We start from the raw sequence: 72,089 nt of genomic DNA, 5'->3' as shown, positions 1-72,089 counted from the left end.
TGGCCCAGTGGTTAGGGTGTCTGTCTACCACAGCAGAGGTCCACGGTTCAAACCCCGGGCCTCCCTGACCTGTGTGCAGCTGGCCCACGCACAGTGCTAATGCGCGCATGGAGTGTCCTGCCATGCAGGGGTGTCCCCACGTAGGGGAGCCCCATGCACAAGGAGTGTGCACCATAAGGAGAGCCGCCCAGCGCAAAAGAAAGTGCAGCCTGCCCAAGAATGGCACCGCACACACAGAGAGCTGACACAACAAGATGACGCAAGAAAAAGAAACACAGATTCCCATGCTGCTGACAACAACAGAAACGGACAAAGAAGAACACACAGCAAATAGACACAGGAAACAGAAAACGGGGAGCGGGGCTTGGAAGAGAACTAAATAAATAAATAAAATCTTTTAAAAAAAATCCTTTTGAACCATATGATAGTATAAAAGATTTCCCTAGTTTAAAAAATTATTTACTTCTTCTCCTAGAAATGATTCTTTTACTCATAGTTTTACTTATGTGTGGCACATAGCACAAATGAGTCAATTAAAGTGAAAATACAAAGATAGTTAAATGATGCTGAGTTAGGAACTTGAGACTTGAATATCTGTCAAAGAAAAAAGAATCAGTAAACTGAAATTGTTATGCTGCTGTACAAGATAAAATAGATCTCAATAAAAATTGAAATCTTTATGGCATACTTAACAACTCTATTAACTACAGCGGTACAGGATAGGTCCACTGAAACCTGCTCTTCAGGAAAGGATTCAGTATAGACCTCAATTCCATACAAGGTACTTAATGACCTGGCCTCAAATATTTTCTGCTTGATTTCCTGCCACTCCCCCAAATGCACCCTCACATCAATTAGATAGCAAAATAGACTCATAATTAAGTGACATTCTTCAATATAAGGATGATACTTTTTGTGGGAAACAAAGGCATATTGTTTCCATGGAAGCAAGTTATTTCCTTGACTACTGAGTCAAGCTGTCCCTTATGATTATCAGTGCGGAGCACAATCTTGGCTGGGTCAGCACACCTGCAGGCAGAACAATACCTAGAACAGAACAACCTGGGTAACAGGATTTATGAGTATAGTTACTGATTCTTATAATAATAGTTCCAGTAAAGTTTGTTGGGTTTTCATCAATCACTAGTTAATATAGTATGAAGTAAGGGTAATAGGTAACTTGATTTTGTGCTGAATGTCACGTAGGTTAGAGGTATATATACTAGCCCCCCAACTCAATAAACTTGTCTGATGAGCTTGAGAGATCAATGCTCTCAGATCCCCTGAACCCAATCTTTCTTTGTCTTTCATTCCCGATACCTCGGGTCACCGAACAAGACTCCGACAACTTTTAAGCTTTTAAAGAATGTTTAATTATTTTAGAAGGGAAAAGGAATTTTTTTCAGTACACAATGACATGATATACAGTGTTTGTGGGAGGATCTTAACCAATTGGTCATAGAGAACCAGCACATCCAAAGCCCTTGTGATAGCACTGGGTGATAGAAGTAGGTCTAAAATTATAATGTATATTTAAGAAGATTGCAATGTATTTTCAAATACATGATAAGTGTCAAATAAGTGGTGCAAAAAAACAAATTATTGTAGAAATTCCCCTATTAGATGAAAACACAGATCTGATCATATCTTTTAGGCCTATAAACCTCTGATAGAAGAACCTGAGCTCAGACTCCTTAAAATGATGAACAAGGGGCTTCATTATCTGACCACAAATATTCTTTGCATCATTGTTAGTCACTCCCTCATATTTGCCCTACTCGCATGCTGTGCCCTCTGCTTCTTATGCCCACTCCAACTCTACTATTTGGCAAATGACCACAGCCCTTTCAAGGATTATTTCAAATGTCACCTTCTGTAGCAGCTTGATATTATGGATGAATTCCAAAAAGAAATATTGGATTATGTTTGCAAACTGATCTTCGCCTCTGGGCATATTAGATTATATTGGATTCAGAGGTTTGCCAGGTAAACTTCATAAGTTTACCTGGTAAACCTCTTGTGCCAGTAGGGCGTTCAGTCCCCACCCCATCGTGGGTGGTGACACACAGAGATAAAGCATGGCAAAGGACAGAGTAGAGGGTTTTTGATGTTGGAGTTTTGAAGGTGGAGTTGGATGCTGAAGACTTAAGCTGGAGCCCCAGGAAGAGAGGAAGCCTAAGCCTGGAAAGAAGCAAGCCCTGGGAAGAATGGAACTCAGGAAGCCTGAACCCTCACAGATGTCAGCAGCCATCTTACTCCAACACATGAAAAAAGACTTTGGTGAGAAAAGTAACTTATGCTTTATGGCCTGGTATCTGTGAGCTCCTACCCCAAATAAATACCCTTTATAAAAACCAACCAAATTCTGGTATTTTGCATCAGCACACCTTTGACTGAATAATACACCTCCCTTCTGGCATTTTTCATGAAATCAGACTCAATAGCTCTGCTAGAGCACTTGGTGATTTGTGTATGAGTCTATATCTCTCACTGGATTCTTATAAAGTCAGAGCTGATATAATGGTCTGTTTGTATGTTTTCACTACTGAATTTTCCTAATTTATTTGTTTTTTCTTTATTTTTAAAGAAGCTTTATATTACATAAATGTTACATAGAAAATATAGGGGATTCCCATATACTCTACTCCCTCCACCTCCTGCACTTTACTCCATTAACATCTTTCATTAATGTGGTACATTTGTTATGATTGATGGGCACATATTGAAGCATTGCTACTAATCATGGTCTCTATTTTACATTATGGTTTATACTTTTCACTGTGCAGTTTTATAGGTTTGACAAAATGTATAATGACCTATATCCATCATTGCAATATCATGCAGAACAATTCCAATGTCCCAGAAAAGCTCCACGTTATACCTATTCCTTCCTCTCCATCCCCTCAGAACCTCTGGTGACCACTGTCTTTGTATCAATGCTACAAGTTATTCCATTACTGGAATAATAATAATTCTACTTTAATCCATAGTTGCAATCTCCCTTTATGTTTGTTCATTCCTCAATCTTGAGGATTTGGAAATGGTGATGCCCACTCTGCTTCTGATTGCAAGGGGGCTTAGATCCCATGGGGCAGATGGATGGAACTGTCTTGCTTGCAGGTGTAGATACTCTCTGTTTTGGGGGATAGGCACTGTCCATCTTTATACTTTTGTTAGCTGTCCTGGGTGAGTCCATTGAACTGGAGAATAAGTGTTGGCTGCAATTCTGCTGAGATTCAGGGTTCAACCGACATGTGAACAGTTGGAAGATTTAAGTCTCTGGGATACATTTAATAGGTATAGTGGTAATTATAGGTTCAAATAAAGAGGGCAAAAGAACCATGTGCAGGCAAATTATAAATGAGTCTAACTCTGATACATTGGTGAGATGTATCATATATTCCAAGGTAAAGCCCACTGACATCACTCCTGAGTCTTATCATGTTGCTTAGTACATAATGAATGCTCCTAACAATTTGCCTGATTGAATGGATTAAGAAGTGAGGGAAAGCTCTGTGTAAAGGAGAAGTTAGAGAGGAATTTTTAGAACTGTTAACTCCAGAGGAATGGGAAGGATGGGAAGAACTGAATCGTTGGAATTATGGAGTGAGGGCAGAAATGGGAGCACATGCAAACAAGCAGTTGTCATGGTGAATGAGTAGTTTAAAATAATACAAAAATGTTTAAAGTATGTTTTAAAGTTTCATGATGAAGCATTAAGTCTGCTTTATCTTGAGATGAAATATAACGTCCAATCCTGCACAAAGAATATTCTTGGTGAGGATAAATGTAGAGTTAATCAGAAATAGTTGCCCAGATAGAGTGTCCACAATATCTTACACAAACGATACATACACTGTACTACAAAAGACATATATGGGCATCAAAGTCATAAAGCAAGAACAATTCTAATATTTACCCATTCCAGTTGGGAATGTTACTTAATCAAGCTGATTATGGGAAGGTTACTTAATCAAGCTGATTTTTTCATTTTCTTTTCTGTAAAGATTAAATGAGATGAAGGCATATACATAATAATCTCTAAAAAAGTAAAAATACTATTTCCTTCCATTTTCTCCCTAAATATGCTCCAATTTAACTAGTTACTTGTTCACAACAAAATCATTAATGTGTAACTGTAAAAAGCCTATGGACTTACTTAATTGCCTCATAATATTAAGTAAGACTTTAGGGAAGCAGACTTGGCCCAGTGGTTAGGGCGTCCGTCTGCCACATGGGAAGTGGGTGGTTCAAACCCCGGGCCTCCTTGACCCGTGTGGAGCTGGCCCATGCGCAGTGCTGATGCGCGCAAGGAGTGCCCTGACATGCAGGGGTGTCTCCTGCGTAGGGGGGCCCCACGTGCAAATAGTACGCCCGTATGGAGAGCCGCCCAGCGTGAAAGAAAGTGCAGCCTGCCCAGGAATGGTGCCACACACACGGAGAGCTGACACAACAAGATGACGCAAGAAAAAGAAACACAGATTCCCGTGCCGCTGACAACAACAGAAGTGGACAAAGATGATGCAGCAAATAGACACAAAGAACAGACAACTGGGGCGGGGTGGGGAGGGGAGAGAAATAAATAAATACATCTTTAAAAAACAAAGTATGACTTTAACTATGGACCAAATCAATTTCAACTGTAAATTCTCTTTGTGTTGATAATCAATTGAAGTAGGTCTGAACCAGACCACCAAAGTATTAGGTAATTTGGAGGTGAGTTATGTAGTTCAGTTAAGGATCTTAACATTGTTTGCAAATGCAATTATAAAGTAAGAAGACTGTTTTATGATTAGGTTTACTATATTTCAAATAACCAGTTTGCTAAGATTTGTACTTGTTATAATATAAACACTCAGAATAATATGGTAGTATGTTATAACACTAGATTGCAGAATATCTGATTCAATTTAAATACTCTGATTTTCTTATTATTACTGTATTTATAAATTTTATATAAAGATTTTTAAACATTTGATGGGAGAAGAGGAATAGACACCTGTGTTTGTATCATGCTAAATGTTGAAAATGTTTTGAGATGTATAGTACCTAAATATTTTCCTATATTTCACCTCAAGATTGCTAATTTTTACCTTCAAATACTATAATTATTTGATAGCCATGGATCATTAATCTTTAGAGAGAAACAAAGAAAATTAAGACAATGTCTTATTCCTAATGCAAAAACATTAATCATAACAGGGAGAAATTAGGAGGAAAAAAAATCTTTCTTGAAAATAAATGCTTTAAATATACAATTTCTCTGAGTTTCACATTAATATTCCTTTTATAATACATTTTTAATCAAAACTCTCCCAATCCATATGTCTTTCCTTTAGAGAGGGTTTTCTCCAAGACTGTGTACCATCAATGCTAAAACAGATCTTTGTAAACACTACAAACAATTGTTATTGATTGGGACGTGAGGAATGATTATTTAGGTGGTAGGGGTAAGGAGGCTTTGAGAAAGGGAAGGGTGAAAACCACCCAAGACCATATAAGAATTGCGTAAATTTCCTTCCCCTACCCATATACTCAAACGTTCCATGACCAGTTTCAGAAAGGTAATTGCCAGTTCAAGGAGAGACTGAGTTCAATGTCCCCTCCTTAAAATACTCGCGTTGTCTTCTGGACAAAAAATATATATAGGTATAGGTAACACTGGGATGTTTTAGGAACTAGGGGTCAAAGATACATTATTATTGCAAACCTAAATCACTTCCAGCTGGGGACATTTCCTGATGAATATGTTGATTGCTTGGGGCTTTGCTGAATGGGTAGGATCTTTTTCAGTGGCTATAGAAAGGCCAACAGAAAATAATGTGAATTTTGTATCAGTAGTCTGTGGTGGTGCCTAAGATTCTGCAGTTCAGAGAAGCTTTTAGGAAGCTGATGCTGCTGTTTGGGACCATACTTAGAAAATCAAGGTAAAAAGGTAGTAGCCTCCAGTTTCTAGTTCTCTGCTTATGTAACAACTTCTTTAGAGAGGCTTTCTCTAGCAACCCCGTCCAAATACTACCTATGCTCCCCTCTACCCCTTTATCCTATTTTATTTTCATAAAACTGGGGTCTACTGGGTCCCCAGCCCTGGCTGCCCCTCCCTAAGGGAAACTCAGCCGTAGTATGCAGCCACCTGCATGCCCCAGGTCACAAGTTAAAACATAACAAACTTCCTCACAGAAGATCAATGTGCAAATGTTATCTTAGACTGTAATTTTCTCCAGGATGTACAAGTCCTTCTTAAAGTAACATCACTAGACCCCATATATGCAACTGTTATGAAATGTTTTTGTTCTGACCCTACACACACACACACACACACACACACACACACACACACACACATATATATTTTTAGAGAGAGAGAGAGAGCCTTTCCTTTTCCGGCCTCTTGGTGGAGCGCTAACTTCATTCTTTTAACTGCCGCCTTAGGTGTCCTCATTGCTACCTTGCTGAGTGCTTCCTTTTGTCTTACACCCGCCCTGACCCACCATGTCAGAATCTGTGTTGCAACAAAACTTATCACTACCTGAACATTATTTTCTTTATTTTTATATTCTTCTGTCTCGTATCTCACTAGAATTTTAGCTCTCTGAGAGCACAAAATTTATGTTTTGTTCACTCCTGCTGCGTCAGAGCCTGAAACGTACTTAAAAAAATAAATGTTTAAAGAATGAAGAAAAGATGAGTTTTACTTAAAAAGCAAACAAACCACAAGAGAAAAGCAAGTGTTCTGCTTCTGGTGCTGGTGGAAAGATTGTATTATATTAATTACCCTTCTCCCCAGATAAAAGTTATTAAAAAAAAATAAAGACACTGGAAAATGATCAAATGTAGGATTAGATCCTTAACATAAGGTAACTGTTTATCCTGCTTTTCCACTGAAGGCATGCTCTAGTTTGTGCAGTACAGGACAGCAAGAACTCAAGCTGAGAGCTTCAGTGTTTTTGGCTTGAGCTGTCAAAGTTCAGAGTTTGGAATTGCCTAACTGGCTAAAAATTTTCTCCCAGAAAGGCAAGAGTTACAAAGAAGGGGCCCTCAAATATACATATAACCTTTCCTCAAATCCTTGGTTATGTCAATTTAAGGGGAAAATCTAAGGAGTAAGTGAAAACAATAGCTTTGAAGTTGAAAATGCTCTGTAACAGCCTGAAGTTTTTTTATGAATCCCAGAAAAGCTCATGTTCTTAAATTAATCCATTTCTGTGCGTGTGGGGGACCCTTGGATTGCATTAAGGGATCTTTTGATCAGATCACTTTAGGGCCTTTGATTGAACTATGTCAGTGAGGCCTGACAAATGTGGGTCTCTGCCCTCTTGCCTGGGTCTTATGTAAGCAGAGAACTGAAAGCAGAAACACAGAGGCCGAGAAAGACAGTTGCTGTTTTACTTTGCCATGTGAGAGAGGATTAGAGAAGCCCCCAGAGACTAAGAAGGAAGGCTGGAATCAGTGGAGCAGAGAGACACTGAAAGAGGTCCTCAAGAGGCTAGGCCTATGGAGTTACTCAAAGCTGAAAAACTGAGCCCTACCATGTGCTCAGGGAGAAAGCAGCCTGAAAAGGCAGAGACCCAGATGAGAACCACCATTTTGCCTTGCCACTGGTAGAACTCCAGAATTGCCAGCAGTAGCAGTCAACCTTTGGTAAGAAAGTATCTCTGATGATGCCTTGATTTGGATGTTTTCACAGTCTTGAAACTGTAATATTTTACCCTAGTAAATCCCCATTTTAAAAGCTAACATATTTCTGTTATTTTTGCATTGGCAGGCATAGGAAAACTAAAATAGGCTCAATAGAGATTTAAGCTGTTAACCACTATAAGACAGACAAGAATTTGGAGTGTATATCATGACAATTTAGAGGGCCTTGTAGACACATTGGATTTTCCCTTGGAACACAATACTTTCAAACTAGACTATGTTCCAGGAGTTACCCTAAGATTATAGGCAATCAAAATAGACCTGCTTTAACAGTTATAAAAGCAAGCTTTCATATATTCAAGGTAATGAGCCAGTCATTTAACTGCCTGCTAGAAAAAAAACAAGAATATCATAGAATAAAACGAGGATCTGGCATCTCCTAATCGTATCATTGACAATGTCAAGAATATAACAAACTTCACTGCATAAGCAATGTCAATTATGGCACAGGTTCAAGAGGAAAAGCAGTCAGTAGAAACAGACCAGCAGACCGATTAATTAAATGATTGAATATCAGCCAACACCTTTAAAACAACGGTCATAAATGTATTCAAAGACTGAAAGAAACAGATGGTCATAATAAGTAACCATGTAGGGAATCTCTGCAGAGGCATACAAATTTAAAAACAGAACCTAATGCAAATCCTAAAACTGAAAATTTTAATATCTGAAATAAAATTTCACTTGATGGGCTTAGCAGTTGATGTACTATAAGAAAGTTATTTCCAAGAATTGTGAATTCATAAGCTTTCTAATCAATAACCTCTGTTTTGACCTAGAATTGTGAATGATTAACTTATCCTTTGTCCTTTGGAATGTTGTAATGCTGCTATGCAGGCAACTCTACCACCTATTAACTAAAAACAAATGTTTAGAAGGATCAAGGCACCATCCATGATATTTGCATGTTCTGTTTCCCCTGTAAAGTTAACATCAAGTTAAAGCTGATGTTAGTGTACCATAAACAGAATAGAACAAAAGACCCCTTGAGACACTGTGTCTCTACAGCGAAGGGTTGGTTACCCCCTGCTGGATGGCTTCAGTTACTTTTGATAAGGCCATTCCTCTCCAGTTGCAAGACTCATTGGAATTCTGAGGTTTGGAATAGTTCCCAAGCTGATGGTTGAAGTCTTACCCAGGACAGGACTCTCTGCCTGGGACCATTTTTCCATTTGGGACTCTGGCTGGCTGTTGAAAGGGACTTCCCAGTCTCATGAGGGACCAGACATTGTGTTCTCTCCTGCTTTGGTGAGTGGTTGTATATACTTTCATTCTTTCCTATGTCTTCAAGTGATTATTTTCTTTTGTAACTGCTCAGTTGTTATACTCATTTGATATAACCACAAACTTATTTGATTAAAGTTGCCTTTGCATAGCATTTAGAGTTTCTGCCTCTTCCTCAGCAAAACAGCAGTAGAAAAAATAGTTGAACCTGAAGACAGATCAATAGAAATTATCCTATTTGAAGAATAAATAGAAAAGAGATTGAAAACAAAGAACAGACTCAGAAGTATGTGGGAAAAAATCAAGTGGTCTAACATATGTCTGCTGACAATAAGAGAGAAAATAGGACAGAAAATAGATTTAAAATTTAATGCCTATAATGTCCCAAATTTGATAAAAAGCATAAAATTCAGGCTTAAGAATCTCAAAGAAGCCTTAGTAAAATTAATACATAGAAAACCATAACTGTATACATTAGACTCAAACTGGTTTGACCAGCAGTTTTGACCCTACTCCTGGCATGAGGAGAAGATGGACTGATTAGAAAATCACAGTGATGATAGAGACCAGTTTCTTTTGCCCAGATCAGCCTGCATCCCTAGCCTAGGCTTCAGCCCCGCCTCTAGCAGGGAGGAAACTGGTGGGCCCTGCACCACCTAGACAGGTAACTACAGGTACATTTGGCTGGCCAGACTGAATAGTCAGAAGTCTACCAGGGAAACTGCAGTCATTTTGGACCCACACAGCATAGATTACTGCCCACACCTGCAACTCTATCCCTGCCACAGGTGAGGGAGAAAGGGGTGTGAAGCTTCATCAGTCTCTCTGGGCAACTACAGTCTAGGCCTGCACAACTTGGATTATTCCACCCAGTTGTGGCTCTGTGCATACACCTGGCAAAGGAGAAAAGGTCGGAGAAGTTTCATTGGTCCCTGGGGCAATGAGGGCAGCTTGAGCCTCCACAGCTTATAGCACCAACTACATCCTTGGCTCTTATTACACAATTAGCAAGGGAGAAAGGGCAAGAAAGCCCTAAACTAAAGAGAGAAGCTGCACCCAGAATAAATATTCTAGTAAGCAAGATGCCAAGACACCAACAAAAAATTACAACCTACACCAAGAAACAGGAAGATATGGTTCAGTTAAAGGAACAATATAAGCCTCCAGATGACATAAAGGAGTTGGGACAGAATCATAGATGTTCAAACCAATATCCTTAATAAATTCAATGAGATGGCTAAAGAGATTAAGGATATTAAGAAGACACTGGATAATCACAAAGAAGAATTTTAAAGCATTTATAGAAAAATAGCAGCTCTTATGGGAATGAAAGCTGCAATAAATGAAATTAAAAACACATTGGGGAGGCAGATGTGGCTCAAGTGATTGGACTCTAGAGTTTGATTCCCAGAGCCTCCTGGTGAAGGCAAGCTGGCCTGCATGGTGTGTGGGTCCATGTGGAGTGCTGGCCTGAGTGAAGAGCTAGCCCACATGAAGTGCTGGCCTACACAGAGTGTTGACCCATGCAGAAAGTTGGTGCAGCAAGATAATGCACCAAAAAGAGAGACAGAGAAGAGACAATAACAAATGCAGTAGCCCAGAGAGCTGAGGTGGTGCAAGCAATTGAGCACCTCTCTCCCACTCTGGGACATCCCAGGATTGGTTCCTGGTTCCACCTAAAGAGAAGACAAGCAAACACAGAAAAACACACAGCAAATGGACACAAGGAGTGCAAACAATGGGGGCTGGAATAAATAGAAAACAAACAAATAAATAAATAAAATACACTGGAATCATGCCATATAATAGCAGATTTGAGGAAGCAGAAGAAAGGATTGGTGAGGTTGAAGAAATGGCTTCTGAAAAAAAACATACTGAAGAACAGATAAAGAAAAGAATGGAAAATTTTGAACAAGTTCTCAGGGAACTAAATGACAGCAAGAGACATGCAAACACACATGCCATGGATGTCCCAGAAGGAGAAGAGAAGGGAGAAGGGGCAGAAGGAATATTTGAAGAAATAATGGTAGAAAATTTCCCAACCCTATTGAGGGATATGAATATCCATGTCCAAGAAGCATAATGTACTCCCGTCTGAATAAATCTGAATAGACCAACTCCGAGACACATACTAATCAGAATGTCGAATGCCAAGACAAAGAGAGAATTCTGAGAGCAGCAAGAAAATGCAATGCATAACATAAAGGGGTACCAAATTAGATTAAGTGCCAAATTCTCAGAAACCATGAAGGCAAGAAGACAGTGGTATGATATATTTAAGATACTGCAAGAGAAAAACTTCCAGTCAAGAATCTTATATCTGGCAAGATTGTCCTTCAAAAATGAGGGTGAGTTTAGAATATTCATAGATAAACAGAAACTGAGAGAGTTTGTAACCAAGAGTCTAGTTTTGCAGGAAATACTAGAGGGTGTGCTACAGCCTGAAAATAAAGGACAGGAGAGAGGGACCTAGAAGAGAGTCTAGAAATGAAGATTAAATCAACAAAAGTAACAAAGTGTAAAAAATTTGGTGAAAATAAAATATTACAGGTTGTGATGGTTAGGCTAATATGTCAAATTGACTAGGTAATTTTGTCCAGTTGTTTGGTCAAGGAAGCACTGGGCTAATTGTAATACAAGGACATTTATGGACTTTAGGTAACCAGTGAGTGTACTGCATAAATAGCTGATTAGATCTACACTGATCAGGGAGATTGCTGTCAGCAATATGTGACACTTTATCCAATCAGTTGAATGCTTTAAAAGGGCAAGTGATTTCAGCATTCAGAGATAATTTCCTAGCTCATCTTTGGACAGCTAACATCTCCCAGCAACTCATTAAAGACCGTCATTGGACTTTCATTGTAGTCCCTGGTTTGCAGCCTGCCTGCAGAACCCGGACTTGTGCATCCCCATGGTCACTTGAGAGACTCTTGTAAAATCTCAGACTATTGACAGATATCTCCTTTTGAGTCTGTTTCCCTAGAGAACCCTCACTAATACACAGATAAAATCCAAATATTCAGGAAAAAATTTAAACAAAGATGTAAAGCACTTGTATTCATAAAACTACAACTCATTGTTAAAAGAAATAAAATAAGATCTAAATAATTGGAAGAACATTCAATACTCATGGATTGGAAGACTAAGTGTCATTAGGATGGCAATTCTACTCAAATTGATATACAGATTCAATGCAATCCCAACAAAAATTCCATCAGCATTTTAAAATAAATGGAACACTTGACTATCAAATTTATTTGAAAGATAAGCAGTCCTGAATAGCCAGAAACACTTTGAAAGGGAAAGGCAAAGTTGAAGGACTCTCATTTCCAGACTTTAAATCATATTACCTAGCTACAGTGCCAGTGCCAGCATAGTACTGGCATGAGGATGGACACATAGACCAATGGAACCAAACTGAAGGTTCAGAAACAGACCCTCACATCTATGGTCAAGTGATTTTTGACTAGCCTGTCAAACCCACCCAGTTCAGGCTGAACAGTCCATTTACCAAATGGTGCCGAGAGAACTGGATATCCATAGCCAAAGGAAGGAAAGAGGACCCTTATCTCACATCTTATACAAAAGTTAACTAAAAATGGATCAAAAACCTAAATATAAATGAAGGAAGTAATCACTTGTTGGCTGAAGAAAACAAGATGTGGTGTAACCTAAGAAACAGAACAAGAAAAGAATGTTCTTTGTTGAGACTCCCTTGGTCAACAGGACAGGAATGTTTCTGGTTAAGATCTATTAGGTCAACAGGCCAGATTAATAGAAAGAACAGAGTTGCTTTAAAATGTTAAAATATAAATGGCCTATCCCTGTTTCTAATGATGAGATAACAATAAATCTGTCTCTGCTTTTTGGGCTTTTTGTAATGCAAGCTTTCTCTATAAATATGTAGCTAAATAGAAATAAACTTGTCTGTGGGCATTGACTTGCAGATCCCCTGATCCCTTCTCTCTTGTCATTCATTCCCGACACCCTTTGGGTTGGATGCAACATATAAAAGCAAGAACCACAAAGTTTCTAGAAGAAAATGTAGGAAAATACCTTCAAGACCTAGTGGTAGGTGGTGGATTCTTAAAGGAAATAAGAGGAGGAGGACTGAGATGGACTACTGATGTTTAATGTATGTAGAAGTTTTAATTAGCTTAACTGTAAAAGTGTGGAAATGAATAGAGTTGTTAGTTACACATTATAGTGAGTAATGACTGGTTTATAAATGGTAATGTGGCAGAAAAGGGTAGTTTAGGGATGTAAATGCCAACTGACAGAAAGCTAGAGAATCATCTATGGACTGATTAGCACAGTAAACCCAGAGGGGGATAAGAATTGTGGTTGATAGTACAGATACAAGAGTGTCCTTTGTGAGCTAGAGCAGATGTACATCACTATTGAAGGGTGGTGGGAATGTGGAGAAACATGGGAAAAATACAACTGGTATGACCTATAGAATGTGTTTAACAATAATAATGTATTATTCATACATCTATGCCAAAGATTTATTGTGTTGCTAATGGGGAGTATGGACAAAGTGTGCCAAATGTATGCTATGGACCTGGTAATAGTCTGATGATACTGTCTCATAATCTGTAACAAATGTTCCACCACAGTGTGGTGTGTTGATAGAGGGGTGTTGTTTGGGAATTCTGAGCATGTGCATGATTGTTTTGTAAGTTTACAACTTCTGCCATAAAAATATATTTAAAAAATAATAATAGAGTGGGTTGTGGGAAAAAAACACCAAACGTAAGATAAGGACTATAATTTGTAGTAAGATTTTGACATTGTTCTTTCATAATTTGTAACAAATATCTCACAACAATGCAAGGTGTTCGTGGAGGGTTGATGTATGGGACACCTTTATGATGTTATACATATTTGTTTTGTAAGTTCTCAGCTTTAACTATACACTTATTTACTTATATTCTATATAAATGAAATAAAAAATAATAATAGGGTGGGTTGGGGGGAAATACTTTGGTTAGTAGTAAAATTTTGAGGATGCTCTTTAATCATTAGTTGAAAATGTTTCACGGCAATGCAAGGTTTTGGTGGTAGGTTGAGGTATGAGAGCCCTGTATAATGTCATGTATGTTTGTTTTGTAAGTTCATAACTATTGCTATATATTTATTGTTTTGTTTGTTTTGTATAAATATATACCTCAATAAATTTTTTAAAAATGGAATACTAATAGTTAATTAACCCAAAAGAAGGTAGGAAAGAAGTCTGCATTTCACTGTATGTAAATTTTTACTTTAATAAAATATAGGAAAAAATACAAAACAGAATGAACAAAACTAAACCTAGTGGATCAGAATATTGGGAGCAGTATTAAGGAATTTATATTTTATAACCTCAATGCTGATTGTGATGATCAGTCATGGTTTGAAACTATAATGCGGACTTTACCAACTTCCCTGTGGTTATGGAAGTATAAGACCTCTCAAAAGCCTTTCTCTCCTTCAGATAGACACATCACCCACTCTTAAGAACAGTGGGAACCTCAGATTTGTTAACTAAAAGAAGCTGGTTATGGCCTAATGGCCTGAAAGAGCTGTTATTAAAATGACCACAGTTATGAAAGCCTTGAATAGTTTAAAAGTTTGCTCTTTTCTACATGTGTGTTGCCAACTTTTATCTTCCCGCAATTTGTCTACCTTGCGTAGGCATTCGATGGACAGAGCATTATCATAATCTGATACTTCGTTTTTATAGGAAAAGTAGACTTGCAAGGGAACATCAATGTTCTCTGTCATTTCACACACTTATGACCTGAGCAAATTTGTGATGAAGGTTTAAGGACACACGTTTGTGGTACCTACTATATTTTTATAAAGTCAAGTCAGTGTGGAAGGAAGATGGAGAACCTGTCAGAAATTCTAAAGAATCCAATGGGACCTGCATTACATCATTAGGCAAGGTATGAGAGATTTGACATAAATCTGCTACTTATAGTTCTTTATGTTACCTTCCATTACATTGCAGCAAATAAGTAGGCAGTAATTCTTCTGAAAACATGCTGAAGTAATTTGTACTGTTTAAAATTTGTGTTGTTAATGTCCATGTTCTGGGCATGGAGATTACATATGCAAATCTCAGTGTGAATAAATTTTTTGCAGGATACTTGGATTATAAATGCTAATTTAATGTAATATAAAGACAAACCTTATAATTATTTTATAAATACTGAATTTAGATGAGTAACTTTCCAGGATGGCAGTTAAGGTTTCATAATCCCAAATGTGTAATCTCATAGACATCATCTAGTGTCTTAATTCAATAACCTGATTTAAGGTTATGTCTTCTTAATTTCTCTACATCTGACTGCCTGAGTTGGGATTTTTTTGTCTTTCATTCAACACAGTCTCTGTGTTAGGCCATGGGATACTATTCCCATATTTACAGATCTCATTATCTACTGAGAGATGCACACAATTAGATGAACAGTTGTGGGATATTGTGTTAAGTACTGCAATAGGGAAGTATGAGAATGTAGGAAATGGCATATCATTCAAACCTGGGAGGTCAAAGAAAGCTTCTTGGGAGATGCTATCTCTAAGGTGAGACCTGAAGGATGACTGGGATTAGTTGAGTAATAGGGGAAGAGGAAGGAGTAGAGAAGAGTGTTCTAGAAAGGAGAACAAGTTTTGAATTGGGAGAGGTTTGGCAAATATAGTGAACTTATAGTACCTCCATGTACCTGAGTAAGGCAGGATGAAAAGGTTGATTAGTGAGAGGTGCTGAAGAAGAAAGTAGGGGCCAGCTCATAGGAAACCTACAAGTGATGTTTAGGACTTTGCAGTTTATTCCAGAGGCAATTAGAAATCACTAAAGTGTTTTTAAAAGGAGAAATGGCATGGCTAGATGTGCATTGTAGAAAGATGATTCTGGCTGTGATGTACAGAATGAATGAAAAAGTGAGTATGAAAGGACTGGAGTTATGAAGACAAGTGTGGACATTGTTAAGGTACAGTGACAGGTAATGGTCACAACTGGAGTGGAAACCAAAAGTCTAGGGAGAAGGGTGCAGGTTCTGAAATATTTAAGAGGTAGAATTGTAGGACTTCAAATATGAGAAGTGTCCTCGGGATCTAAATTGAGTTATAAAGCATGTGAATATTAAAGGGAGCTTTAATAGAAATGAATATTATAGAACTGAGATCTCTAATGAAGTGAAAATAAGGATTAAAGGAAGTAACAGAGTGAGAGATCTGGAAGGGTAAGATGTATGCTCAAAGAGCAGGACTTCCAAGTTAAGATTTCAGAGGTGGAGCAGTCTGTGATGATAGACCCCAGGGTATGGCATTGGGACTATGTGACTAAAGTTCAGTGGAGGTGAAAATCACTGGAGACAAAAAACCAAGGAGGCAGTAGTGTAGCATAGCACTGGATGGATTTCCACAGATTTGTTGAAAATTAAAGAGAAAATTGAGGTAGAGATGAAAACCATGAATCAGCCCTAACAACATCAGTGAATGAGAGGCAGTTATCAGGAGATCAGTAGATGACAGAGGTGAGGAGGAGTAGAAGTTAGTTTTGACTGAAAAATTCCCTTCAGTGCCACCTCTCTAAGAGCTTGTTAAATTTCTCAGTCAGAATCTTATTAGTGCAGTAGTTCCTTCTCTTCTTAGTTACAGATTTGACATCTCTCTACCACAGATCTCTAGCTCTGACCTGAGTTGGCCTCTGCTAACTCACCATTCTCCCTTTGAGTCCTATTTGGTATCACTTCTCCTTGTGTCCTAGCTCAACATTTGCCCCTATTCTAACATGTATAGCTCATTGGAAATGTGTGCAAGCATGTGTGCCCATGTGTGTGTATGGTGATTCTGACTGGATAATTTAGTGTCCCACTTTTGGCTCATATGTATTGTGATCTTTTGGGTCCAAAGAGAGAAGAAAATGAGTGTGGGCTGTGTAACTATCTAGCTAAGTGTACAAAGTCAGGAGGATACCATGAATATCGACAAGCACAGAGATTGTGAGCCTAGGAAGTTAGAAAATCTCCAACAGCAGCATTGAGAAAAGACATTCAGTCACTACCCTGTTTTAGATAGACTGCTGTGCTTGAGGTCTCAGATTCTCAGGTATCATTGTACTCAGAATGACATCATAGTCTGCAGGGATCAATGTTTCTAATAACCAGGGTGTGGGGGAAATGAAAGAGGGGTGGAAGAATAAAATAGGATTTACAGAAACAATTTCCAACAATTTTCAGGAGGGTCTTTCATTCCCAAAATAAATGCTGTTAAAGCAGAAAGCAGGGTCCTTTATATGTTTGCAAATTGTGATAAAATACTGTGGCTTCTCATTTCTTTACCTTGAAGGTGGGGGTGGGTGGCTGAAATTTTATTATGGTGTTTTAGGTGTGTGTTTTCTTTTCTGCTTGGACTTCACTGAACTTCCTGGATCTAAGTGCTGGTATCCTTTAACAGTTCTGGAAAATATTTAGCCAGCATCTCTTCAAATATCTCTCTATTATTTCTTTCTGAAATTTTAAATAGCTATATATTCCTTTTCACTGTGTCTTCTACTTCTCCTACCTTCTCTTTTGCATCTTGGATAATTTTTTCCCCTCCAGATACACTAATTCTCCCTTCAACTCTGCAAATCTGTTGCATAATTCTTTCATTGGGTGTTTTATTCAGGATTCTGTATGGAAAGAGAACCAACAGGATATATATAAATATGCCTCACACAACATTATGAGGATGAGAAAGTCCAATTTCTTTAGATCAGGCTGTAATCTGGGAGCTCTGGTGAAAGTTTTTGATGAATTCCCCAAGAGAAGCTGGTTGACTGAAATAGAGATGGAAATTTTCCCTTCACTGTCCCTTTTAGTTTAGGCTGGCAGTGGTTCCATTGATATATAAAATGAAAAAAAAAAACTTGTCAATTTTGCATGTAGTTCACAGGAGTCCAAACATCAGACAGTAGGACATCCCACAGATCTTTCCTGGATAAACCCATCTCCAGTCCTGACTTTCCCTGAAATGGCTGACTGACTCCATGCTGAGTTAAATGCTCACATGGATCACTATGTTCTGGGGACTTGCTTTCCAGAAACTCACAATTTTCCAAACCATCAGTTTCTGGTTTCTTTGTGCTCATTAGTTCACTTCTTAACTTACTTCTTTCCTCTCACATTTTACTATAAGCTGCAAAGAAAAACCAGGCTGCATTTTCCACACTTAGCTTGGAAATCTCCTCAGCTAAATACACAAGTTCATCACTCTAATAAGTTCTGCCTCCCATGCAACATCAGAACACTATTTTACCAAGTTCTCTGTCACTTTAAAAGAGGGATCACCTTTCCTCCAGTTTCCAGTAATACATTCATCATTTCCACCTAAGCCTTCATCAGAAGTACCTTTAGCATCTGTATTTCTACCAATAGTCTCTTCAAAGCAATATAGACCTTTACCATCAAACACCTCACAATTCTTCCAGACCTAATTGGACTGAAGTCTCAAGAGGTCCCAAAAGACGAAATATAAAATGTGACCCAGGAAGAAGTGTGCTAACATTCCGAAAGAACTGCATGATTTTTCCAATTTATTTAGCTAGAAAGCAGGGGAATATGTGCGGAAATGGATAGATAGTAACGGTGTGGGATAATGGTAAAAAGAACATAAAGTTGGGTCAGGCTGAATTTATTGATATGGGCCCACTAAGCAGAGATTCTGGATTTTCTAAGTCCAGCAGTTAGAAAAGACTGAAGAGTTTGTTTGGGTGGCTGGCTGAAGCATGGACCCAAATGTGGCCTACATTGCCTGAAGTCAAAATGCCAGAACTGCCGTGGTATAATGTAGATGAAGGGATCCGAATCTTTAGGGAGACTGGAATATTATACTGGATTTATCATGTAGGATCTGCTCACTTGCCCCAGTAATGTTTAGAGGATACACATTTTGTCATGTCTGGAGGATAAAACATTGTTCTATAAATGACTCTCGAACCTTGAAAGCTAATGAAATATGTATGCCCTGCTGGGTTTTGGAATTTCTTGGGACCTGTGACCCCTATTTTCCTTCCAATTTCTCCCCATCATAATGGAAATGTTTAGCTATGCCTGTCCCTCCATTGTACATTGGAAGCAGGTAGCTTCTTTTCTGGGTTTCACAGGTCCACAGATGGAGGATAATTATGCCCCAGGATAAAACACATGCATAACCAACTTTAAAGAGACTTTGTACTAAGCATTGTTACTAAATGACATAAGGCTTCTTGGATATTATGATGGAATGAATGTATTTTGCATATAGAAAGAACATGTCTTTTTGGGGGTACAGATGGTATATGGTTTGAAGCTATATGCACCCCAGAAAAATATGTTCTTAAATGAGGTTACTTCAGTTAAGGTGTGGCCCAACACAATCAAGATGGGTCTTCTTAATCCTATTACTGGAGTCCTTAATAAGTGGAGTGAAATGCAGGCAGAGAGAGAAAGCCATGGAAGAAAGGAACTAAAATTCAGTGGAACCTGGAAGAGAACAGAGAGGCCAGGAGAGGCTACCATGTGTTTTGCCATGTGACATGCTAAGGACAAAAGATTGCCAGCAGCCAGACCCAGAATGCCACAGTCTTGGGGAAGAAAGTATCATCTTGATGACACCTTGATTTGGACTTTTCCCCAGCCGAAAATTGTGAATGAATGAATTCCCATTGTTTAAACATACCCATTTCATGGTATTTGTTTGAGAAATCTAGGAAACTAAAACATTGGGTTTCTTAGCTTTAATGTTTATCTTTTCAATTTATCGAAAAGTTTTATTTTTCTTGTTAAAGCCAGGACTACTTTAAATTAAAATTCAAAGATTTTAAATTTCTTCAGACCACAACAATGGTGGTATTTCTGACTATACACCCATATAAAAGCCTGCTAATGGTTATAAATCCTCATGGGAGGCATCAATTTCAAGACAGACAAGTTTCTTTGTTACTCTCTCTAAGGAGGGGATTTTTTTCTCATTCACCTTTACTCTAAGGGTTTAGCATTTTGAGATCTACACTGTATTTAGGCTTTAGGCTTTACTTCTGCCTCCTTCCACTCCAGTCCTGCCATAAGGCTTTCCGAAATCACTGAGACTAAAGCTAATTTTGTCAGTTATCTCCCAGAGCTCTTGCTTTCAATTCAGTTTTGGGCTTTTTATTCCCCAATTTTGTGCCAGATAAGCTAGGCATTTTAAAAGATTTTTTAATGGTAAATCCAGCATTTTTGTTGTTTCAGTTGAAGGACCATCTAGCGTATCTAACCCAGCATTCTGCTAGAAGGAGAAACCTATAATTTGAAAGTCTTTGAGTTTCACTGTGAAGTAGGAGGAAGTTAACTTTTGAGAGAAAAAAGATACAACAACTTCCTCAAGTGGATAGTAGAAGTTAACTGGGGATAATAGGAGTGAAGAGCATTACCTAAGTCACTTGAGTGATGCAGGATAAGGTGAGAATCTAGTCTTCTATGAGCATAAATGGCAGCCAAGAGAATGCAGGTTTGTGTTAAAGAAGGACAATATGTGCCTGACAGCACAAGTGCATTTTATGTGAACTGGAGAAAAAAAATTCTTCTCATCAACAATAGACTGGGGGGAGGGGGATTTCTGCTCTTAAATATATAAACTGAATGCATTTTATATGATTAAAACATTATCCTTTAATTTTAAACCAGAAAAATATATCTACCATAATTTGAATCTTGTCTATAAACTTAATATTTATTCCTTGGAAAGGAAAGGAAGCTCTAAAAGCAAAACAAACTAGAGTGAGAATTTAACTTATCATGGGAAGTAAAGTAAAATGACAGCACTGCTTATTCTTTAGAAAAAGGAAAAGAAGTGAGTAGGTGAGATTAGGAAGGACAGACTGAGGACGTAAGAATAGAAAATAGAAATGGCAGGTAATATGAGCACAAAGAACACAAAAGGATAAATGTCAAAAAATGTGAGAGGGAAGGGAGAATAGGAGAAAACACAACAAAGATGAATTAATGACAGGTACCTGAAGGAAAAAACTAGATAGACAAAAAATACACATAAAAATGAGGAACAGAAAATTAAAGAAGGGAAAGAGTTGTAAGGAGAAATGAGAGATGGAAACCCTAAGGAAGGAAAGGAAGTACAATCAATAATTGTGTTTCTGTCCTTGAGATTAGTTGTGAGGATGTAGAAGCAGGTCTTCAGAGGAACGTGATTTCCAGCCTTTGGGGACATTATCCACAGGGAACTTTAGTGTTTAATTTATTTCCTTTCGTAGCGGTATAGAACAAAATGGATGGGAAAGAAAGAGAATGCCGTTCTATGAGCAGTGAAATGATCTTTCATACATAATGATATTTGCTTAGAATTTTTTATGTTTTACAGGATTTAATTTCCTCCTTAAAATTCTTTAAAATGATAAGTAACAATTCTTCATATTACATTAATTTGAATAAATATCTGATGTAAAACTATTTTTCCTACTTTCCACGGATTCAGCAAACAGGTCTTGAGGACATACTATGTTTAGATCCCTATCTTATGTCCCATGAGATTTTAGTCCAATTTTCTGACAAGATAATTGCAAGTCAGGCAGAAAAACATTAGATTCATCCATTGGAAGAACCAATACACAGATGTTTCCAGTATAGCAACCAAATGATGTCTATTCAAAATCATCTAAAACAGGGGTTCTTAACTTTTTTGTTCTACTGACCCCCTTGCCAGTCAGGTGAAAACCAGAGACCCCTTACTGAGTCCACACTATACTATATATTATTTAATAAACATATCATACTAGCAACAACACATCCCCACAAGAATAAAGGGTTTTTTTTGAATTTCAATTCAAGTTTACTATGCCCTTGTTAAGAACCCCTGATCTAAAACATCTCTCTGTACTAGCTCCCTCCCTCCTTGTACTGTCACGGCAGCATTTGGAATCAAAGGATAAGCATTCAGCTCTTGGCTCTTGAAATTACATCAGCTGTGGCTTCTCCAAAATGTTGCTTAGTATCTTCATCTCTTAAAAAATGGGGGAGGGGGGAGGGGAAGGTATTATGTTTTGAGGGCAGTTAATATGAGAATTAAATGGAGTAACACATGAAAATTTGCCTATCTTATGGGAGATACTGAATATACTTCAGTTTCTCTTCTTTCATCTGTCTCTCTCCCTTCTATTCTATAGCCCATCTCCAATTACGAATTCATTTTTCTTCCCCACTTCATAACTATATTTCTTTAAAATAAATCCATTTGCCATTCCATTCTCCCCTTTTTAACTTGCCCTTGCTTTCTTACTGAATCTCTGTTATTAAATTAATCTCTGCCCAAAATCTCATCAAATCCACGTATCTTCTTTGTTATCCTCTTTTAACTTTCTAGTCTCACACTAAAAGCTATGCCTTTCTTGGCATGGAATTCATTAACCAGGCATGGACCCAGGAAGGGGCAAGGGATTGTAGAAGGAAGCATAGTTGTTAGTAGATGTTTTAGTCTGAAATGTTCAGTGTAGTGGTTAAAAGCGTGAGGTCTGAGCCAGACCTGGTTGAAAACACACCTCCACTACTTCCTGGAAGTGTAAACTTTGCCAAGTTGTTTAATTCCCTTGGTCTCAGTCTCCTTTAATTTACTTAAAATCCTGAGATTTAAAGAGGATAATGAACATAATACAACTAGCACAGTGCTGATACATAATAGTAGCCAATATTTATGGACCATTCAGTAAGGGTTAATTCATGTTAATTTTGGAGATTTTTCTCAAATGAGTGATGAGAATTAAATAAAAGCATTGATGAATGACATTACTTTGTGTTTACCTTTTCATCATATTCTTTCTCAAAACAATTCTGTTCTTTTATTGAGAACTTTGTAAAATTCCCAACAAAAATTGTAATTTTGTGATTGAAATTCAGAAACTATATAACATTTTTAAATATTTATGAATAGAGAATTGAAATTCAATCTTGAATGGTCATTTAATATACTCATTCTAATTTTGAAAACATACCTAAAAACTATTTACTAGAATGAATAATATAACAGTGCCTTGTGGGTGGAGGTGACAGGGAATTTCTGAGTACAAGACTATTGTCTTACTTCCAGCATTTTGAGTATTTATATGTCACAATTAAACTCTTATCAAGTAAAAAAAAAACCTAGTTAATATTCACCAAAACTGTCTTGACTTTGAATATTTCTGTATGGAAGATAGATCTTTCTGTGTTCGCTGGCATTTTAATACAGGGCTAAAGCTTTACATTTTAATATTTGGCATTCCTATGTCTGTCAAAATTCAAGTCACACATAACCATGCGATTTACATGTTAATTAACTGCCACAATTTCCTCTGTAACAAATCTCAAATTGGAAATGAACATAAATCACAACCAAACAGATTCTTTTTAGTTCCAAAACCTCATGTGAAGTAATTGTTGTTTTCCTTGAAGGAATTCTAGAGACAATATGCAGATTATATTTTTGTTTATATATGCAATCTATAGTCAGTTATAATTATATATGCATTTACACATAAAATTGGATTTACAAATCCACATTAATACAAATATAAACATAGAAAAGACCTAGCCAAATTAACCTGCAAATCTCATTCAGGAAGTTGATCAAATTAAATAGTAGGGCTGCCGGATGCAGCTAATGAACACACCCCCGCAATCACACAGTGGCATTACCTTCTGCCAGGCAGGCGAGGGAGCTCTTTCCCACAGTATTCTGCACTAATCTTCCAGAAGAAAGCCGGCCTGAACGCCAGCCCAGACAGAGGAAACACCCAAGTATATGTAGCATAGTGGCCATGGTGTGTTTGGAGACTGTTTAGACCCTCATGAGCAGGGACAGAGGAGCACCTTTCTCGATTTTGTGGAGGTTTTCAGAGATTCCAAACAGTTTTGGAGAAATTCTAAGGTTACAATGTCTGCTCAGAACTAAAAATAATTTTTCTTTACTAACTTGTGAAAATGTAAAGCTATATAACTTCCTATATTTTAAAGCTAATCAAACATTTTAAAAAATTCATTACATCAACAATAAGTCAAAAATACTACAAAACAACTGCAAGTTTAATTTTCTTTTAGTTAGGTTTTGACAAAATACATTCTTTAAATAAAGAAAGCTTACTTCAGCACTAATTGATATAGAGACAATTAGCATGGCCTTTGCTCAAGGATGAGATGCAAATTCATGAAAAACAAACAAACAAACAAAATCCCCAGAAAAACCAAGACTTTCAACCCAGTAAACCCATCCCACTGTATTCCCAGGCTATGGTCCCCAGTGTGCTGGGTTCAAACTAAACTCACCAGGTGACTGCATCTGACTGACCTTCCCTGGGTAATTAATGCTCTGGGTTAGGCCAGCGTAACTCCTCCTTAGTTTCCAAGAGGTGGAGGACACGACAGTTCTGAATGTTCACTGGACTTTGGCTTTGGATTCTGGATCCCTTCTTTCACACAGTCTTAAGAGTTCTGAAATAACAAAATAAAACTTCATGATCTTTAGCTGTTTGGAGCTTTGCAATGCCTCTGTCCTCTTTAAAGAAGGTTTGTGTATTTGGGATCTTAGAATCTTCCTGCATTCTTTTTTATTCTGCTGTAATTTGAACTTTGATTGTTATGAGCCTTGTATTTTTACTGAAAGTATAATCTGTAGCATGAAGTATTTGTTCATTGACATGAACAAGAGTATTGCATATTCCCTCTCCTTAAAACTGTGTACTTATCTATGGAGTGACTCACTGACAACATCTAGGTATATTTTTTATGAGAAATATGTTATAACCCTATCCTCCTTAGTCTGACATTTTATACATTATAGAGACTTTTGAGAAGTTCATCTTATCATCCCAATCACTGTCGATAATGCCAAAAGTAAAACTGTTGTTTTTGCTTTTAGCAAGCTCATAGGCATTTCTTAGTTTCAACAATGGGCCAAAAATTAGAACAGCATGGCACTGAATTGTGTACCTCACATTAAATTTGACTGTTCTCAGAAATAAAGAAAACACATCTTTTGTAAACAGGTTATCATTTTGAGATAGATTTCAAGAGATTTCTAACATTCACAAAATCATTAAGGGCGCATATATCTTTTTAAGGAAAAGTAAGAATCATGGAACCCAAATGTCATCTTATTGGAAAATTGAGATCTAGATAGTCTTCAACTGAAGTCTTCACCTAGAGAGGCAATTTTGAGCCCTAGGGAAAAAGACAGTGGAGTGGAGGATACCTGGGTCCTGAATCCACCATTAATTAGCTGTATCAATGCAATATTTACTTCCTACTCTGGGTCTCAGCTACAGATTTGTCACATGTGCAGGATGGGATGCAATAGATGTAAAAGCCATTGAAAGAGAAAAAATTAGTCATAGTTATAAGGTATTTATTAGAAAAATGAAAATATGTGGTTTATCTTTTACTATATTTATATCATAGATATAAATACATACCACAAGACAAGGCAGTTCAAGTTGAGTGAAATAGGAAGTAAAGACAAGAAAGAGAAAGATAAAAACAGTTTATGCGTGATAGATCAGTAATAATTCTCTTCTATTTTTCCGACAGTAAGGTTACTTCCAAGTTTCTTGAATTGAAAGGAAGATGATGATTAAGAAATGTTTCTGTCCCATGGAAATCTTCTTTGTTTTCATTTTTCTAAGCTGAATGAAGAATATTAGCTACTTAAGTCAGAATGTCAAGGCTAATTATGAAGTGGGTAATGCCTTTACAGTAATAACATCGAATGTTAATGGATTGAACTCTCCAGTCAAAAGACATAGACTGATAGAATGTATAGAAAAATTATGAGCAGTCTATATGTTATCTACAAGAGACCCACATCAGAGCACAACTAGGTTAAAGGTGAAAGGTTGGAAAAAGGTACTCCATGCAAATAGTAAACAAAAAAGAGCTGGAGTAGACTGGATAAATGTAAAATAACAATATTATAGTAAATGAACAATAATCACTCAGTATAACTAGCAAACTGTTCCTGTGATCAGTATTCTGTACGTTTTTTCATAGGAAATAAACACTTGCTTTTAACTGAAGAGGACTAGAGAAGACATATATTTTTGGATATTTCATTTTTCTTTAACCTTTTCTTATGCTTACTCATTAATTAAAATAATCCATCTGGATCAATAATGATTTAGCATGACTACGGTTGAAAAAGATTTTGAGTTTTTCTGCCTCACAAAATTATGAGTTGGCATATTGTTATCTGTTGTAATTCATTCCAATAAGATGTGAGGAATTCCCAAATAGAAATTTGATTATCCAGAAAGAATTATGGCCTAAGTGGAAATTAAATAACTAAACCAATAATGTATTTCATTCTTAGAGATTATTATGTCCAATAGTTAGAGTTGTAATATAAAAATTATAATTATGTTATAAATAATTTCTATTAGAATTATTATTTGCATTTATAAATGTTGCTATACTATCTATTTCTTATAATTAATTATATTACATCCTACCTGGTCTTGAACTCTCTTTTAAAATTTGCAATTTCTTCCAATCTCTTTTTCAATTTATTTTACAATTTTACAATAAAGTTCTTTTTAACAGCTAAAAAAAATCCATTGATTATACACTTTGGATAGATCATATAGTATGTGAATATATCTCAATAAAACTGTTTAATAAACAAATAAATAATTGTGCAAGAATAGTCAGAAGTAGCAGCTATGTAGAGAAGAGGAATCAGAGAGATTAAGAAGGGAAGAATTTCCTTGTCAGTTTTTTTGTTTATTATTATTATTATTGAAATAATGGAAATGCTTCAGTAATGATTGAAGTGATGATGCACAGCTACGTGATTATACTAAATACATTGATTGTATGCTTTGGATAAATTGTATGCTTTATTAATGTGTTATTAATAAAATTGATTTATTTTTAAAATAGGCCGGATTGGGGAGAAAATACACCAAATATATGATATGGACTATAGTTTGTAATAATATTTTGACAAGACTCTTGCATAGTTTATAACAAAAGTATCACAACAATTCAAGGTGTTAGTGGAGGGGTGATGTATGGGACCCCTGTATGATGTTATGCATGTTTATTTCATAGTTCACAATCTTTATTACACATTTATTGCTTATGTATATTCACATATGAATGATATACCTCAATAAAAATATATTTATAAATTTTACTAAGCATTTTTTTCTAGCAACTTTTCAAGTTTAACTTGCCACAGCTTTGCCTACAATATGTACAGCTTTGGCAATGGGTCCATTTATTTCTTGAGTCCAGAGATATGTCTCATGTCGCCTCCTCGTCTCTTTCTCCCCTTCCTCTCCTTCTCCTCACCTACCCCACCATCTCTCCCTAGGCCTGCACTGTTCTTCCTTGGGCAGATGTTCCTTGATCCATTTATCTCCTCTATCATCTTTCTCTTTTTACTTCTTGGTTTTTCTCTCTGCCTTTCTTGCATATTCCATTTTCCTCTCTCTCACTTTCCCTTCATCTCTTTTCTTCCTCCTTCTTCATTGAGAGCAGTATGAAATGGACCTGTAGTTTTAAAATATTTGGGATGTAAATTAATATTTTTTGTATTTCTTGTTCCAATTTCAAAAATAACAATCAAACCACAGTAGTTAGAATAGCGTGCACAGGCGAGTGTGTGTGTGCATGTCTGTTTCTAGGAAGTTAACGCTCAGATCAGTGCAGTAGTCCAGCTTAAGACAATGCCAGCTGTCTTCTGTTTGCCCTTTCAGAGCCACTCTTCACCTCTTCTCCCCATATTCTACCCCTTGAGGTTAATTTGTATGAACTCTACTAAAGACATCCTGAGCCTTCAAATTGGGGTTTGGCGAGTAGGGGACCCTGGGAGGATAAAAGAGGAACGCCCCTGCTCTATTCAGGTTGGCCCACTCTTTCTGAGTTCTGGTATACTCTACTTCCTTTTGTCCCATCAGCTTGGTTTCTTGCACTATCTCTTTTACTTCCCCAATATCCCATTTACAACATTCTAATTAGAGCCTTGATAAATAAATTCTCTTTAAAGTAGCTGAGTGTGCCCTCTGCTTCCTAATGGAAACCTATTGGATATAATTTTCATTTTATTTTATTTATCTTTATTTTTCGAGAAGTTTTAGATTTACATTTACAGAAAAATTACACCAGAAGTATAGGGAATTCCATATAACATCCTCACCCCACATCCAAACACTTATTTACCCCTATTATTGACATCTTAGATTAGTCTTACATCTTAGATTTGTTACAGTTGATGAAACAATATTGAATCATGGCTACTAACCAAAGTCTCTAGTTTACACTGTGGTTCACACTTTGTGCTGTACAGTTCCATAGGCCTTGACAAATGTGTAATGTCATGTGTCCATCATTGCAGTATCTTACAGAGGAATCTCACAGTCCCAAATATTTATTCATTTGTTTAGCAAATATTTCTTCAGTATCCAGGCATGGAACTAGGTCTCTGGATTATGTATAATGGTCAAAAACCAGTCATAGCCATTGACTTCATGGAGATTATAATCTAGTGTGGAAATGTTTCTCCACTTCTGTGGCCAAAATTGACTGAATTTATCATTTCTTCATTAGAAATTTGATTTCCTATAAGTCAATGTAAAGGTCATACTTCAAGTTTTATAAGCAGTTGCTTTTTCTCCTTAGTAAACTTCCTAATACACCTTCTGCCCAAGGGCATGTAGCAGGTGCTGTGTTTCCCGACAGGAACATACTAATTAGCTGCCAATAAGTTCCACCTGGCTAGAGGCGCAGGCATGGAGGCAGATTTCCGTTCTAACAGCCGTTTCTAGATAGAACAGTCCAAATATGTGTACATGCCATCTTGTCAGACTTGGTGAGCATATTTTACGGGTAGAAGTATTTTATATGACTTACTTTGCAGGAGGTTCATTTCATGTCAATGTATGGAAAATTAATCAAATGCCACCATCAGAGAAAACACCCCCAGGAGAATATACTTTATTTTTTAATTCAGAGAGAGGCTTACATTATTCATCTATGTTGAGGCTTTAAAATCATCCTACTTGCAGTCTTTAGGATGACTCTACAAAAGATCGCTTCTCACGATTTCTTTCTGTCGTCGTTGTTTAGCCCAGTAAAGGCCTTTTTATAGTCCCAACAAGAAAAGCTTTCCTTAAAATTTATAGTCTTAGCGAGAGATCCCTAATATGCAATGCCATGGAGAAAAAAATAACTTGGAAGTTCTATCTGATTTTTGAGGAGGAGGAGAACAACAGATCCTCCTTCCTTGCTCTTCCCCTTTCTCCTCCTCCTTTTCCTTCTTCTACTTCTTCTCCTCTTTTGCCCCCCCATGAGATCAATGGAAGGACAAAGGATCTTAATGGCAAAGGATTACGAAAAAAAATAGAAAAGGGAAAACAGAGAATGGTTACATAAAGAGGAGATAACGCAGTAAGGTTTCAGAGTAGGTATGGCTTCTTATAGTCCCCTAGTGTTCCAATAGAATTATGCAACCTTAGATAATACTCCCTGAACAGAGTGAGGGTTCCACGAGGTGGGAAAAGCTTCCCGTGCCATTTTGAAGGGGGCTTTATAACCTACTGGTTATGGGCCAGACTGTTTTGGAGACTCTAGCTACATGCCTGCCTCCTCACTAGGTGAAAATAACTAGCGCAAAACAAAATTAGCACCTTCCCGAGTGTTTACATCAAGGCAGGATGAAGCGAATTTCTATTTTCCAGGATCAGCCCTAGCAGGTCCAGGTTTCAGGAGGTCCTCCTGAAACACCTAGCTCACAAAGATTAAGTGTGGAAATGATTAAAGCACCTAGCATGTAACAGGCACTCAGTTTATTACTACTAGAATTTAGGGACATATATACCAGTGTCTATAATTCTGTAGGCATATTACTATATTACTAGATTGACCTGAAAAGATAATACTATCTAAGCTGAGTTCTCTTTATTGCTAAAGTCACTCAGTTATAGTAAGTAATTGTTATCATTAAATGTTATTCTGTGTATTATTATTTAGGGTACTACACTCAGAGTATAATTCAGATCTTTTATATTTCCAACCCCTCAAGCATCTACTATATCCTAAATTCCTAATAAAGAACATATTCACCTTTGCATGTAAGCAATAATGGTGAATATAAAACATTTTACTTATTATTTGGCTCGAGAACAAGAGTGTTTATTCTTATGAGGGAGATTACTCAGATATTTAATCAGCTTTAGTCAGAACGATCTTTCTCCTGATTCTCTTCATGGTAAGAATAGCAAACCATACTATTTCTGAATACAAATCATACATTTTAAAAAGCCATTCAGTTGCATTATATTATATATGAAAACATACAACTTGTGGTAAAGTGTTTTTTACATGAATATTTTCTTACATATGATATACAATCTAGATACAAACAACTTTGTATTCAACCCCAGTTACTCTTAGCATATACAGAAACTGTTAACAAGGGCAGTTGTCTGTTGGTCAAATTAAGAGGTGATTAAGTAAAGTATAAAAACAAACTTGATCCTGTCAAAAGAAGACAGGCACACACACACACAAACAGGGTGGGGCTAGGACGGAGGGGGGACATGTGAGCACACACACTCCTGAAATCCTTCAATGACTTCATATTTCAGGATAGAGACAAACTCCTTACCACGGCCGATGATGGTCTTGATGATCTGGCTCCCCAGTTTCTTTCTAGCTCCAATGCACACAGAAGCTCCTTGCTCTGTGCTTTAATCACTGCAGCGATATCCTTTCAGTCTCTACTGACCAATGACCCTCCGGCTGCCACGCCTTAGGACAGGGGTACTTCCTCTGGCTGGAATAGCCGTCCCTCTCCTTTTCGAGTCATTAACTTTTAAGAAGTCTTCAGAACTCTTTATGGCACCTGTTTTTGACCTTTATTTAGGTAAAATACTTCAGTCAAAGATTTTAAACATCAGCTTGCACTCCCTCAAATTTTCTCGAATGCAATTTCACATTTCCTTGTGTGAACATTTGATTACTATACTACTTGCCTCCCCATCTGCTTTAGACTGTGGGCTTTGTGAGGGAGCTGGACAGTTTTTGCTTGTGATTATATTCCTCAATTCATAGTAAAGTTCCTTAGTAGGAAATATTTGTGGAAAAAATGAAAAATGAGTATTAGCAAGTTTTGAAATCAGTTGATGTTGGCCAGTTTGCAAGCTCATATTATTGTGTATTCGAACTATAGAAGACATAATAGATTAAATTATCTGTTCAGAATATTTAAATAAAAAATTCAATAAATGAACTGCTATCTATTTCTGCCTTGATTTTGATTCCTCTGGGCACACTACTAATTTACCAAATGCCTTTGTTGAAGATGTTTGCATTTCCTTTGATTTTTATTCGTTTTCTCGTCATCAGCAGGGAGCAGAATGCCTGTCTGACTCACCCTGACAGATCAGCTATGGCAGGTCTGCTGTTATAGAAAAAATTCCACCCCTAAGGCTTTTAGCTCTCCTGCAGGGAAGGCTCATGAGCAAATGCTGTCATTAGCAGCCATGCATTACTGAAAAAGACATGCAGCGAGAAAATGTCAGAAACTGTTTCAATGTACAGATTTTAGTAGAATACCATGAAGAGTTTTCAGGATATTGTAAAAACCACACCCATAATATATCATTTTCATTTCCAATTTGAATTTCATAAAGTAGAATAAGAACTTAACACTTATTTTTTAATTAATTTTTTTTATTTTATAAGAAGCTTTAGATTACATAAACGCTACATAAAAAAAAAAAAATAAGGGATTCCGATGTGCCCCACTCCTTCCTCCTATACTTTCCCACATTAACAACATCCTTCATTGGTGTGGTACATTTGTTACAATTGATGAACCCATATTGAAACGTTGCTGCTAACCAAGCACTATAGTTTACATCTAATTTACGCTCTTTCCTGCACAAGTTTGTTAAGTTATGACAAAATATACAATGACCTGTATCTGTCACTGTAATGTCATGCAGAACAAATCCAATATCCCCAAAATGCCCCCATATTACACCTCTTCTTCCCTCTTCCATCCCTCAGAACCACTTGTGGCCATGTCTTTACATCAATGATAAGAGTTCTTCCATTGCTATAACAATAATAAATCTATAGTAGAATAATAATGTCTACTTTATTTCATTATTCATTCCCCAATCTTGAGGATTTGGGGATGTGATTCCATTCTGCTTCTAATTGAGAGGGAGCTTAGATACCACAGGGCAGATGGTTGGAGCTATCTTGCTTGCAGTTGCAGATACTCTTTGTTCCTTGGGATGGGTATTGTCCATTGACATCTCCTAGTTAGTAGTCCTGGGTGAGTCCAGTGAACTGGAGAGTAGGTGTTACAACTCTGCTGAAATTCAGGGCTTAACGGACACATGGATAGACCAAAGATTTAAGTCTCTGGGACACATATTTATCAAGTATTGTACTAATTAAAGGTTCAAATACAAGGGGCAGACGAGCCATATGCAGAGAACCTATAAATGAATTTAACTCTGTTACCCTGGAAGCATAAATTCTAAAGTAAGGCCCACTGACAGGGTGCCAAATTCCTTGACTGTCTGCCCTGCTTATAATTTCTGGATGTCTCTAGAGCCCTCAGAAGCCCCACTGTTGAAGGCACTGTTTACTGTGGCAGTCAATGAATCCTGCTGAGACTTGCGTAAGTGTTTCCTCTGGAATGACCTCCCAACTCACTTTAAAATCTCTTAGCCATAAAAACTCATTTGTATGTACCATTTGCCCTTCTTGGTCAAGATCTTTTTCCAGATGCATTGCTAGCTGGTGCTTGGTAATAATCCCTCTGTTCCAGGGAAGCTCATTCCTGGGAGTCAAGTCTCATTTGGAGGGGGTGGGGGGGAGTGGAGGGGAGGGGAGGAAGTGCATTTATGCATTTATATGCTGAGTTTGGCTTAGAGAGAAGCCACATTTTAGCAACGAGGAGGCTTTCAGGAGGTAACTCTTAGACAATATATACTAGGCTAAGTTTCAATTTCACAAGAAAAGAGAACTTAATACTTATAACGCTTTTTAAAGCTTTTAAGCATTTTACATTTTATCATAATATTTCACAGTTGTTTCACTCGGACCTAATTCCATAGCAATTTTTTATCAGATTGCTTTTATCAATTCTTTTTAAAACATTTGAAGAAACACTGCTTGATTTTCATAATCACATCTCATCAGTTTTTTATATAATGTTAATTGTTACATAATTACAGTGACAAGTAAAACTGACTTTTGTTGGTAAAGAAAGAAAGAATTGATTTTGATTTGGGTAAGCAACACAGTTCAAGGAGGGGAAAAGAAATGCATGGGTGTGCTAAAGAGTAACCATCAGTGATTCAGAAGGACATTGGCATCCATATGTTTTATGGATGGAATGAACAGTATTAGTGAATCCAACAATTTAGTTAATTCAAACTCACAATTTTCTTTTAAACATTGTGTTTTTCATTGTCTTAAGGACAAAACATGTTTATTGTAGAAATTTGTAAAAATTCTTATATATATTTACTTCATATATATATGAAAACTAAAGCCACCCATAGGAATCTTTCTATATCCTGACATACCTTGGAGATATGGGAGATTCAGTTCCAGACCACTACAATAAAGCAAATATTTCAATAAAGTGAGCCACACAAAGTTTTTGATTTACCAGTGTATATGAAAGTTATGTTTCAGTATACTGTAGTCTATTAAGTATGCAATAGCATTATGTATAAAAAAATGTACATACCTAAATTAAAATGTGACACAGAGATACAAAGTGAGCACATGCTGTTGTAAAAATGGTGCCAAAAGACTTGTTCAGAGTAAGGTTGCTATAAACCTTCAATTTATAAAAAATGTAATATCCATGAAGTATAATAAAATGAAGTGCAACGAAGTGAGGTATGTCTGTATAAAAACCTCTCTGAGTTAGGGACACACAACATGCCACCTGGAAAATGACTATAACTATTTCCATAATTCCTGCAATAATTCTAAATTAATAATATTCTACTATGCATGGCCCATTTATACTACAATAGTTTTAAATTGTAGTCCATGTTTTTAACTGATACTGAATGCGTCATATAAATGTTGCCCCCAAAGTCCTGTATATAATTTTGAAGCCAAGTTTTATGTTAAGAGCTGCCTCGGCTCAATTTCTTTTGTCAGGCACCCAGCATGATATAAAAGATGGTGCATGGATACTTATTGGTTGACTTACTGCCTCCAGTCATTTTTTAAAAAGTCATCACCAAATATTTCTTAGAAATATACATGTTTTATTTTTCTTCTTCTCAAACCTGAAGAGAAGACATGCTTTGCCTGCTTACATTTCATATTACCTGCTAGACTCAGGTAAAAGCATTCTCCTGATCTAAGTGCTCAGGTTTTTACAGAACCCACACATTTTGCATGTGCCCCTTTAAGGGCATTCAGAGAAACAAAAGGTAAATATGAGTCTGAATTCCACAACAACTTCACAGAAGGACTGTGGTTCTAGGTGATTTCTGATAATTTGGTGGTGAGGGATGTGAAAAGGATATGACTTCCTATCCCCTCCTTTACAGACATACAGAGGAAATCTTTCTACGTATAAAAACCTCCATGGGTTGGGGCACAACATATTCTTGTTTATTGCCTAAAAATAGGGAAAAGTCCTTATACAAATTTAAAAAAGAACCCAAAGGGTAGAAAACCCAGCTATTGTTTAAAGTTTTATCGATAGTCACTCTACTAAGTTTAAAAAATCTTCCTTATGTCTTTGCAATGATGGTACTTAAGTCTGTCTTCCTAAAAGGTGGAGGATTTAAGTAGATAAAGGTGTAATTAGCCACCTGTGGGCAGAGAATGAATATTAGCAATGATAGCTTTGATTACAAGTGGTTGAACCACAATTCTCACTTATAGAAAGAAGAATTGGCAGTATCTCTGGAGCTCTTGTGAGTTTCTCTTTTGGAGTCTATTTCATTTGCTTTCCCAGCTACAGATTGCTTTTTTATGTGCCTGTTACCATTTGAAATGTGGCTACTGACAACCCCCATGTTCTGTCTAAAGTACCCAGAAACAAGCTACTCTCACACATCATTTTTCTGTTTTTTTCCCAGTTGGATAATTTTGTTTCTTTCCAACTTGGAAAAGCCCCAGGAATGGGACTAATTGGCTTTGGACACTTTGACAGAAGCACTGCTGGGACAATTAAACTGTGTTAGCATGGTGGGGTTCTAAGAAAAGTGAGTAGCTGGGGGCGAGTGGAGAAAAGTGGTGGTGATGGCAATGGTAAGACAAAACAATGGGTCCTTGTAAATACTTTAATCTCTTCATTGATATCCAACCAACTAAAACAAGACAGTTACGTAACAGATAGTTAGCACCAAGCACATGGCCCTGCGCTCTTTGATTTTATATTCATTCCTTCTTCAATATTAACCTTGCTATGAGTCAGTGGTGTGAACACCCATGGGTTTTCCTCCTCAGAACCCCTCTTTGTATTGGGAAATGCCCCACAATTCTGTGAACTCACTTCCATGCATCATGTAACTGAATTGTCTGTGAAAACTGCCTGCTATTTCAATTCTGAGCATGGCCTTTGACTACATTCGAAAGTTCAATAGGCTGGTCATCTGACCCAAGCTTAACCATGTTAGGTTCTTACCTGGCACAGTGGAGCTAAAAAGGGAAGTCAGTCTCTTTCTCCCACTAATGACTAAAATTTTAATGCAAAAATGTGGGGAGGTATTGACAGCAATGCTTTTTCACACGTTTGAGGTGCAAAGGAAGCTGGGATGCAAGGAGAGAGAAAAATGAAGCTGGCAGAGAGAAGCAGAGACAAAAGATGGCTCATGGTTAAAATTAGTTTCTTGCACCTCTATTCATACCCACTGAACCTTATCTTAGGCCTGGGAGAGGGAAGTGCTCCCTGGTTGAAAATCACTGGCTTTAAAGGCTGTTCATAATATGTCCCCTCATTGCCTCTCTGACCTTGTCACTCCACACTTCTACCTTCCACTCTTTCCTGAGCCACACTGTTCAATGGACACTGCAGCCTCAGTTTAAAACTCTTTTCTTCATTGATGTCCACTTTAATCCTTCTTGAAGTCTGCTTAGGTGTAGTATTTTGAATCTTTTGGGGACCCCAGAAAATTTCATTCTTAAATTGGTCCATTTCTGTGGGTGTGAACAATAAGGGTGGACCTTTGATTAGATTAGATTCAGTTAATGCCTGTTTGATTAGATTACTCCAGTAAGGCATAACCCAGGGTAGGTCTTAATCCTCTTACTGGAGTCCTTTTTAAACTGGAATTGGTGAAGCTGCAACAACAGAGAAAAACTTTCAGAAGTTGAGATAGAAGGCCCTTGGAGCCAGAAGCTGAAATTAATGGTATATAGAAGCTGAGAGGAAGCCACTGAAGCCAGAAGTTGAAAGCAACAGGCCTGGAGAAGAGTGGGGAGACATGCAGATGCTGCCATGTGCCTCACCATGTGCCTTGCCAGATGAGAGAGAAATCCAGGACCAGAAACATTTGGTCCTCAGGGAGAAAAGCATTGTCTGAGGAGCCTTGATTTGGACATTTTCATAGCCTCAGAACTGTAAGCTTATAAATTAATAAATCCCCATTGTAAAAGCCAACCCATTTTTGATATATTGCCTTGGCAGTCTTTAGCAAACTCAAACAATAGGATTCCCTCTTTCTGTTTTAATGGCACCCCCTACTTCCCCTAATCTAGAGCTAGCTTTGTCTTCGTATATTCTAATTAATTGCCTATTTATTTAATCAAATTCTCTATTAAATGGTAGTTCTTTGAGGAAATGGATAATAGTTTATATCTAGCACATATAGCACAGTATCTGGCACATAGGAGGTAGGCAATAAGTATTATTGAATAAGTTGGAAGATTAATATATACTTAATTAATATATACTTAAGGATGACTAGATACAGAATAAATAAACCTCTAGGTCAAATAATCACTAAAGTATTGTGCTAAATAAGCAGTATTAAAATGGACAGTAAGTGTTCCTTTTTCTTTTTTTAGGAATGGGAAATTCTTATACATTATTCCTAACAACACTGAACTGTATGTAGTTTCATGCTCTCCATCTTTTTTTCATTTCTCCCAGTCTTTGTGGGGGAGTTAATCTCTCTGCTTATAACACGGACTCTTTTTCCCACTTCATTAACTCTTCATTAACTAACACCTACTCCTCTTTTACCACACACTGCCTTCAGGAAGCTTCTCTGAACAGTCTATCACTCATGACTGCCCTTCGCCTTCATTCTCAAAGAACTTGGATTTTAATTCAAGTTCTATTTCTGATGCACTGTATGATATAGATCAAATAACCTCACTCCTTTCTTATCTTTTTAGCAGCCAAATTTTCTTATTTTACAAATAAAATATTTTATGGTGTCCCAATACATATGTAGATGGAAGTATTATAGAGATAAAATGTATATTATTTTCTCTAGTGAGCTAGGCAGCATCTCGGAATCACTGAAGCTCCTCCATCCTACCCTGTCCAAGAAGGACTACCATGTGGACATAGTGGAATCTGAGGATACTTCTCCCTCAGAAGTTAGACCACTACAAGATTCTTCAGTGTTTTGACCACATATGGGTATTTCCTCTAATACAAGAGATCATCAGTGCCTTTGTAGTCTAAGAGTCTGAAATGAAAGCCTTCCCCATTCCTAAGGATGCATGCTCAGAGAAGGACACTTGAGTCCTTAAAGGGGCAAATATGAAATTAATCCTGATAAAAGCACTCCTTGGACCAGTTAGGGCCTTGGAAGTGGTTGCATATGCTAATTTGAAAATGCAAAAAGTAGAGAACTCATATTCTCACATATCTGAGTCTGATTACTTTGGACCAAATTTCAAAATTCTATTTGACTATTTAAAATTTCTATATTAGGTTACTTTGTTGTGATTATATTTGGCCACATACTGAGTGAGCTAAAGAGAAAAAATCTAAAACAGTTTTCCTTCCCATTACAAGCAATATTTTTTTCTTGGTGTCAATCCAAACAGGAAAAACTTCCTGTAGATTTTTTAAAAATTAACCAAAACAAATCAGAATGATTATACTTAAGAAGTTTATTATTGCTCTTTTGTTGGCCATTCTATAAGATAGAACATTGATTCTCACAAAACAATCCTTGTTTTGGCCCCCTTTGTATCTCTACCACCATAATCAAAAAAATAATTGCTACAAGTGCCAAGACTTAAGGCTTAGATGTGTCTACCTAATTGATTTCTTTGCTGTAGCTAAAATGTAATAGGTTGTTGGGAGAGCCACATCAATGTTATGTTCATTTTTAAAATCCTCTCTATCTCAGCTTTTTGCTTTACATATAAAATGCATTTATCTTCTTTTTGGCCCTGTAAAGAAATATACATTACAGTGAAATTGCTAAATATGCAAATATATTAGCATTTGTTGTTTTAAGTAAAGACTGATAATTCTGCAGTTAGTCTTGTCTTGCTTTTATGCTTGCGTATTATCCACTATCAATGTAAGACAGAAAACTGATTTAAAGAATAATAATACGAGGTTAAAGATGGCGTAATAGTAGAATAGGATGTAGATAAGTTTAGAGAATCTCTAAAGGAATCTTATTAACATATTGTATAAACATGGACCCATATACTAGAAGAATGGAGTAAAATATGAATATTTGTAATATCACATTTTATTTGGATAACTGTTGAGAAGTTCTGCCTATTTACATAATTTAAAATTAAAGCAATGTAATTGTCAGGGAAATTAACATTATTTGAGAGATCATGAGGTGCTCTGTTTCCTGCTATATAATTATTGGCTAAGTTCCAGCCAAGTGTCAAAATGTCTGCTTCTCAATGGATTTTCATCAAAAAGAATTTGTCTCCATAAAGAGCTGTGATAAGTTGGAAATGTTTGGTTATGTGTGTGTAAATTCTTCTGTAATTTTGCCTCTTTTTGCATTCAAGTTACATTCCAATTTTTTTTAAAAAAGCAGCTTGCCTATGCAACATGATTTCGTGGTTTTCCAAGTGTGGTCCATAAACATATTTTATGTAGACCAACAGTTACATATTTTTTCTGGCATAAATAAAGAACTATTTCTAACTATCGTTTCATTTTAAAATCTAAATACTTTATTTTTGATAGTTAATTTTAAAAGGAGACATAGCCATATTTATCTCAAATATTTTTTCCCATTAATTCTAATCAGACTTTCATATATGGCAAAAGAGTAGATGGTCAGTAGAGGCTTCCAGTCTAGCAATTAGGATTTCAGGATCAAAGAAAATTTGCAAACACAAAGTATTTGTGAAAAGGAGACATTTTGAATCTCAGAATTTAGTAATTTCTGGGTTGTATGTTACAATATCTTTTAGGGAAATGGACCCCTTGAATTATCAGAAGGGAGGGAAAAATTATTTGGAAAGTTAATTGGGAAGTAATTTGGGTGCTTCTCTTGTTCAACGATATATTTGAAAATTTGAAATAGTTATTTCTTTTATTCTGTAATGTGTCTTATTTCCGCACACCACACTGAAAGAAGTGTAATAGACAAAGACAGGTAATAATTTACATGTTCTCTATGTATAAAACAATCAATATTATGTATTATAAACCCTCAGGAATGCTGACACAGAAAAATCCATGTTCAAATCTGTTCTTCTTGTACAGAAGATGGCCTCTGATATACACCAGATAGTGATTAGGTAGCTTCTTTTCTGATCTATATTTCTAAAGAAGAAACTACAGATATTGATTTCTTAAATCTATTTTTAAAAATTATAGTTACAGATGAGATAAGCATTAGAAAAAGACTTGAAAGACATTTATTTTTCTTTTCATAGTGAATGCTTTCCATATTTTCTTATAAAACAAACCTGTTTTAGATTTGGCTTTATTTATCAAGCCTAATCCCTGTCAAGGATTATATATTCTTGATGGCATTTAAATTTAGCTAAAAACAACAAATAATTGAATTACTAAAGGGAACAAACAAGTATTTTATACTTTTTTTCTTTTAGGAGGTAGTGGGGATTGAACAGGACCTCATGTGAGAAGCAGGTGCTCCACCACTGAGCTACATGCGCTCTTCAATATTTTACACTTTCGGTACTTGTTTCATAGTCACCTGATCACCATTACAACTTCATCTGTTGAGAGAGCTGAGAGTTGAATTGTGTTTCCAAAAAGGTGACTAGAACTCTTCGTGATTTTATTCATGGTCAGAATAAGTCTTTCCCTAATGTGCCAGAGCATAGAAGCCACCCAAGTAGGAAGGCATCACTGTGCAGGTTGAGGAGAAGGCTACTTGTGAATAAGAAAGTATAGTCAACAAGCACAGGCAGTCCCTCCTTCAGGACTTTCCTAAGCCTAACTCCAAACCAAACTGGATACCTGAATTCTGTAGTCAGCCACTTTTAGAATGACGCCCAACTCAGGTCAAGCATGTATTTAGTTAGATGGAGTCTCTGGGTAGGATGGAAAGGGTTTTTCCCCTGTATAACTTGGGTTCCTATCTGCATAGGAATATGTAGTCCAGAGTAAAAAGGATGTAAAAATGGCTAACACATGTAACTCAAGCTTAAAGTTAATGAGACGAAAGGGGAGACAATACCCCTGGTTTTATTTTGGTAACTTTTATTTTCCTGTTCCACGGTAAATGCAGATTAAGCTCTCCTGAATTTTTTTGAAAGAAACAAAGAATTAAAGTTAGAGTAGGCACTTCCTCCCATCCCATTTTCATCTATCTCCTAAGGAGACCAATATTCTGAAGTCGTTTTGAATTCTTCCCTACCCATATAGTTTATACTTTTATGACATATCATATTATGATATATATATTTTAAAGTTCCACAAATGGTAGCACACTATAGTGAACTTGGAATCTTGCTTTTTTCTTACGCATAATGGTTCTAAGATTCAGTCTTGTTCACACATGTAATTCTAGTTTGTTCCTTTTTCTGAATGTATTATGATTAATTTTTCTACTACTCCATTGACTGACATTTGGATTGTTTGTATTCTTTTGAGTCTTAAAAATAAGTATAGAAGTTTCATTGTACACACATGCAAGAGTTCCTCTAGGATTTATACCTAGGCATATTAATTCAGGTCATTGGATATATACATGTTCATCATTTTCAGGTATTGACAACTTGCTCTTATCCCAAGAGCAACATATGAGAGTTCTCATTTCTTCCTATTTTTCTCAGTTGGATTTTATCATTCCCTTTAATTTTTTCCTATCTAATGGACTGAAATACTATTTCGTTGTTTCAAGCAGTTGATATTTTTATTTGTCAATTGAGATTCCTCTTTTGTGAAATGCCTGGTCCCATCCTTTGCCCCTTTTATTTCAATTCGGTTTTCTTTTTTAACCTTATCAAGTTTGTAGGTGTTTTTTAGATATGAGATACTTGCCCTTTTGTCTGAGTCACAGGACAAAAAGACAATTCCAAAGATCTCTATGAATATATTTTACTTGCCTGAAAAGGATAAAATGGTAGTAAAGAACCTCATGATCATAGCAAGCCTGGGGGTTTCCATAAGAATTGTTCTTTTTAATCTTAGAACAAAGCTTCTTTCCCTAGCATGTCCCAAACAGGGGTAACTGCTGGGCAATCACCTTTGAATGCCCCTCCACAGTTTTCTCAATGTATATGGAAATTAATACAATAATATCATTTTCCTATGATCACTGTGTTAGTCAAAGGGGTGCTATGCAAAGTACCAGAACTCTGTCCGTTTTTATAAAGGGCATTTGTTTGGGGTAGAAGATTACAATTACAAATCCCTAAAGAGTCCAGCTCAAGGTACTATTAAAGGTACTTCCTCACCCAAAGTCTGTTGCCACAAGTTGAAGCAAAATGATGGGCAATGTCTGCGAGGGTTCAGATTTCCCTAATCTCTTAAGGCTCAATGGTCTCAGCCTCTCCCATCTCAGCTGTGGACTGGAGGGCTCGTTTCTTTCCAGGCTCAGCTTCTCTGTTCTCTTCACAAGGTCAGCTATAAACTATCAGACTCATCTCTCTTCCCAGGGCTTCAGGAACCTCTCTATATATCCTTTGTGTATCTACTTCTCCTGCCTACCTCTGTGTGAGAGTCTGTTTTATCAGCCCCCCAAGGGGGCAGGATCTCAACGCTGCATGCCCTAATGATGTGGTCGAATCAAGGCCTTATCTTAACATAATTTAATCAAAGACATCTCAGCTGAATCTAATACAATCAAAGGGTAGCACTCCTAGAGGAACAGACCAGTTTACAAACATAATCAAAAGCTATTTTTGGAGTTCATAAAAAATATCAAACTGCTACAATCACTCATATAACAATTGAGCTCTGAGCATTCACTTGGGTGTTCATTTTTATCAGCATTTTCTAGTGGACAGTTGTAAACCTGCACCATAACATTGCTTCGTGTCTTTAGAAGACCAACTTGAGCCAGGCTTTTCTCCTCCTAGTGGCTACACCAAGATTTCACCAGTTTTTCTATATCGCTGGCTTTATTTTAACGTTGCTAATGATTTCTTTTTTTGGTGCAGAATTCTAAAACTTTAAAATACTCATGTTTATCACTCTTTATCATTTATGCTTTTGCTTTTGAGTTTTACTTAGGAAACCTTTCCTACTCTGTTGTAATGATATTTTTCCCATAGTTTCTTTTTAAAGATTTAAATGCTTACTTTTCATACTTAGGTATTTAATATGAAATATATTTTTATATATGAAGAAGGAAATATAATTTTATTTTTCCCTATATGGATTGTCAGTTTTTCCAACAACAATTATTAAGTAATCTAACCATTTCTACATGGATAATATCAGTTCTATTATTATAGCAGGTTCCCATAGAAGTTTATGCATGTTTTCCTGTTTCTTGTTCCTGTTTTATTTTATTGCTCTATTTGGCTATCCTTGTACCGACATCACATTATTCTTACTATTGTAACTATATAATAGTTTTGATAGCTGGTAAGGTACATCTGGCAGCATAAAAATTTGTTAATACCCTTAAATTTTATATATAGGCTTATCTCATCTACAAATAATGCCAATTTTATTTCTTTCCAACACATTTCTTTTTCTTATCTCATTTCATTGGTAAGGACTTTCAGTACAATGCTAATTACAGAAGAGATGTTCCATGTCTTGTTCTGCTTTTAAAGGGAATATTTGTAATATTTTGACATTAATGCTCATTGTTTTTATTAGTTTACATTTATTATATTAAGGAAGCTTCTTTATTTCTAGTTTGCTAATAGTTTGAATAATGGATGATGGTTGCATTTAAACAAATTGTTCTCCTGCATCTACTGAGATAAACATACTTTCTGTCCTTAAATATTTTAATTTCATAAATTATCAAAAAGAATGTTCTAAATGGTAACCTATCCTGGCACTCCTGGGATAAGCCCTCTTTTATCCTATATTTTAAAAAACCCATGGTACAGAATTCAGTTTGTCAAGAATATTAAGGATTATTTGATATATGTTTCTAAGTACTCAAAAATTACCTTATAAGAAAGGTTTTCACTGGTCATGCTTATAAAAGAGCTGCCTCCCCACACACATGCTCTATTCCCTTACTCTGTTCTTTTTTTCATAGCACTTATCATCTTACATATATATTTATTTGTTTAAATGGTTTGTTGCCATTGCCTCTGTCCCCTACCTCTCAGGAGCATATAAATATGGTGAGAGCAAAGCTTTATTTTGGTCACTGCGATACCTTCAGTACCTTGAGCAGACTATTTGTTTAATGACTATGCATTTGAGAGAACATTTGAGAGAATGAATATATGTATTTGAATGATGAAACTAATGTATAAATGAATAAATGCTCTTAGTCTGTATCTTTTTTCTCTCTGTTTTTGTTTGTTTTGAGATCAAGGTTATGCTGGCATCATAAAATATATTAGGTAGCTTTGTTCCCTAGGATTTTTAAGTTCTGGTACTATCTTGTGAGGAGACCTCAATGAATTACTTGATTTCGTTAATATTATAGGCATATTTAGGTGTCTAAAAAAATTCTTCTTGAGCTATTTTTGAAAGTTCATGTTTCAGGAAAATGATTTCTGTTGTCTACATCTTCAAATTAATTGCTATATTAGTTTCCAAATGCTGCTGTATCAAATTACCACAAATTTAGTGGCTTAAAAGAACAAAAATTTATTATCTTATAGTTTGGAGGTCAGAAGTCCCAAATATACATTTTCCTTGTCTTTTTCCAGCTCTTAGAGGCTGCCAGCATTCCTTGGCTCATGGTCCCACAGCACTCTGCCCTCTGCTTCCATTCTCACAACTCTTCTCTGACTCTGACCTTCTTGCCTCCCTCTTAATGACCTTTGTGATTATATAAGATTACTGAATAATTCAAAATAATCTCACAATTTCAAAAGCCTTAATTTAATCACACCTGTAAAATTCCTTCTGCAATGTACGGTATTACATTCACAGGATCCGGGATGAGGATGTGGACTTCTTTGGGGAGCCATTATTCTACCTATCACAATTCCTGTCCCTCTAGATGTTACTTTATTTTCCACTTCAAATTGTGTTTATTTCTTCTTCTATCACTTTTCCTCTTTTTAATCAATTTTGTTTCTTTTATTAGCTGTGGGTATATATAAAAGTTGAAAAGGCACGATTAGCGGTAATAGGAATTCTGTTCAGATTAATAATCCTCTCCTGTCATTTCCCACCACTTCATCAAACAAAACCACTCCTTTGTGCTCCAGGTGGTTCTAGGAAATCCCTAGTAGCAGGCTTGCAAACTTAGTGTTAATGGCAGTGGTGCACCCTCAGCATTCTCACTGGGGGTCCCGCTCCCGGAACCGCCTTCTGGGTGCTTGAAACCCCTGAGCCCTTTCTCTCAGCTCCTGGGAACACCTGAGCGGAGCGCCCCACCTCACTACTCCCTCGGGGTTGGAGTCTGGGCATGCGCACCGGCCACGGCGGACAACGGCGGACAAGAGGCGATCCCGCGATTCTCCTCCCTGATCCCGGACCGGTCTGGCTGGTTCCGACATCTGGGGAATTAATCTGTCCCTCCCATCCCTAAACCTCGAGCCGCGCAGGCTCCACGCCTCCGCCCTTATTCCCTCGCCACTTCTAGCTCCTACGAGTGAAAGCTGCTACAAAGGGCTTGAATGAAGCGTGTATGGATTTAGGGAGTCGTAAACCACCAGGGGATCCCGTCTCCCCACAAACCAGCAGCTCTCCGAGGAGGAGTGGGAGGAGGACACTGGGAGCCTAGCGCTCGGTCTCGCCCGCGCGCGGCGGCTGGAGCGGCGGGGCGAGGCTGGGCCACCTCCCCCTCCCCGGCCATGCACCGCCTCGCCCGCGGCGGCTCCAGGCACAGCGCTCTCCGCCGGGGCTGCGCCCGCTCTCGCCGCCACGAGCTCCTGCGGCCGCCAGCACCGCCCGCCGAGGAGCAGCGCCCACCCAGCCCCACGATTCGCGTCTCCGCACGGACGCGCAGCCCAGCAGTCCGCGCCGCTCCCGGGTCAACTTTGAGCAGGAAAAGAAGCAACTTTGGCCGTGGCCACAGGTTTCGAATCCCTCGGTGGCAGTAGCCTCGCAAGTCGCTGGGGTTAGGTGGGGCAAGAATTTTCCCGGGGCGCAAGAGCGCTGCGTCTATTTGCAACCTGTTTCCAGCGAGTCGGGTGCGGGGATTGCGACTCCAGCCTTCTGGGGGAGGGAGTCTTGTTTTTCCTCCCCTCCAGAGACCTTGGCTTGCAACTGAATAAAGCAGCATCGAAAGGATGTAAATAGAGCAACTGTTACCAAGAAGGCAACCACCCCGCGACTGGAAAGGAGCGTGGGGCATCGTCCGGGCTTTCCCAGTCGCAACATTAATCCACCGTCAGGTGTTGGTTGCAACTTTTCAAGGTCAGTGACCGGGAGTAGAGGTTTCCCTCTCCGAACCTTTGGATTCGATTTCGCTGAAGAAATGCACAGGATGCCAAACGAGGAGGGATTGTAGGGGGCATTGTGACCCCCAAGACCCATCCCCCACCGTCTTCGTAATTTCGAATCCCCTCCTCCCTTGGCAGCGGTGAATATGTGACATGAGCCTAACTCTCAACAGCAATTTGGGCAGCAGGTGTCTGTCCTAAGCTGGAGCCTTGGCTGCCCGGTGCGCTCACGCCGAGCCATGCCAGCCGCCGGAGCGCCACCATACCGCACCTCGCGGCTGCTGCTGCTGCTTTTGCTCAAGGTTTCTGCGGCTCCTGCCTTCTGGGCCGCTCCAGCGCCCAGGAACAAAACTTCTCTTGGGGACAGCCATTCACCTACACTGACCCAGCTTCGCGGCAGAGACGCTTGGGGGCCGGGAAATTCTGCAAGGGATGTTCTTCGAAGCAGTGCGCCCAGGGAGGAGGGCCAGGAGGCAGCGGTGCGCGCGGCGCCCTCCTGGGATCTGCGGGCAGCCCGGGGCCGTGACCCAGGTGCGGACGGAAAGGCGTCGGCGGCAGTGCCCTCGGGACCCCCAGCCAGGCCGCCTGGCGCCTGGAGGTGGAGAGGTGCCCGGGGCCAGGAACCCCCAGGAACTCTGGGGAGAGGGCAACTCACGGCCCTCCAACTCTTCCTTCAGACCTCAGAGGACAAGAAGGGTCCCAGAGGCGCTGGAATTTCGGGGCGCAGCCTGGAGCAGAGTGTGAAGACGGGACCCGGAACCAGCGAGCACTTTTACCAGCCAAGGAGAGCCAGGAAACTCCAGGGCTCCCACCACGAACCCCCTCCCAAGCCTGTCAGTGGATCGGTGGGGCACGAAGGGCGGATGCTTGCACTCCCAGGCAGGGCGTTGGCGCAGAATGGGTCCTTGGGGGAAGGGGTTGAGGACCGCGGCGGTTCCCGCCGAGGTAACAGCACCAACCGGCGTGTGCGGCTCAAGAACCCCTTCTACCCGCTGACCCAGGAGTCTTACGGAGCCTACGCGGTCATGTGTTTGTCGGTGGTGATCTTCGGGACCGGCATCATTGGCAACCTGGCGGTGATGTGTATCGTGTGTCACAACTACTACATGCGGAGCATCTCCAACTCCCTCTTGGCTAACCTGGCCTTCTGGGACTTCCTCATCATCTTCTTTTGCCTTCCGCTCGTCATCTTCCACGAGCTGACCAAAAAGTGGCTCCTGGAGGACTTCTCCTGCAAGATTGTGCCCTATATCGAGGTAATACCTTCAGGGGTGTTTAGCTTCTGCTTTACATGTCTCCGGGATTGTAGCATCAAGAAAATGCTGCTCCGCACACCTGCTTGCCTAAACCCCTTCACTTTTTCTCTAGATCTTTCCTTGTCTCTTTCCGATCATTTGTGCGTGAATGTATTTAGGAAAAAGAGGAAACTTTGCTCAATCACCTTCAAACTCACCTGCTTCCCGGGGTTATGAAAAAATGCTCTTACAATGTATAGAATTGTTTGGATTTTAAACTTACCTTTCTGAACATGGTGTTTTTGTTTATGTCTTATTTGGGACCTATCAGATATTCTAGGGTTAATAAATGGCCAGCTCACTCAGGGTCTGACTGTCATTATCAGAGCCCAGCAAGAAAAAAAATCTTTAGCATCTGTCTACCAGATTCCCAGTGCTCCCACCTGATTTTTCCCCAAGCAGAATATTAAATTAAGCAATAAGATGCTAAGTGCATTTACTCTTCTTACATTTTTGGTAAATACCAAGAGTTGGAGTAATATTCTAATAAAGGAAATCTGTCATTCTTTGTCAGTTGGCTTCATGATATATTATTAACCTGCCAAATTACTCTTAAGTGTCTTGGACTGTCTCCCATGTGATCCACCTAAATTTTTATGTCTTTTCTTGTTTGCTTTTTTCTTTTCCTTTTTCTGTTAACTATCCTTTTCCTTCTTGATTTCTTAACAATTTTATTTTTATATGGATGAACATAAGCTACAATAAGTGGGCATGAAACCACAGAAGTTGTCTAACATTCACAATGTAAATAGTTTGTATTTCTCATTCGATAGAGGTATGAAGGATTGACTGCTTTAGGGGATTGATTCTAAAGCTAGAAGATTTATTAAGAAGAAAGGAGCATATAATAGGTTCTAAAACTTTGGAGCAAAGTTTGGATCTTTTTGAGCAAAATTTTTATTGTTTCATCCTACAGCTAGTGCCGTGAACCGTTATTGTGGTGGTTGGAATTTGCTCTTTAAATGGCCTCTCTTTAAATACCAGTTCTTGGAAGGGGCCCAAGTGCTTTGCTGCCAGTTGTGTTTTCAGCCAGCTGGCCCCTGATTTTCTCCATTCAGACTGTCCATGTCATTTATGGAAGCAGAAGAAGGGAAACTGTAAATATTTCAGAGACCCTAATCCTGTCTGGCACCAGGGCCAGTGACACCATGTTCAACATTGTTCCAGGGCCTAAAGCTAGGGATAAGTAAACAGAAAACAGAACCTACTTAGACGGACTGAAACAGGAGACAGTAAATAAGACCCTCTGTTACCCTGACAAGGGTCAGATGCAGTATCATTCCATGTCTGCTAAATCAGCTGTTGCTACTTTAACAGGCCCCAGGATTTCTCCTTTTGCCAAGCTTGAAATAGCCCTGAAACATCTAATTTATTTGGTAGATAGTTCGTTTTTGAATTGCAGAGAAGGTGGTTGAATTTATATTCGAGAATATGTGTCTGTTTACCAGTTGTTTTTTCAATGTCAACATCAGATTAAGATTTCTCTGATTGAATAATGCAGAAGAAAGTGATTTGTGCAAGAAAGAGACTAAAAGTAAACTCCAATGTGACCAGAAGGGTTACTCCAATGAAAGAAAAGTATATTGACCTGCTGTACTGAAAATACACTGGACATGTAGAAACTTTTATACATTAGTGACAAAATACCACCCATATTCATAGAAAGTTCTTTAAACTATGAATACTTTCTTCCACTTATATTTTACTTATTTAATTTTCTATTCCTTAAGAATATTTTGTTTTTACCTTTTATTGTAACAAAATCTTTTTACTCTGTATTCTGAGTTCCTTTTTTTTTTTTAAATCTTTGTGGACCTCTCTATTTTTCAGTTACTGATACTGGGCTTTATTTTTGGTAGAGAAGACAAGGCCTTGAAAAAACTCACCTTTTTTCATGGAAAAGTTAGATTATAATATAATTTTTTACTGTTAGAATGAATGAAAAACCTTAAGGTATAATGTTTCTATATTCCTACCTAACCTTTACTCCTCTGAAATAATTTTATAAATGTCTAGCATGCTTTGTGAAAATAATTATTGGATGACCATATCTGCTCCGTAATTCCTGATTACTGAGAATAAGAAATACAGTTCAAATATCAGGAAAACTCATTTGTGCCTCTTAGAGGCATGACTGTTTTCACAAAAGAGGGATTTAGTGCCTTTCCTATGTCAGCTTCCTGTGAAACAGTTCCTGAGATGGAGATTTGTCTTCAGGAAGTTTATTGGGAAGTGCTATCAGGATCAACACCTGTTAGGGAATGATGGCAACAGGGCTGGGCAGAGGGAGAAGTTGAACTGTGATGCAGTCTCAACCAAGACCTCAGCCGACGTAATGGGGAGCTCTGAGGGGTGGCGGTGGCCCTACAGAGATGTCCTGAGTTGAGGCAATGGGGCCCCGCCTTTATATTCTGGATATAAACGGTAGAAGGGAGCATGGCCCTAGGCTGAGTAGATTTCTTTGGGCCAGAGCCATAACTGAAAGCTCTCAACTTCCAATAGACCCTGTAGCTGGGGAATCAGTGCTTCATTCCTGAAGGACTTTGGGTATGGTGGGGGTGGAATCAGGGTGGGGAACCACAGCACCTTCTACAGTGGCTTTTGAATTATCATAATAAATGAGAACCAGACAATATTCTAATCCAAACCCCTCCTTTTAAAGGATGAAACATGAGGTTCAGAGGAGAGAAATGAATACATTCCTAGTCAGTGGCAACCAGCTACCTCATGTTGATGTTTGCTGATTAGATATATACATCTTCCAGACAAAAGCTATATACAGTGTTTTCTTTTTCCTTTCTGCTCCTTGGTATCATTTTAAAATGATTTCCTGTATTCACTAGACATGAAAAATGATGAGCCCAGTGATCATCATTTGTTGATCAAAGGTATGGCTGGTTAGTTCTTAAGTTTATCTTGTTCCTCATAAATTGGCAATAAGTGCCATAGTTGGTAGCTTCTTAAATTTTTAAAAATTGCAGTAAGTGGAGACAACTATATTATTAATGTGCCAAAATGAGTATTTTAAAGATCAAATCAAGAAATATTGGTTACATTTTATATTCCTAAAATCAGTGTTTTATATTGCTGAATGACATAGATAAGGACAAATGTTTAAGCATTCCGAAGAGTCTACCCTCATCCTTTTCCTCTTTACCCCTAGACTTCTAAAATTATTTGACATTTTATCTCCTCTCTTTTTGTCTAAATTTTGCTTTTTCTTCACTTTTAACTTTGTCATATTTAATTTGTTGTCTATTCTTTTTTCTCTACCTATGTAATTTATAATATATGGCTTACCATTTTTTTCCCCAGCAATCTGTTTTGCTTCTAACAGTTTTCTTCCTTTTTAATTTTGTTCCTAGGTATCTTAAAATTTTTATTCATAGATGATTTTATCCATAATTGATTGATTGTTATGGATCTTTATAATTTTTCTTCCCTGTCTTCTCTTCTGCTTTCTTTTTTTATTTCTACCATAGGTTTTTTGTTTCTGTTTTTGTTTTTCCTACAGCATGGGTATCAGCATGATCTGAAGGGACTAGTGAAATTTTGGGGAGAGTTGGGTTTGTGTAGAAAAACAGATGTTTCCTGAGAAGAAACTATTTGACTGCAGTTTGCATTAAACTCTTCATTTCAATTTGTTGCATATACTTGAGGAGAGCACCCAGCTTCCAGGATCTATTGCTTGAAAGAGAGTGTTATGATATTTAATGTTGCTATGAGAGGGAATGTGCTGGAAAGTGTTGTAGTTGATAAACTTTTCTCTTTCTACTCCAGGATTAAGATCTTTCTTTGGCCTAGTAAGAACCAGAAGGACCACAGGCAGATAGAATGGTAGGGAAAGGGGACAGGAGAGGAGGGAGTTTGGATGGTTGGTGGCCATTCTAATACACGCATCATTTTAATCTGGTTTATCCCATAGTCACCAGAGAAAACTATGCTCAGTGCAACAGTAGTATGTGAAGTGTGTGTGTACTTAGGATGAAGAGGTCTGAATGTGGATTGTGATAGGGAAACGTAGAGGAATTCCCCACCACAACATTTCCTTCAGGACCTAACAGAGGATTAAATTAAAGTCAAACAGTTCAGGCATTGAATAAAGTCCTTAGAACAACTCTTTGTTCATTACTTGACTGAAATCAACCAGATTTTAGTGTATTATCTTATCCAGATCCACTGCGAAATATCTATTTCTATTGTGAAATTAATTTGGGGGTTTGAAAGGTCTAGGTATCTTTTTATTTTAAAGAACTCACACTTTTAGGGTGTGAGGTAGGGAAAGAAGACTTGGATTAGTTCTAGGATAATCCAGGATCTAAATGGATTTTTATCTTCTTGGGATGTAAATTTCCTGCATTGGAGAGGGAGTAGATGTGAAAAAGTGGAGTAAAGGGAAAGCAACTCACCAGTGCCTGAGGATGATTTGCAGTACTTTTGAATATTTTTTGATGAGAAAAACTAGTTTCTCCAATGGTTTTAGAAGACCTGGTTTTAAACTTGAGTGAAACAAATGACTTTTATTGCCTTAGATTGTTGTTAGCACTGACAGGGTAAAAAAGAAGGGATGAGGAGGCTGAAGGTGTGAGTCTACACAGATTTTCCTAGAAACTGCCTTCACGAAATAGCACATTTTTCATGGTAGTTGGTACATTTACTTGAGTGGTGTAGATCAGCAATTAGGTTTCTGATAGACTTTTAAGTGGAAATATACAGTTTGTAATAATACAGTTAATGAAAATGGACTCAGTATATGAGAATATTGCTTAACAAATGTTTTATGACTTTCTGTTCATCTCTTTAGAGTTATTTTGTATATTTCCATACCAATGAAAATATTTAGCTGATGACTGTAGCAGAAAGGAAACCAGATATTTAGAGTGTGCTTTTATTTATACCTTGATCAATGAAAAGCTGTATGGTTAGATTTCCTGAGTTTGGTTCTCACATGTGAATTGCCATATGCCAAAACTTTAGGAGATTTAAGTGTAAAATGCAAGTAGTTTCCTTCACTATTGATTGTAATAAGAATGCTATCCTTTTTTTAAAGCTTGAAGTACAAACAGGAACATGGAATTTATTTTTCTTCTAGAGATATTGTCATTCAGTGTTTAAGAATTATATATAAAATGGCAGGTTCCAATAATTGAGAAAAATTTGAATAAGTCATTATTTTCTATAAGCCTTTTCCATACATGCAATAACTCATTTATTCACCATCCACTCATTTATCAAACATTTACTGGGCTTTTCTTCTATATCAGACACTGTGTTTGGAGGAAGCAGGAGTAGGGGGTGGGAGGCTAAAAAGGGGAAGAAATTCCAAAGATGAATAACACAGATGAATTCCTGCTATTAAAGTTACAGAAAAGTAAAAATAATGTTTTACAGTGTGACAAATACTATAAAAGAGGTTTATACAAAGATTATGAAAGTTCAGGGATGGCCATGGAATGGTTTAGCTCACAATTCTGCTAGGTCATGGCCAAAGGTGGAGAAATTCAAGTGAAAACTCTGTTTCCTCTAATTCATTCTCAAATATATTCTTCTTATTAATTTTCCTAAATGCTCATAGAACCTAGATCCATGGTAAAAAAATTATAGCTATGAAAATTTAAACTTGTTTAATTTTGCTTTTTTGTTTCCTCTGGCCTTCCTGATATAACAGGTCCCTATATTAATTGGCAAGATATCTGGGCAAATAGGACAGCCATAGAATTTTTTTTTTAAATAAGGAATTTGTAATGCTTGAATTACAAGTGCTCTGTCTGGATTTATTATAAACAGTAAGAACATTAAGTAATTTTTTTAGAATTTACTTAAATGAATAGTTTAATAATGTAATAAGTGTACTAAATTGAGTCCTTTTCTCTTGAAAATCTTGAAAACATACATATTATTGAATATAACCTTACAAAGCTGGGAAGGAAGGTCAATAGGGGAAATACTTCAGATCCTACTGTAGAGTTGAGAAAAGTGAAACATAAAAAATGGACAATCTCCCAAATCAGATTCATTGCTTGAGTGTATGATCAGAGTGAAGGCTTATCCTGAGTTCCAGGGGGACCACTGGACTGCCAGGGTATCTGGTTATGTCAGCAAAGTATCCTGCAACAGAGATAAGGAAGCAAATCTTTCTGCAAAAGCAAAACAGATCTGAGCTCATGGCTCTCTCCAAGGCTGAGAGGGTGTGGGCCTGCCTTTCACTTTATCCTTATGTTGCATTGACCTTGATAGAATTCTGTCCCCCCTTAATGATATCGTTCCTAGGTGTTGTCACTAGGTTCAATTGTCTTGCTGGAAGCGTGGGGTCCTATGTCTGGGATTTGCATTGTGGGAGGAGAGGAATGGCAGGCAGTTATGCAGTGAGGTTTGTCTCTGGCACTGCTCTCATCCTCTGAGGATGAACCTGTCATTATGCCTCCCAAGAACTGACCTACCAAGGTCCCATAATTAACTCAACCTTGTTTCTAAGACTTAACTGTCAAGGATCCTAAATTAGAATGAAATTCTTTATGCCCGAAGAAATGATCTCACGCAATTTCAGGGGGAAGTGGAGAATAGGATTGCCACAACCTTAACTATAAGCTCTTTCTTTTTGGAAAGTAGGTGTACATACTTTCCAAAAAACATAGAATACTTTCAATTTCTGACTGTATGTTTGTTTTTGACAATGTTTGTCAAAACATTTGAATGATTCATAGCATTAATAGGGCAAGCCCATTGATTTGATCTCTGCATGGAATGAGTCATTTTCTTTAGGTCTTTTACTATACCCAGAGCCTTCATTTTTTAAAAAAATTGTACCCACCATCACTCCCCATCATCAGGGCCTTTCTTTTTACCTTTACTGTCTTCTCCATTGTTCAAATCCCTCCTGTATAGGAATTACATTTAATTCACAGACAGATGTGAAATTTAGAGATATTTGCCTTTTATAAGAGAGTTGGTTGGATGATCAAAGAGTACTTCTTTAACTGACTACCAATGATGAAATTTTAGTTTAAAGCAGAGAAATTTTGTCTTAAAATGTGGTTTCTGAATATCATTTAAAATATAATTACTCAGTCGAAAATGGATTTGGGTCCTCTATTATGCAAATCAATGTCATTAGTCCCAAAGAAAAATAGGTGGAAATTTGTTACTATTCTTTGGAAATTGTTTATTAGAACCCCTAGTTGAGCAACTGAAATTCCAAGTCACCTCGAGTTTGATTAGAAACATCATAATAACCCCGAGGATAGAAAACTGGAGTGTGGGACTGGGGGAAAATACTATATTTTGAAATTAATTTCCAAATATTTAGAATGAATATAGAATATACAGATCTCTTAAGACCTGTTGATTACTATAGGTGGCTTATATCTTAGGACAAATTATGCTAATCTTGTTTAATTTGCATTTTTATCCTGACACATTTATAATTAAATTACAATGTGTTAGACAACTTGTTAGTTAAAATATTAGCTTTTAATACAAAAATAATATTCTGTGCAACAGAAGTCTGGTAGACAGTGGCTCTGGTAAGCATTTTCTCTCCACTGGTGTTCAAAGAAGTAAGTGTCTCTTTGGTGGAGTGTTGGCCTTAAGTGATGCAAGGGTAACCATAAAGGAAAATGAAAGAGGAAGAGAAAGTCAAACGGGGCAAGCCTTTTAGACTTCCAAAGGAAACTCTACCTCTGTGTTCTTCCTGCTTTTTTCTTGACTGATTATTAGGCCTGCAGCAACTGACTTATCATTCATGGCCCAAATGAATGGGTTTTCTTTATAATAATGCTCTTGTTTGGAGGGTTATTTGTATACAAAGGATAGCCTATAAATAGATGTGCTTCAACTTTTTTTTTTTTTAAGATTTATTTTTATTTATTTATTTATTTCCCCTCCCCTCCCCCGGTTGTCTGTTTTCTGTGTCTTTTTGCTGCGTCTTGTTTCTTTGTCCCCTTCTGTTGTCGGCAGCGGCACAGGAAGTGTGGGCGGCGCCATTCCTGGGCAGGCTGCTCCCTCCTTCGCGCTGGGCGGCTCTCCTTATGGGTGTATTCCTTGCGCGTGGGGCTCCCCTACGCGGGGGACACCCTGCGTGGCGCGGCACTCCTTGCGCGAATCAGCACTGCTCATGGGCCAGCTCCACACGGGTCAAGGAGGCCCGGGGCTTGAACCGCGGGCCTCCCATGTGGTAGACGGATGCCCTAACCACTGGGCCAAAGTCCGTTTCCCTCAACTTTTTTTTTTGAGGTGAAACATAAATTAGGCCAAAATGCAGTTGTCATGACCTTGTTTAGAAATTTCCCTATTTTATAAAAATCAGTTTTTTCTAGTTGCTTCACTGCACTTAAGCATGTAGATTTAATATTATTTAAAAGAAATTTTGTTTGGAAGTAAATTATTCTTTTCTCCCCTTCATTGATGATAATCACTGATTTGCACCAGAAGTTAACAAAAGATACAATGTACTTGATAGGAATAGGACTGTATGTGATCCATGTTGCTGGGTTCACAGCTTATTCTCATTGGAATTGTTTCTTTTCCCTTATTTGTCTTCGGTAAGCTTCTGAGAGATGGGACAATAGCTAAGACAGGATCTCAGCAGATTAGTGTTTATCATAAAACATCTGTGTGTTCTTTCCTCACATCATTTTGAATGAACGGAGATTTGATATAGTACTTTTGGGGAAAGAATCCCAAAAAACTACATATGGTGAAACAGGTTTCTTGATCGTCTGGTACTTGGTTTGAATTAGAAACTCGAACAGTGGGGGACGTGAAATCTTGTCATGTCTTGATTGACAAAGTATTCTTCCTTTCTTAATTATTGACTTGACTTATTTGTTTGCTTTATTTTTAACAGAAACTTAGGAAAGCATTGACCTTGAAATTAACTGGTGATGGAAAGAGTAATACATTTTTCTTATTATAGAAGAAGATAGTTTCACTCTTAATATTTTCCCGAAGTCATTACCATACATTTTGCTGGTTAGACAGACTTCTCATCAGTAGTATAAAATAGTTCCCTTAAAATGGCTAACTTAGTTAAAGAACAGAAATTTTGGATTCATGATCTCATAAGTTTAACAGACACAAAACATTTTGTCTGGATATATCTGTGGTCCTTGTAACCACTTAATAGAGTTTCTCTAAATTCATTTTCCATATCTCGAGAACCACGCCATTTCAGTGCAGGTGGCAGTGTTTGTGCTGTTCCGTTACTCTGATTAAAATACATGTTTTTTGTTTTTTCTAAATAAAATTTAGACAGTAACTCTAGAAGCAGTTAATAAAAATCTCATTATTTTTTAAACATTCTCTGTATTTTGTAGGATTCTTTTTTCCTTTGCAAGTGGACTTTTACAATATATCATCTTCTCAGGGTCCACAATAAGGGGATAAGTCCATATCACATTACTCCTTATTAGGGAAACTGAGTCAAGATGGAGCTGAGGACTCACCTATAATGTTATTGGCATGCCACTTGAAATACCTGGGCCATTGACTTGAGTTGGTTGCGCTTTGACTGAATTGCACTTTGGTTGTAATTAGGAATAAACCTTTTCAAGTTTCTTCAAAATGAAAACCCAGTTTGAGTTAGTAAAAACATTTAAAGAATAGGATATGATGAAATTACTTTGTACTATTAGCAATTTAAGCCATTAGTTTTCATTCTCAAGTAATTTATGAATCTCCAATTTAGCAGATAAGTCTGTAGCATAAATTTTATCCTTAATTTAAAGAGTATAACAGAAACTTTAAGTAACTCTGTCAAATGTTAAATGATCCTATACATGAAAAAGTAATATATAAAGCTGATACCATTGTTTTCTGGGCTTTTTTTTTCCTACACAGGAGCAAACTATAAAGAACAACAACAAAAAACACAGTGAGATATGAATTCTAGGTGGCCTCCAAGCTTTCTTGCCTTTGTACACCATTCTTGGACCCAACAGATTTAAATGCATGCCTCAGTTAAAATACAAATCACTACTGTCCTGGGTTGCTAACAAATACTTCAAACTGCTTATCGCAAGGTTATCATAGTCCAGTAGACTAAGTAGGACATAGCTGATATTTGCAACGAATTGGATAATATTCCTTGACATACAACTGTTTATTAAGGAAGATTTAATAATTTGGTCAGCCTATAAATCTAGTTAGATGCCCGTAGCAATTTTCCTAGGAGATATTTTAAATTATGTTTAGTTGTCTACTTATCTCGTTAGACTAGTGGTTCTCAATTACACTGTCTAAGTAGACATGGATATGTCCAGACCAAGGCGAGTCACGGCAAGCATGCCAGGATTATGCAGAGTTGAGTCTATCTGACTTCTAGACTGCAGTGAGTTACTCCAAACATTAACTTCTTGGGTATATGGTAGCAGGAGGGAGAAAGGAAATTCAGCCTTGTATTCCAAAGCTTGAGGACAAAAATCCATTTCTTATTCATTATTTTCCTCAGCAGCTCATGCAATGTAGCATACTTCACAGATTCTCTTTCAGTCTCTCTCTTTTTCTCATGTGACACACGTGCACATATAGTGCACATATAAAATGAATATACCTAAATACGTAATGTGTACTTGTATATATATATGCAGGCCTACATACATACTTATATATGGAACTGAACTAATGCAGTGCTGTCTATGCCACTGACACAGGGATAATCAAGTCATGATACTGAAATGAGAACAGAATAGGGGTGATCAAGAAGGGTGAACCTTAACCCTGTGCTTTGTGACTGTAGTTGCTGCTTCCTGACATGAATGCTCAGGTCTTAACTTTTCCTGGGTCTGTTCCGTGCTTTGTGACTGTAGCTGCCCTAAGCCTTGCTGTTCTGGATATTAACTCAGCAGGACCTGAGGAGCTTTATTATTTTTATTGTGGGATTCAAAGAAAAGCAGAGGATTGCCGTGTGAAATAAAGATCTTAGTGTGGCTTATTTGGATACCAGTCTCCTCAAAGTGCTCAATATACTCAATATCTTGTTTTTGCAAATAGTTAAAAATGCCTGTTCCAGCTTTCTCCTGATCTTGAAATTCTCAAAATTAATACCCTTGTCTATTAAAAGTGTTTACAGCTTTGCTTTTGTTGCTGTTAATTATTTCTCCCATTGCATTTTAATTAATAAGAGATTGCATCTTACTCATTTCATCTCTCAGGACATTGCTTCAAAGAATTACCCATCTAAACCAACACTTAACAGCTTTATTCCCAAGAGCATATTTCATAGTGATACTGAATTTTAGCAATCAGATATGGTCATTAAATGCAGAAGATCCAACATTCATTATACAGTTTTATAATTGCATATAATTGCACCATTCATCTTGGTAGAAATTTTTAATGAGCTGTAAAATAAATAAATGTACTTAAAAATTGTGATAGAAATCCTTTCATGTTACCCCACATTTAGGCATTTTAATTACATGGATAAGTTTCATATTTGGGGAAGCAGAAATCAGGCCACCACCTATTAATCTGATGATTTTTATCAACTAATTTCTAAGGCATTAATTCTTTGCAAATACTGAAAGCCTTCTATAAATAATTTGGGAAAGTACTGAGTAGGGCCTTTTACTTTTGTTGCTTTCACACCATAAAATCTGATGCATATCTGAAGTAGTAACTCTGCCCACAGTGGCACCTGGATAGAGACATCCAGGGCTGGGATTTGAGTAGCAGTTCCTGTTGGTGACAGAGCTGCAAGCTCCATTTGCGTTTGGGGCAGCATTTTCTTCAGAGGCTCCTTCAGCAGCTCTCTTTGCAGCTCTGGTGATCTTCCTGGAGAGTTCGCTTGTTTTAGCTGCATCCTAATTGTAGAGGATACTTTCAAAAAGAAGTACAATTTGAAAACAGGAAACTGGATCCAGGAGCTTCTTGAAGTTTGTGTATGAAAACAGTTTCTCATAACCCATGATTTGTCAAAAGGAATAAATCCAAGTGTCAGAAGACGACAAATCAAGTACATTTGAGGTTCAGACTCGAAACTAAAGCTTTTGGATGTTAGTGGGAATATGGCTGAAGAAATGAGCATCTTCAAATAAAGTACATTGTATAAGAATTCCTGAGTAAAAAAGTTGGAGTATGTGGATTTTGTCTTGGCTTCTTTTATCTTGTGAGGTGAAATACACAGCATCTAAAAACATTTTCAGCTCTTTGTGTTTTGAAGCAATGGGCATCTTCTAAGAGTGGATGTGCAGCACAGCCTATGGTATCTAAGGAATTGGCAAGCTAGCATTCCCATCCTAATACATATCCATTGACACTTATTTGTTGTTACCTCTCACAAAATGCTTTGTAACCGACTTAGAGTTAGGTATATAAATGCTGGCGCTGGTGATAATTGGTCCAGAGTTTAAATGTCCAGATTTCAAACAAGGGAGATTAGTAAGGAAGAAAATGCTTTGTCTTGTGTGCTATGTGTTCTTTGTAAATAATGATAGAAAACCACCAAGCAAATAGGTGTTCTGTGCTTCTAATGGATTACCTCTTCTCAGAGTCTCTAGTATTTTTATATTACAAGGCTTTCCTTTAATAGTAATATTATTCATAATTTTAAAAGAATGCACAGCATAAAAGCTTATTTGTGGTTGACTCAGGATATGCAGTGACAGGGAAACATGCCCAAAGATTTGTCTTAGTGAAGGCTGCATAGAAGAGAGAAATGAATTTGAAAAGTGAATATATAGATATAAAGTTTTCAAGATCTGTAAAATGAAATAAAATACACTGCAGTTTTGTCATAATACTATTTGATATAGACCTTAAGAAAATGGCTTAAGGCCTGAGACTTCTCAGGTTTCCATTCTAAGTGTGATAATTACTGACATAGAAAATAACCTGATCATGGAACAGTTGTACAATGTGGACCTCCATTTTAGAATTGTATTTCCAGCATAGATGCAAAACATCTTCCATCAAAGTTAATTTGAAAGTTAATTTTGAAAAGGTGAACATAGAGATGGAATTTGTTCTTTTTTTTTTTTTTTTGGTAGTCCTATTATATTGATGTTTCTTATCCTGGTTTGGATGAGAGACTTTCTGAAGATTTTGCAGAACAAAAATAGTGGTTGTAAAAGAGATTATGACCTCTTTTATTCTGCCCTGATCTAGAGCTTTGCTGGTGATATTTTTCCTTAATTTTTACTTCTTATCTATCAGCCTCTCCTTAGCCGTCATTTTCAGGTTGTCACTACTAATAGTTAATGACAAGTAGTCAGGGCATGGATACAGTGCCCTTATGTACCATGTTATAACTAGGAGACACCATCTGAAATGTGCATGTAACAGGAGAATATCTGACATTCGAACTCTCAACAAATCAATAAGGCAAATTGCCAAAGTTCTAGGAAGCATGATGACTTGAATGCTGCAGATAAACAACTAATATTTTGAGTGATGCCATTGCTATAACAATTGGTCTTCCTTCTTTCAACCTGATCCCTTAGAGTTCTAAAAAATTATATATATTAAATTTATATTCAGGTTTTTTTTGGCCCCTTTGCCATGGCAAAGCTGTGTTTCTTAAACATTCCCATCAGCTAACAGGGGAGAGTGATATCCATACTCAGATACCTGGGACATAGCCAAAAGCAGCCTGTCCTCAAGTGCCAAGTTGTTTTTTTTAAGATTTATTTATTTATTTATTTCTCTCCCCTCCCCCACCACCCTGGTTGTCTGTTCTCTGTGTCTATTTGCTGCATCTTGTTTCTTTGTCCGCTTCTGTTGTTGTCAGCGGCATGGGAATCTGTGTCTCTTTTTGTTGCGCCATCTTGCCGTGTCAGCTCTCCATGTGTGCTGCGCCATTCCTGGGCAGGCTGCACTTTCTTTCGCGCTGTGTGGCTCTCCTTACAGGGCACACTCCTTGTGCGTGGGGCTCCCCTACGCGGGGGACACCCCTGCGTGGCAGGGCACTCCTTGAGTGCATCAGCACTGCGCACGGGCCAGCTGCACATGGGTCAAGGAGGCCCGGGGTTTGAACCGCGGACCTCCCATGTGGTAGACAGACACCCTAACCACTGGGCCAAGTCTGCCACCTCAAGTGCCAATTTTTATCGTCTACCTCATGAGCATTTTACATTCTACTCATTGTTCTTGTTTAAATATATAAATAATAACTGAATTTATTAAACATTAAATTGCTTAAATTTTTACCAAAATATTTGAATAAAATGGACTCTTCCTAGATGATGATTGCTGTGTTTATCTTGGAATTTGGTTGACGTTGGCCTTTGAGGAAAAGGACTGCCTTTTGTTCTTTCTATATGCTCAATATTTATCATAGTCCTAGTCATAGAGTAGATGTATCAGTGTGTGCTTGTGTTAAATCTATGTGAAACCTTTAGCGAGTATGAATGATGCTCAATTCAAATATTTTATGGATGAATGAATGATAGTAGGTGTGAAAAAAATATTTTTGATTCTTAGTCTTTATATCTCCTATTTTCTTTGACATCCTTTCAGTATCTTATATTTATTTGAATTTGATAAACATGTACTTTATGATGAATGTATTTATTTTATGTCTGATTCTATAATTTCTTATTTCCTTTGGCCCATAAGTTCATAGTAGCTTATTTCCTCTTGTGTATTGTGGTTTTTGATTGTGAACCCTATTCCTTTGAATTTATCTATATGATTTCTCTGAGGTTTGGATTTTATAGAACATTCCTTTAGAGAGAATTTGTATTTGCTCTACTAGTAGGTGCCTGAGATGACTAAATTACACTTTTGGTTTATATGAGCCAATTAATACAGGCAAGATACCCCCACTATCACCCTCTTATTTTTTCCTTTATATTCCTGAAGATGTAACTATTTGGGAGATTTCAAATTCATTAGGGTGGTGTTGGACCAACGTTTTGTACCTGGGCACCTGGCCCCTATCCTCCTAGCTAAAACAAACTCAAAGCCCTCACCAGCATGGACAGACCCCCCCCCCCCCCCACACACACACACACACTACCCCCCAGCAAGTGCTGGGGGTCACTGTCCTCTTTGGAATTTGCTTTCTCATTGATTCTGGCCTTTGGAGAATTTCCTTTCCTTGTTTCCCCTAAGTATATGCATTTGAAATACCCCTAATACTTCCTTGGCATTAAGGAGAAATTGGAGACGTTCTCTATTCATCTACCCCGTTGGAAACAGTAAGTGTTTGAGTGCCTGTTGTGCGTCAGGCAAGTATTGACCCCCACCTTGGAATATGGACATCCTTCTCAGTAAGGCAAATGGGACTCACTCACCTATCCTAATTACAATGACAGGCATTTTCATGGTGACTGAAGTGTTGGTGTTCTCATCTATAAAATAACGGCGTTATACTGGCCGCCCTCCAGGGAACCTTCAACTCCATGACCCAGAACCACAATAAATTATTTTCTGTCTTTATGCTTCTAGTGATTCAGCTGATATCACCAGCCCAGTTACCCATGTCTTATTCCAGAAAATTGTTCTCTCTTTTTATTACTATATTGCCAACCTGTATTTATTTCCTAGTGTTTCAGTCTTTCAGAGACCACACAAAGTAAATGTGTTCCCTGGTTCCTCCCACAGGTTGCTTCCCTCGGAGTCACTACTTTCACCTTATGTGCTCTGTGTATAGACCGCTTCCGCGCTGCCACTAATGTACAGATGTACTATGAGATGATCGAAAACTGTTCATCAACAACTGCCAAACTTGCCGTTATATGGGTTGGTGCTTTGCTGTTAGCACTTCCAGAAGTTGTCCTCCGCCAGCTGAACAAGGAGGATTTGGGGTTTAGTGGCCGAGCTCCTGCAGAACGATGTGTTATAAAGATCTCTCCTGATTTGCCAGACACCATCTATGTTTTAGCCCTCACCTATGACAGTGCAAGGCTCTGGTGGTATTTTGGCTGTTACTTTTGTTTGCCCACACTTTTTACCATCACCTGCTCATTAGTGACTGCAAGGAAAATCCGCAAAGCAGAGAAAGCCTGTACTCGAGGAAATAAGCGACAGATTCAGCTAGAAAGCCAGATGAACTGTACGGTAGTGGCTTTAACCATTTTGTATGGGTTTTGCATTATTCCTGAAAATATCTGCAACATCGTTACTGCCTACATGGCTACAGGGGTTTCACAGCAGACAATGGACCTTCTAAATATCATCAGCCAGTTTCTCCTGTTCTTTAAGTCCTGTGTCACCCCAGTCCTCCTCTTCTGTCTCTGCAAACCCTTCAGTCGGGCCTTTATGGAGTGCTGCTGCTGTTGCTGTGATGAGTGTGTTCAGAAGTCTTCAACAGTGACCAGTGATGACAACGACAACGAATACACCACAGAACTTGAACTCTCCCCTTTCAGTACCATACGTCGTGAAATGTCCACTTTCGCTTCCGTTGGAACTCACTGCTGAAGGGACAGCATTTGGTTTGGTTAGATTTGTTTAATTTTAATATCCTGTGAAAGGTTTTACTTCCTATTTTTTCCTATGCTTTCCTGAGGGAGAAATGCGAAAAAAAGGGGAGGGGGGGAGAACTAACTATGAAACTGATATCGCAAATTAATACTTGTGCTTTGAAAAAAAAAAGTTTATATTTAGTTATTTAAGAAGAACAAAGAGGCAGATAGTTTTAGATCACTTTACCTGGTATGGTGCTAATATTTTATTTGAAAAAAGTTACTGCACCTTAACTTAATTAACTGCTAGCCTGCTTTCTTTCTTTTAAAAATATATAATCATTGTATATTGATTATAGTCATGTGGTTTTGCAGGTTATTTTATGTTTGAGTTGTGATTGAAAGTATATTGTATATGGTATCATGAGATGATTTGTAGTTAGAAGCACTTACAAAGTAGCACCAAATAAATTACACTTTATTCTTTACTGTCATTGTCAATCTACTTTTAACCAAGATTCAATAAATCATTTAATTGCCTTAAAGACACAATTACTGGTTCTATGCACAATTTAAAATTGGCCTTATTGTTTTATATTTTCCTTTAAGGCAGATAATCGCTATGTTATAAAGAAGTGTTCCTAATAGTACTATTTTATATGCATGATTCATAAAACTATATATATTGTATGTTAAAACAAAGCTGTATTTTTAATATTCAGGTATAGATGTAAAATTACTTCTGAATATTTATAAAATATGAATAAATAGACAGCAGAGTAGGAAGAAAATATCTTTTTGTTTATTTACCTCTGAACTAACATGTAAAGTCACAGGTTTTCCCTGTGGTATTATGGGCAGGATCAAGAACTAAAATTTTGATGCACTTGTCATGTGATTTCCTCTGAACACTGGCCTTTGAAGTACTGTGAATGCTATGTAAAGCACTCAGGATTTGCACGTTCTTTTTAAAAAAAAATGAATTTGACTAAACTTCTACAACTTAATTTCTTTAAGTGGAGTGCAAGTAGTAGAATAATAAAATATCTACATATTTTCATTAGAACACTCAAATATTCAGATGCTACTCCCTCCATTTGAATTATTTGAATGCCCTGTCTTGCTTCTTAAGTACTGCAAATTGCAGAGGTAGTACAGGAGGCCTTCCATGTGGAAAAGACACAAGTCAGTGGCCAAGACAATGACCTAGGTACACAGTGATACTGAAAAGCTATCAAAGAAAATGGGTGTTTGTAATGTCTCTGTCTTCAGAAAAATCATATGATGGGGGAACTCACTTTTCTGGCTAGAAAGACCCTGTGCTTTTTCTGCTTGTCCATTTCTGTATTACTTAGCATAACATCTTTCTTCGAAATGATAACATGATGTTATTTAAAATCATCAAGTTTTAGTGCTAGAAAAGTTAAACACAACTTGCTCCAGGCCATTCACCTTCCAGATTAATTAAGTGACAGTGCCAGACTAGCTCTTATTCCCCAATCCAATGCTCTTCAAAGGGATGTTTTTATGCTTTCTGTATTCTAAGGGATTTGACAGACATTAAAAACAAGGCACCATTGTCTTCTTACAGATCCCTGTAATAGGTCTTTGGGAAAACCTCACAGGAGGATGGCTGGGCTAGGTTTCGGCTGCCAAGCAGATCAACAATTGTGATTCCACAGTGTTCTCAGGATACTTAGTTATCTTTCTAAATCTTGAAACACAGATTGAGTGCATGAAATAAAAAAGGTTCTGCAGCAAATAAAGGTGAATAAAGCCTAGTCTCAGACCTTACAAAACCAGGGAGGGCTGGGATGGTGAGGAAAGAATAAGACAAATATATAAATAATTATATTATAAACTGAGACCTGTAAGGTGCCGTAAAGAAGGTGTGATGTTTTTTCGAAGTTCAGAGAGGAGAGCTAGCATGTCAGGATGGAGGAGATCATGAAAGGATTTATGACATATCAGGAGGAGGGGTTGATGGAAGGTAATGTGTGGAGTGGATCCTCCAGGTGGAGGGAGCTAATTAAACCAAGGAGAAGAGGAAGGAATTGTAGAGTTCTATTGAAGAATAAATGAATAATTCAGTTTGGCTCCTGTGCTATGTATGCATGGAAGTCTAGAGGAAAACAATACTGAAAATATGCATTTGGGCCATACTATAAAAGGGTCATGTTTTTAAAGAAGTTTCGATTGGGTCCTTCAGGAAATAGGATTTGTTTTTCAAAGTTTTAAAGTGTTGGAGCAGCATAATCATAACTTTGCAGTTGGAAGGTCAGTTTGGAAACAGTTTCAATAGCTGGTGTGGGAGAGACTGAAATTAAAACCCAGTTAGAAAGCTGTGATAATGGATTGAACCATAATGGAGGCAGTGGGTATGTGAATTTTTTTTTGTCCTTTCAGTAATTGAAACATTTGCCTTCTTATTGAATAAGAAATTGTTAATTCAAAATGAAGTCTTCTCCAGTTAAAAAGTGATTTGGAAGTCTTTTCATAGTCTTGTGTTTTTGAAGGAAGTCAATTTCTATAACTCACATACTTAAAACAACAATAAACAAACAAAACCCTATCCAATGTCTTCCCATCTTAAAAAAAGAAATTCACATTTAAGATGAGGTCCAGAAAAATTTTCATTTTTTCACTCCAGGAATGATGTTTGGATTACTTAACCTGAATTTTCTCTTTTGTGTGTGTGGTTTCAAGATAGTATTTTCAACATCTATTCTTCTATATATATCTGGATAGTTTAGTGAACTTCATGGAACATTTCTTTGATAATTCATAATTTTGAAGTTTTAAGATTTAAAATTTCAAACATCAACTCATTTACATTCAACTTGAACATTTAGTAAACTTCGTTTTGTGTAGTGCTAGTCTAGACAATTGCAGCACATATTATAATTTCATAATTCTTAACCTTAAGATTTCTTCCATTAAGTATTCTCTGTGAGACAGATAAGTAGACAAAATTATGATAAGTGCAGTGTGCATAAAGCATGGGGATAAAAAAGAACAATGGTGCAGAGGTAGAGGCAAAGCGACTCCCTCTGAGATATTGGAGATTGAGAGGAAGGGGATAAGGGTGAAGACTTCGCAGAGGAGGAACATCTAGTGGTCATTTTTCCATTTTATAGATGTAAGTGATTGACAGGAGTCAGCAGTTTTTGTGTTTAGGGAAATGCTGATACTTTTTTTTTTTTTACTATCCCTAACAATTCTTTTTCCTCATCAATAGCTTCTTTCTCACAAAAGTGGAATTAGAATGAAAGGTCCACTCCACTTCTTTAATAACTATGGTGAATTTTGTTTTAGTGTATTATAGAAAGTATGCAAGCAATATTGAGAGCAGAGCATGGGTTAAGTAAGGATTCTTTCATTGTATCTTATTCAACGAATATTTAGTGAGTGCTACTATGTATCAAGCACTGTTGTAGGTGCATGAGATATAGCTGTGACCAAACCCAAAAGAATTCCACCCCTCTTTTTTTAGAGAGGTAGACACCATACAAAATAAGTAGAATACATAGTATGTTTCATAGTGAAAAGTAAAGTGGAGAAAAGTAAAGGCATGTCAGGTTAGGGGGGGCTTATGAAGAATGCCTTACTGTGAAGGTGACATTGGAGTAAGACCCCATGCAAGCAAGTCGTACGGATATCTGGGGTAAGAGCAGAGAGAACAGGAAGTGCAAAGACACCGAGGCAGATATATGCCGGCTAGGTTTCAGGAATGTCAAGTGGCCGGGTGATTGGAACAGACTGAAGGAAGGGAAGACAAGTAACAGATGAGAGCAGAGAGCTAGAAGGGGCCAGATGCTGAGGAAGCTTTGTGTGACTTTGCTTTTTATTCTGAGTGAGACACACTGGACGTATTGGGGTAGGAGAATAATGTGAACTTTTTAAAAGTAATATTTATTTGTGTACTTAATTTTAAATTAAGATATAATTTTATTAAGGCATAATTATTACACTGTAAAAGCCATCCCTTTTAGCATATAGCATTGAGTACATAATATCATGTGCCTAACACCATCATCAAGATATTGAACGGTTACGCCATCGCCCCAAATACCATCACACCCCTTTGTAGCTGTCCCCTTACTCCACTCCCGGCACAGCCAGCGATTGTCTTCTTTTGTAATTTTTGCCTTTTGCAGATATATAAATGAAATTATAGAGCGTGTTACCTTTGAGTCTGGCTTCTTTTGCTTACCATAATACATTTCTATTCATCCATATTGCCTTGTTTATCAGTAGTTTGTTCCTTTTTATTCCTCAGGAATATTCCACTGGATGGATGTACCACAGTTTATCTGTTTCCCAGTTGAGGAATATTTGCTGTTTCTCAATTTTGGTGATTATGAATAAAGCCACTATAAATGCTCATGTACAAGTGTTTGTGAGAATGTAAGCTTCATGTCTCTGATAAGTAGTTTGGAATGGGAATTCTGGGTCATATGACAAATGTATGTTTTATTTTGTTTATATAGGAGAATGCCAAACTGTTTCCAAAGTTTCTGTACAGTTTGTATTCCCACAAGCAATGTGTGACAGTTCCACTTTCTCTACATTGTTACTAGTGCTTGATAATGTCAGCTTTTATTTTCAGACTTTAGCCATTATAATAGATGTGTAGCGCTATCTAATTGTGGTTTTAATTTGCATTTCCCTAAATCAATTTTCTTAAAAAATTTTTAAGCAGCAGAAAAGTTGAAAGACAAGAACAATGAACACATACACTTTCATAGTCATCTAGAATCACCACTTAACACTTTCCACACTTGCTTTATTTTATATTTTAATAGACTATTTTTAGAGATGTTTTAAATTTACAAAATAATTTCACAAAAAGAGAAATTTCCCCTATTATTAACTTTTTGCATTAGTGTGGTACATTTGTTACAATTGTTGAGCTAATACTGACACATTAAAGTCTATAGACTATATTAGGGATTACTCTCCCTGTTGTACAGTTCGATGGGTTTTGACAAATGCATAATGTCATGTATCCACCATTACGATATCATATAGAATTGTTTCACTGACCTAAAAATGCCCTGTGCTTCACCTACTAATCCGTCCTCCTACCCCTCTCTCAATCCCTGGCGACCACTGATCTTTTTACTGTCTCTATTGTTTTGCTTTTACCAAAATGTTATATAATTCAAATCAAACTGTACATAGCCTTTTCAGACTGACTTCGTTCACTTAGCAGTACATATTTTAAAGTTTCTCTATGTCTTATCATGGCTTATTAGTGCATTTCTTTTTCTTTTTTTCGCTAGATAATATTCCATTTTATGGTTGTACCACAGTTTATTCACTTATTGTAGGATCTCTTGGTCACTTCCAGTGTTTGGCAATTATAAATAAAGTTGTTATAAACATGCATGTGCAGGTTTTTTTTTCTGTGAACATGAGTTTTCAACCTATTTGAGTAAATATCTAGAAATGTGATTGCTGGATCATATGGTAAGTTTACGTTTAACCTTGTAAGAACCTGCTGGACTGTACCATTTCACATTCCAGCCAGCAACGAATGGGAATTCCTGTAGCTCCACGTGCTCACCAGCATCTGGTGGTGTCAGGTTTTTTTGGATTTGACTATTCCCTAAAGATGTGTAATGTTGAACAACCTTTAAATATGCTTATTTGCACTCTGTATATCTTTTTTGATGTGGTATCTGTTCAGCTCTTTTGCCCATCTTTTAAACAGGTTGTTTATTTTCTTATTATTGAGTTTTAAGAGTTCTTTGGGTATTTTGGATACAAGTCCTTTATCACATTTGTGTTTTACAAATATTTTCTCCTGGTCTTGCCTTTTCATTCTCTTAACAGTGTCTTTCTGAGAGCGGAAGTTTTAAATTTTAATAAAGTCTAATTAATTATATCTTTCTTGGATTATGTTTTATGGTGTTATATCTAAAAAGTCTTCACTGAACCCAAGGTCACCTAGATTTTTCTCTTATGTATATTATTTTCTAGAAGTTTCATAGTTGTGCATTTTACATTTAGGTTTATGATCCTTTTTGAGTTAATTAATTTTTATGAAAGATGGAAGATATGTGATGGATTCTTTTTTTTGGATGTGGATGTCCAATTGTGCCAGCACCATTTATTGAAATATATTATTCTTTATCCATTAAATTGCCTTTGATCTCTTTTCAGAGATCAGTTGACTACATTTTTTGTGGGTCTATTTAAAGGTTCTCTATTCTGTCCTGTTGGTCTCTTTGTTTATTGTTTTGCCAGTACTGCACTGTCTTGATTAGTGTAGCTTTATAGAAGTCTAGAAGTTGGGTAGTATCAGTCCTCTGGCTGTTCTCCTTAAGTAATGTATTAGCTGTTTTTTTTTTTTTGCCTTTTCATATAAACTTTAGAATCATTTTTTTGGTATCCACCAAATAACTTTCTGGGATTTTGACTGAGATTTCATTGAATCTATTGATCAAGTTTTACAAAATTGAAATCTTAATATAATCTTAATATTCATAAATGGGCAATATCTCTCCAGTTATTAAGATCATTTAAGATTTCTTTCATCCAACTTTTGTAGTTTTCCTTATATGGATATTGTATGTATTTTGCTAGATGTCTACCTACATGTATATCGTTTTTTATGCTAATACAAATGGTGTCATTTCTTAATTTCAAATTTCAATTGTTTATTGCTAGTATATAGAAAAGCAATTGATTTTTTTTATATTAACTTTGTATCTTGCAGCCTTGCTAGAATCACTAAGTAGTTCCAGAAGTTGGTGGGTTTTTTTTGTCTTGATTCTTTGGGATTTTCTACATAGATAACTATATCATCTGCAAACAAAGCCAGTTTTATTTTTTCCTTCCCAATACGTATACCTTTCATTTCCTTTTCTTGTCTTGCTGCATTAGCTAGGCCTTACAGTACAATGATGAATAGGAGTGGTACTTGCTTTATTTTTCTTTATATTTTCTCACCATTTGAAAAAATAGAGACATTATTGGTGCTTTATCCATAAATAATTCAGCATGTATCCCCGAAGAACAAGAACATTTTACTACATGAACACAACATCATTGTCAGAGCCAAGAAATTAAACATTGAAGCAGTAATATTTCCTAATATACAGTTCATTTTCAAATTCCCCAAATTGTCTCTAATAATGTCATTTATAGGAGTTCCTTCCCTCCCTCCCTCACTTCCTTCCCCCTTCCTCCCTCTCTCTCCCTTCTTCCTTCCTTTTTTAGATTTAGTTATCCTGTATTTTTTTGTCTTCCAGAACAGTTCTACCATGCCAGAAAGGGTTCAGGTGAACTCTTTTGTAAAATAGCCTACAATCTGGATTTGTTTAAATGTTTCCTCATGATAAGGCCCAGTTGAATTATTTTGTGTCCTTCCTACCTCATCACATCAGAAGGAATATAATGTCAGTTTGTCTTATTATCAGCAGTATTAAGTGAGATCACTTAGTTAAGGTGGTGCCTATCATTTCTCCATGCGAAAGATACCTTTTCACCATTGTAATTATGTGGGTGATAGTTTAAGATTGTGTGAATATCCTACTCTCTAAAAACTTTTACCTTATTGCTTTAGTATCTATTGATGATACTTGTCTGAATAAATTCTAATCCTAGGGATTGAAAAATAGTGATTTTTTTTCTAACCAAATAATTCTTTCTACATTTATTAGTTGGTGTTTGCTGAAGGAGACCTTCCCATCCCCATTATTTCCTCAGGTTTCTTTTTTAAAATTTCTTTATTTTGATGTATTGCTATTGTCTTAGTCTGTGTTCCCTCGAAAGCAATACCAGAGAAAAGGGTTTGAATGACAGTGATTCGTTTCCTCTTTCTTTTGTAACTGCTTTTGAGGGATGTTGGTCTATATTTTTTACTCTGTGATTTCTTTGCCTGACTGTGGTACCAAAGTATTACTGGTTTGTAAAACGAGTTAGGAAAAGTTTCATTCTCTATTTTATGAAAGTGTTTTTGAAAAATTGGTATAATTTCTTCTTAAATATGCAATAGAATTCATGTATGAACCTGTCTTGGCTGGGGATTTTATTTTTGGGAAGATTTTATAATATTAATTCCATTTCATTACTTATAAGATTATAATATTTCCATGATAAAGATCTAGTGAGTTTTAGTAATGTCTCTTTCTAGGAATTTTTCATTAATGTAGGTTATATAATTTCTTGGAATAAAATTGTTTATGGTAGTCCCTTGTAATAACTTTTAATTTATACAGTATTTGTAGTGATTCCCCTTCTTTCATTCCTAATTTTGATAATTTGTGTCTTCTTTGTTTTTTGTTTGTTTTTGTTTTTCTTGGTCAGCCTAGCTAAGACTTGCCAATTTTATCAATATTGTCAAAGAACCAACATTAATTTCATCAATTTTTTCTATTGTTTTTCTGTTTTGTATTTTATTGACTTTTGACTCTAGCCTTTATTATTTCCTTTCTTATGCTTGCTTTGGGTTCAGTTTGCTCACTTTGTCAGTTTCTTAAGATAGACCCTTATGTTCTTGAATTTGAGCCTTAAAGACTCATCCAGTGATTTATGTTTCACATGCAAAAAGTACCCTAATTCTGTGAAAATTTCATGGGTTCATGATTTAT

The 72,089-nt window shown here is 37.2% G+C and overlaps 1 protein-coding gene across 1 annotated transcript; it reads left to right on the top strand.

The window, feature by feature from the left end:
- The first annotated feature begins 44,875 nt into the window (after window positions 1–44,875).
- GPR37 (G protein-coupled receptor 37) lies at window positions 44,876–68,878 on the top strand. Its single transcript, XM_004478251.3, has 2 exons — window positions 44,876–47,104; window positions 62,687–68,878. The coding sequence occupies exons 1-2, from the start codon at window positions 46,088–46,090 to the stop codon at window positions 63,503–63,505; spliced, it is 1,836 nt and encodes a 611-aa protein (XP_004478308.1). The 5' UTR covers window positions 44,876–46,087; the 3' UTR covers window positions 63,506–68,878.
- Window positions 68,879–72,089: the final 3,211 nt, after the last annotated feature.

The sequence above is a fragment of the Dasypus novemcinctus genome, chromosome 5 (genome assembly GCF_030445035.2).
Source record: "Dasypus novemcinctus isolate mDasNov1 chromosome 5, mDasNov1.1.hap2, whole genome shotgun sequence".
NCBI classification, from domain to species: Eukaryota; Metazoa; Chordata; class Mammalia; order Cingulata; family Dasypodidae; genus Dasypus; species Dasypus novemcinctus.
The sequence above is the reverse complement of the archived record's forward strand: the minus strand, read 5'-3'. Positions and strand labels throughout refer to the sequence as shown.

What these genes read in the sequence shown, in the direction of transcription:
- GPR37 (XM_004478251.3), top strand. Translation starts at nt 46,088, where the DNA reads ATGCCAGCCGCCGGAGCGCCACCATACCGCACCTCGCGGCTGCTGCTG. An exon ending in AGATTGTGCCCTATATCGAG is followed by an intron (nt 47,105 to 62,686) that starts GTAATACCTTCA and finishes TTCCTCCCACAG; the next exon opens with GTTGCTTCCCTCGGAGTCAC.